We start from the raw sequence: 69,711 nt of genomic DNA, 5'->3' as shown, positions 1-69,711 counted from the left end.
AATAATAATAATAATAATAATAATAATAATAATAATAATAATAATAATAATAGATTTTTTTCTAGACTGCCCTATCACGGAGAATCCAGGCAAGTTACAACAGTAAAATAGATTGGGGACCAGTACTGGGCCATGGACCACAACTTTGAGTAGTACTAGTGTATATTACAGTTGGGCAACAGTGGAAGGTCAAGAAGATGCACCCTCTCCATTTTCTATAAGCTGGCAGACATTATGAACAACATCAGCTCCCCCCTTCCCCCTGCAAAAAACCCCCAAAGGATCTAAGTTTTATTCCCAAATTATGAGAATAGCTTCAAAAGCATGGAAAGCTCCTTTAAAATCTGAATAAAAACCCAGACCAGATTTAACACTTCACTGGCATGAAAGTAGAGTTGCCAGAATATAAAAGTAGAATAGGTCTCCTTTAATGGTTGCATGGAAGGGGCTAGATCATGCATGACCATCTGTCTTCCATACAACCATTTAAGATACAGGAGCCCTATAACAGATTTTCACCTGGCAACCTTACATGGAAGCAGCCAGCTGCTGCTGGGACCATTGAGAAGGCCCTCTGATTCAGAGAACACTTAACGTTCTTACCAATCAATAGCTGAAAGATGAGATTCTTTTGGGCAAGCCTTGAGAATATATGTGTATTTGTGTACTTCGAATGCAGAAGTGTTACCACTATTTCTCCTTTTTTAAGGCACCTCTGCCTTTGAAAGCTTCACAACAGGAAACTATTGGAGAGATGAAGGGAGAAGTGTGAATGCCAGGTGTGAGCATGCATGCACACCCAAATTCTTTGATTTCTCCCATCAGTGTTCCTTTAAACCTCTTCAACATTTCAAAAGCTCTTTTGCCCAAAGTGGAGTCAGAACCCTCCAAATTAGTCATGCATTTCCCAGCAATTTCTTTCATCCCTACCTAACCCCCCCCCCCCCCAAAAAAATACTCTATGTGCTGAATTTCTGCCTGTCATTCAGCAATGTAAGGCAGGACCTTCAGATACAAGGTATATTTCTTTCATGGAACATAAAGGAGAGACTATGGCAAAGGATAAGAGAGTGTGGGCGAATGAGTGATAGAATGTGCATATATGTTTTCTTCAGGTTTACTATGCTTCTCTAAGTGCTGGCATATGGCTTTCCTTCACCCCCACACCTTGAACTTTTCTATACATGCGGTTGCTAAGCTACACAGACTGGCTTCAATTCAGAGTCCTCCTGTGTGTGATTCTGGGCATCATTCTCCAGAGGGGGCTTTAGGAAACAGGAAGGAAGGGAAAGAAAAGGTCCATGCAGAGAAAGAGGGAGAAAAAGGTTTGAAGCAATGAGACACGATTAGAAGGGAATACGCAATCAAAAGTCTTGCAGTTTCAAGGCCACTTCCAAATGTCACTTTTTCCAACAGCCACAGTAATTGTGAGATTGTTTACCTGTAAACATTTATCGGTTTCTATTCATTAAAGATCATATTAGCAGAGCTTAGGTGAATAATTTTCAGAAAGTAGTGGCCTATATCCTTTTAGTTAGTCCTACCTAAACCCACAGAATCGTTTTTTTAGATCCTGGAAGGGAGAAGCGGGATATAAATAAATAAATAAATAAATAAATATTATTATTGTTGTTGTTGTTGTTATTATTTAACTGTGAGTCAATCAGCACACAGACTGAGCTCATTGTTTCAATAAATCTAATCTGGTCTAGTAAAAGTAAGATTTAGGCTAAGACTTTATAATTACAGTTCCAAGCACTTTCCCCCAAATTAGCTGGATACCATTATATTGACAGGGTTTACTTTCTCATTTCTCAAAGTTGTTCAGGGTTTTGTTTTGTTTTAACCTGAATGTTGCACCGTAAGACACAGCATAAGCCAGTACCCGAATTGTGCGATATTTGTGATTTTTTAAATACACTCATCCCTCCACACTCATTGGGGTTAGGAGCACAGGATCCCTGTGAATGTGGAAAACTGCAAATAACAAAAACACTATGTTTTTACCTGAGAGAACACCTAGTTCCTCCAATGCAACTCTGTGGTTAACATCTGCCAGACATTAACCATAGAATTGCACTGGAGGAGCTACAAATGCCTAGTGGAGTTCTCTCTGTAGGTCCTTCAGTGTGACTTTTTGTTAAAGATGACCATAGAGTTGTTCTGGAGGACCTAGATATTCCTAGAGAGAACATATTAATAAAATCTGTGAATAATCAAATCCACAAAAGTCAAAGCTGCAAATGTAGAGGGACAGGTGTAGTCATATCTGTTTTTGCTAAAATTGTAACATACTAGGTTATCCTATAGTTCTTGTAGAGAAAAAAAACCCTAACAACAAGCAGTTTGCTGTTTGACACTAATGCTGGCTCATAGCTTGGGTAAGAAGTTATCTCACCCTGAAATCATTGTGAGAAGTACACTCACATACCTCATTCTCTCCATGGGCTATCCATTTTTGTAAGTAGTTCCTTCCAAGATCTGAAAATTATGATGCCCAAATTAGCTTATCACTATCTTTTTTATTGTTCTTATTAAAAATAACCATGGGAATGGACTCTATTTGGGATTTGATTTGGTAGCCATTTGTAAATAACTGCAGCGCAGTCATGTAGATAATGAAGCAAGCTTGTTTTCTGCATTTCCAGAAACTAGAACAAGAATCAATGGATTCAAATTACAAAAAATGAGACTCCACCTAAACATTAGTTTTTAACTGCAACATAATGGAATGGGCTGCCTTGGAGGGTGATGGACTCTTCTTCTCTGGAGGTTTTCAAAAAGAAGTTTGATGGCTATCTTTTTCAGGAGTGCTTTAGGCATATATACCTGTACAGCAAATGGTAAATTTTGTTAGCCACCTTGAGTCCCTGTAATGGAAAGAAGGTAGAATAATAATAATAATAATAATAATAATAATAATTCCTGTGCTGAGGAACATTCAACATGAGGCAACATGCTGAGGGGATGAAATATCATGTTGCATTATAGTCATATCAGTCAATAGATCTCTCTAAACTGAAAATTCTAAGTCACTCATCAGTCCACACTACAAATCCAGGAACCCACCTGGATGGCAGTTAATGGCAGTTAAAATGGTATCAGATTGCTACAATGGTGCAGTGTGTGAATGCACCTGCAATCTTTGAGGCTGTCCTTAATCTGGTAAATCTGACTTTACTTAGGAGTATATCACACAGAGCTTTTTGGAGATTTTTCAGCTCAGATCTGGAGTGACTGCGGGTCCAACGATGCGGATTCACGTCATAACGTGAATGTGTTATCATATGCGATTCATTTCTATGGAAGCTCCTTCCGTGGCGCTTCCACAATGAATCCAAAGTGACTCCTCATTTTGGTGAATTCGGTACAAAAGTGAATTTACAGAATTCGCATTCAAGCTCACTTGGATTTCACTCCGAATTGGTCTGGTGTCGAATGCAACTTTGCTTCCATCCCAGTACATCCCCCCCCCCCACCGAAACCTCCAAAGAGGCAAATTTCCATGATGCTGTGCTGGAATTTTGCCCCAATTGCTTCCGTTGCTTGGAAGGGTAGATGACAGGGATGGAGGTAATGAACAGGAGGCTGGGAGGAGAGATGGGAGGCTGGGGGGAGCAACAAACTCCAGCTCCCAAAATTCCATAGCCTCAAGCCAAGGACCCCACAACAAACTCCAACTCCCAGAATTCCATAGCACTGAGCCGGGACAATGAAAGTGGAGTTAAACCAGAGGAAACTTTTACAAAGGGAAGGAGAGTGGATTGGATTCAGGGAGGTGGTATTTTAGGGAGCATGGAGAATAATTATAATTTTAATTTTTTAAAAAAATTAATAATAATAATAATAATAATAATAATAATAATAATAATTTATTTTTATTAGTTTGCTGAGGCACCAGAGCTCTCTGGCAGACAAGGCTCAATGTCTCAGGACACTACAGTTCCCAGAATTCCATAGCACTGAGCCAGGACAGTGAAAGTGGAGTTAAACCAGATTATTTCCCAGTGCAGATGCAACCTAAGAGAAGGCAACTGTTACAAAGTTAAGGAGAATGGATTGGATTCAGGGATGTGGTACTTTAGGGAGCATGGAGAATAAGGGAAACCGGATCATTTCTGCAATCCTCCAAAATGGGTCTCCTTCAGATCCAAAGGATTTACTTCCAAGTAAACCTGCAGCTTCTACACTGGTTATTTTTAGTGAATAATAATAATAACAACAACAACAATAATAATTCCTTAATAATAAATGGATGGGGGCTCTGACATGGAGGATAGATATAGATGTGGCTGAAATGGATGAGGAGAATAACAGGAAAATAGATGTAGATATAGCTGAAATAGATGAGGAGAATGACAGGAGGATAGATGCAGATGTGGCTGAAATGGATGGGGGCTGGAGGACCCATTTGAATTTGGCTGCCATGGATGGGAAAATAGAAGGGAGTCATTCACATGAGGCTGTCATTCACGTGAAAGTGGAACCAGGCTCCCTTCTTCACCCCGGAAGTGCAAAGGTTCAGGATGCATTCAGACCCCCACTGAGCATGTGCAAGGGTCCCAATTCGAATCAAGTTGAATCTGCATGGTATGCACCAGTGTGGTAATACAATGTGCACTCACTCCGCTTTGCTTGAATCCGCATCACATGACTTGCTTGGAATCGAACTGACTCCGCTTCCCCCTCGATTTGGAAGGAGCACGGAAAGGCAACCAGGTGTGGTAAAACATCACGTTTTAACGTGAATTTGCATTTTCAGACAGGAGTGACTCTGGATCTGGTGTGAAAAAAACATCACTTTGCACGTTGCTAAAACAGGAGTGACTGCGGATCTCAGCTGCGAACCCCCCACGTGTGATAAGGGCCTTAGAGGTAAGACTTATCAGGTTTGGTGGGATTTACTTCTCAATTTGTGTGGAAATCTCTGTCCTTCGAGCTTCTGAGATACAGCACACATGTAGGCTGAACTAGCAGTTCCTACATGGCAGCATGGGGTTGATGTTGGGACTCTCAGCCACATTTTCTTGATTTGGGAAGGGAATCTGGTAACATGAGTCTAGAACTTGGAAACATTACTTTGGGTTGTATGACAGTTCCCAGAATTCCACAGCCAACCTGGCTGCCTATAGGATTCTGGGAAATATTATTTTTGGAAAAACTTTCTCAGGCTCTGATCCTACCCCTGTTGAAATTCACTGGCCATTTTTGGCCCTAAATACAATTCTTAACTGCTTTCTGCTCCTGCAGCTTAAGCAGCCTTGACAAGCTTTTCAGGCTTGCGCAGTGCGCAGGAGGAATAGTGATGGGGATGACAGCAGAGGACCACATACACACGCAACTATAGCAGCAGCATTAGAGTTGCATTCTAAACATGTCCTAAAGTATCTGTTCTAATTCAAAGTGGAAATGGATTTATTTTTCCTATCCCAAGCCCAGAGGCAGCGAGAGAGAAGGATTTCAGACCCTTCAGAATGCAAAGTTTTTCTGTTTTCATCATGATTAGCAAATAAGGCTCACTGCAACCAGCTGTAGCAGCCCCTGCAGTGTCTCTGCTAATCCTTAGTTGTTGTTTGATCAGGGCTTGATTGCTTAGAAACAAGTCCCTCCACCCTGCAGTTGTCACATTTTATAGGCAAAAGCAAATCCCTGTTTGCTGGCCTGCCTGCTGCAGAAAGGATGTCATGGCACTCTTTTTGCGACCACCCAGTTAAACCCTTAGCTGTCCCATCATCACTCCTGCCCATGCAAAGAGCCCAAACACATTGTCCTCCTATGCAAACAAGGTCCACCCATGCACATGCATACATGCACACATCCACACCACACGTCGCACACATTTTGCTGACTGTACCCACCAAACTAATCAGTCACGTCTCCTTCCACACACACTGCCTTTGTAGCCTTCCCAGCCACAGTGCAGAAGTATCTTTGAGAAAGATCTTTGCTGGGATTAAAGCAATCCAAAGAGGAAAGTGCTCTCTCATGCTGTTTCTTTTTCTGTGCTTGTGTGTGTGTTTGGGGAAGGACTAGTGGTGGAGTGGATTGAGCTGTCACCACATAGTGCCTGTTAACAAAGTGATGCATTTTAATCGCTTGTGCAGACTGCACTTTTGCTATCTCAGAACACTGCTGTCTGCAGTGCCTCAAAAGCATGCTTCCTGCAGTGAGCACCAGGCAGTGACTCTGACGTGGCAACGGATCTGTCACACACTGGTTCCCTCTGAAATAAAAGTAGAGGATCCAGAGGGCAAGCTTTTGAAGGGAAAAAGGGAAGAGAGAATTGATGCTCTGGGGGTTCATGTTTCAGAGGAAGGAGGCCCCACCTTCACCCAAAGCAGACAGCTCTTCTGGAGATGCAGTAGAGCAGCAAAAACACTCATGAGCTCATATGAGTGGAAGATATGTAAATATTTGCTCACAAAAACCAGCTGTCATACATCTTCTGAAGCATGGACTATGCAACAGCTTCATGCAGAGCCTATGGTTCACATGTCACCCACATAAGGTTCCCAGATCTCAGGGCCTGGATCCTCTTCTCTGGTTATCAAGAGGAGGGGGAGGAATCTCAGAGTGAGAGCAGTGCCTTGAAAATTGTGTATGTGTGCACGCGTGCGCACACATATCCTTGTATATATATTTTCCTTATTTATTGGACATGTTAATTTTTTTATTTAAATGGCACACTCTCTGAAAGTGTGGTTAATGCTTTGTGTATGATGCTTATTGACATCTCCAGAGACTGCCCCTTGTAACATCTCCCATCACTCTCAGGCCCCATTCCCACTGGCTTATAACGCGCATCAAGAATCAAATTATGGGTGCATCATTCCCATTTAAGCTTGCATTCAATTCTCATTGCACCAATTTCGTTCCCATAGGAATTCGGATCTGATCCCCATGTATTTGATTTTTCCTTGGAAAACCCGAATCAGTGGTGGATAAACCGGTTTAAAAAGGGTACACATTTTTAGAGGTTTTTCTTGCGCCTCCTGAGTCTGATTCAGAGCAAATGAATGGGAACAACAAGGGTGTCTGATTTGGGAACTTGGGGATGAAGGAGCAGTGCTCAAGGGGCTGGCCTGAGGGTGTCACCCGCTTGTTCTCTTTCCTGCATTGCCGGTGCCATTTTCTTCCATTTGCATAGCCTTTTGCCCAGTGCATTAGGAAGCAGGGTAAGGTGATCGCGCTACATTGACCTCCAAATGCAGTAAACACATTACGCCTCCTGCAACCTCCCCCCTGCTCCATGTTCACTGACCAATGTGAGACCAGTGAACACCATTTTTAACTATTATTTTTTTCTTTTTTCTTTTTTCTTTTTTGCCTCTGCCTGAGCGCCTGAGCAGCAGATGGGCTTTGCAGTATATGCATGCTTGATCGCCCCCCGGACAGCCCTGGGAGCGATGCGGGACGCAAAGGGACTTGGGGGGAATAGAGGCTCCTTCTCTCTTTTCCAGAGGGACTATGGGAAGACACAGAAGAGCCTGGGACGCAAAGGGACTGGTGGGGGATAGAGGCGCCTTCCTCTCTTTCCCAGGGGGACTATGGGAAGACAAGCAAGAGCCTGTGACGCAAAGTGACTCGGGGGGGGGGATATAGGCGCCTTCTCTCTTTCCCAGGGGACTATGGGAAGCACAGAGAGCCTGGGACGGAAAGTGACTCGGGGGGGGGAAATAGAGGCGCCTTCTTCTTTCCCAGAGGGCTATGGGAAGACACGGAAGAGCCTGGGACGCAAATGACTCGGGGGGGGAATAGAGGCGCCTTCTCTCTTTCCCAGAGGGACTATGGAAGACACAGAAGAGCCTGGGACGCAAAGTGGACTCGGGGGGGGGAAAAGAGCGGCCTTCTCTCTTTCCCAGAGGGACTATGGGAAGACACCGAAGAGCTGGGACGCAAAGGACTCGGGGGGGGGGGGATAGAGGCGCTTCTCTCTTTCCCAGAGGGACTATGGGAAGACCAGAAGAGCCTGGGACGCAAAGGGACTCGGGGGGGGGGATAGAGGCGCCTTCTCTCTTTCCCAGAGGGACTATGGAAGACCAGAAGAGCCTGGGACGCAAAGGACTCGGGGGGGGGGGGAAATAGGGCGCCTCTCTCTTTCCCAGAGGGACTATGGGAAGACACAGAAGAGCCTGGGACGCAAAGGGACTCGGGGGGGATAGAGGCGCCTTCTCTCTTTCCCAGAGGGACTATGGGAAGACACAGAGAGCTGGGGACGCAAAGGGACTCGGGGGGGGAATAGAGGCGCCTTCTCTCTTTCCCAGAGGGACTATGGGAAGACCCAGAAGAGCCTGGGACGCAAAGGGATCGGGGGGGGGGAATAGAGGCGCCTTCTCTCTTTCCCAGAGGGACTATGGGAAGACCCGAAAGAGCCTGGGACGCAAAGGGACTCGGGGGGGAGAATGAGGCGCCTTTTCTCTTTCCAGAGGGACTATGGGGGAAGCCCCAGAAGAGCCTGGGACGAAAGGGACTTGGGGGGGGGAATAGAGGCTCCCTTTTCCCTTTCCCAGAGGGACTATGGGAAGAAACAGAAGAGCCTGGGACGCAAAGGGATTTGAGGGAAATAGAAGCTCCCTTTTCCCTTTCCCTGAGGGGAAAAGCACCTAAGCGACTGATTGGTTGTGATGTCAAGTGCTTAGGCACTTGATTGACAGCTGCTTTAAAAACAAAGAGGTTCCAGAAGGACAATGGGAGCAGGGAGCAAAATAAGCCGCTTCAAATTACCACAGGGAAAATACCAATGGGAATGAAAACAGAGGTAAAAAACCTGGTCTGGTTGCACTCGTTTTCAATGGAAATGATGGGTGAGATTCGATTACGACTCGGAGAAAAAAATCCGAGTCAGAATCGCAGTGATATACGTCACGTTATAAGCCCAGTGGGAATGGCCCCCAAGTGGTTTACAACTGTAAGCTAATTGCTCCCAACAAGCTAGGTACCCATTTTAGCAACCTTGGAAAGATGCAAGCCTAAGTCAAGCCTGAGCCCTGGCTGGTGTTTTTTTATATATAGATTTTATTGTTTTATAATAGCAACATACAAAACAGGAAAACAAATAGGAATGAGAACACTGGGAATGAAACATGTAAACGTACAAAGTATACATATACATCAAATAAAATAACACACAGTTATATCAAATACATATTTGTATACATTGCTAGAGTTATCACTAGTCTGATTCATATGACCTTAGACATTTGGTGACATGTATTCAAAACAGAACTTCCTGTAACTTCAGTAATCCATTTTCCACGTCATAGTAATATACTGTATGGTCATGTTGTATTGAAAACAAACAAACACACAAAAGTTAATAGCTCCTCACTGTAAATCCAAGCAAATTACTGTATATATAAATATTTACATTACTATATTTCTAGCAAGACTCGCCATTTCACTGATAGCTCTGACATCAATTTATATTATATTCATTAATTTATAATTTTGCTACTGTATCCCAAAGGGAATCTTCTCATCATGACTGGTATTGAACTCCATGACATCATAATGAAACATCCCTAGGCCTGAGCTTTCAGTGCCAAAATGTCAGGGCCTAGGAAAGTCCTGACTTGGCAGCCCTACAATCACAGTCACATCAAACAAAAACAGCACAGGATCATACAGCTATTGTTTTCTATGGAGCATGTGTTCATTCATATCACACAAACGATCATGGTAGCATTGCATGGCTGGATGCCTTGGCTCCCTTTAAGAAAGCAAGCTTGGAACCTCTGCTGGAGTTGTCAGTGTTTTTGTTGATAAGGCTCAAGTAAGTGCTCTTCAAGCAGAAAATTTAGCTCATGGTGCTGCTTCTGCCCACTCTCACTGGTGTGGGAGAAAGTTGTACTTGTTGAATTTGTGACAACTGTGATGCTTTTAAATGGATACAAGATTGACCTGGGTGGGGCAGGGGGAGGAATAGCTAACTATGTCACTTAGGGATTATTCAGATTGAGAAAAACCCTCAGGATCAGGTGGGAGTTCTACCTGTAGGTATCTAGCTCTCTTTTTAAAAATCCAATCACCATAGCTCCTGTCCTGGTGTATTCCTCGTGAGTTTTAAAACTCAGGGAAGGAAATGCCCCCCCCCCCTCCACAAAGACTTTTTGATGCAGACAGGAGTAAAGTCACATGTCTATCTCGATTGTCTCAGTTCCTCCTGTACCTCCTGTACAGGTGATCCCACAGATAATGTCTTCAATGAGGAGTCACCTTTCCCACGGAGATTCTCCTCTGACTTTCCTTCCATCATCTTTCTGGGGAGAGGAAGAAACATTGCCCACACCACTTCAAGCGGGGGGGGGGGGAGGACACAACCACTGGATGTGGAGTGGGAACAACTACTTAGCTTACTTGCTAATTAGCTTACTTGCTGTTCACCACTATGATCTTTGGAATAGCGGTATATAAATAAAACCAATTATTATTACTGTGAGGCATGCTACTGAGGCACAGAACAGCTCAACATTTACCAGAACTGTTAGCTGTCTGGAGAAGCCCTAAAAGTGCTTCTCTTTTATAGGTAGAGGATGTGAGTCATAAACAGGTGTATGAAAGGAAGAAATTGCATCACACTCTCTGTTGTGGAACTACAGCTTCTTTACTATAAGCGCTGTTTGATATCCATTGTTCTATGTCCTAGTCTCTGGATGGAGCAAGCTTGGTTTCTGCTGCTCCAGAGACTAGGATGCAGAACAATGGGTGCAAGATACAGGAAAGGAGATTCTACATCAACATTAGGAGGAACTTCCTAACAGTAAGAGCTGTTTGACAGTGGAACACTGTCACCAGTGTGGTGGAGTTCTTTGGTGGTTTTTAAACAGAGGTTGCACCATCTGTCAGGGGTGCTTTGGTTGTGTATTCCTGCAGAGCAGGTGTTTGGACTGGATGACCCTTGAGATCTCTTTCAGCTCTTATGATTCTATGACAGTGGAATAGATTGTCTCAGAGAGTGGTGAAATCTCCTTCTTTGGAGATCTTTAAACAGAAGTTGAATGGCATTCTTTTAGTAGTGCTTCACTTCTGTGTCCCAGCATGGCAGAGGGTTGGGCTAGGTAGTCTTTGTGGTCCCTTTGAACTTTGAATCCCTTTGAATTCTATTATTCCAAGTCTCGCCTGTTGGACCTTCCATGAAGCTGTAAAAGACACCTAGTTTTGGTCCACATGAACGACATGGGTGGTGGAAGAAATCTGTATTCTGACCCTTTAAGCCAGGTGTGGTCAACTTCACTGAAGCTAAGGGCCACTTCCTCCACAAATTCCTGTCTCCTGACAAACCCAAATACCTCTAATTTCCTCTAGAGTCACTCTCATAATGGGGACATAATGTTGAACCATGTCCTCCAAAATAGGTTCTCCACTTTGGATTGCTCTTATAAAGTTCAGATTAAATCTAAGGGTGGATATGTTACCAGCCACTGCTGTGCAGGTGTATTTAATTAAATGTGGCTTAGAGAGATGGGTATGTTTAGCCTGGAGAAGAGATGGTTAAGAGGTGACAGTATAGTCATGTTTTAAAAGGATGTCATATTGAAGAAGGAGCAAGCTTGTTTTCTGCTGCTCCAGAGACACAGAGCAATAGAGTCAAACTACAGGAAAAAAGATTCCACCTAAACATTTGGAAGCACTTCCTGATAGTAACAGCTGTTTGAGCATGGAATATGCTGCCTTGGGATGTGGTGGAGTCTCCTTCTTTGAAGGTTTTTGAACAGAGGCTGGATGGCCATCTATCGGGAATGCTTTGATTGTGTATTCCTGTATTAAAAGAACTGGCAAATGTAATATCGGAGTCATTGGCAATAATCTTTGAAAACTCCTGGAGAACAAGAGAAGTGCCAGCAGACTGGAGGAGGGCAAATGTTGTCCCCATCTTCAAAAAGGGAAAAAAGAGGATCCAAACAATTATCATTCAGTGAGTCTGACATCAATACCAGGAAAGATTCTAGAGCAGATCATTAAAAAGAGTCTGTGAACATCTAGAAAGCAATGCCATAATCACAAAAAGTCAACACGGGTTTCAGAGAAAGAAGTCATGCCAGACAAATCTTATCTCGTTCTTTGATAAAGTTACCAGCCTGTTAGATGAAGGGAATGCTGTGGATATAATATATCTTGATTTCAGTAAGGCCTTTGACAAAGTTCCCCATGACATTCTTGCAAACAAGCTAGTGAAATGTGGGCTAGACAAGGCAACTGTTACATGGATTTGTAATTGGTTGACCGGACGAACCCAAAGGGTGCTCAACAATGGCTCCTTTTCATTCTGGAGAGAAGTGACCAGTGGGGTCCCACAGGGCTCTGTCCTCGGGCCAGTACTGTTCAACATCTTTATCAATGACTTGGATGACAGAATTGGGGGCATACTTATCAAATTTGCAGATGACACCAAATTAGGAGGAATAGCTAATACTCCAGAGGACAGATCAAAATTCAAAATGACCTGAATAGACTAGAAAGCTGGGCCACAGCTAACAAAATGAACTTCAACAGGGAGAAATGTAAGGTACTATACTTAGGGCAGAAAAATGAAATGCACAGATATAGGATGGAGGACACCTGGCTTAAGGAGACAACATGTGAAAGGGATCTAGGAGTCCAAGTAGACCACAAGTTGAACATGAGTCAACAGTGTGATGCGGCAGCTAACAAGGCCAATGCGATTTTAGGCTGCATCAATAGAAGAATAGTGTCTAGATCAAGGAAAGTAATAGTGCCACTATATTCTGCTCTGGTCAGGCCCCACCTGGAATATTGTGTTCAGTTCTGGGCGCCACAATTTAAAAAGGACATTGAGAAACTGGAGCGTGTCCAAAGGAGGGCGACTAAAATGGTGAAAGGTCTGGAAACCATGCCCTATGAGGAATGCCTTAGGGAGCTGGGTATGTTTAGCCTGGAGAAAAGAAGGTCAAGAGGTGATATGATAGCCCTGTTTAAATATTTGAAGGGATGTCATATTGAGGAGGGAGCAAGCTTGTTTTCTGCTGCTCCAGAGACTAGGATCCGGAGCAATGGATGCAAGCTGCAGGAAAAGAGATTCCACCTCAACATAAGGAGGAACGTCCTGACAGTAAGGGCTGTTCGACAGTGAAACAAACTCTCTCGGAGTGTAGTGGAGTCTCCCTCCTTGGAGGTCTTTAAGCAGAGGCTGGATGGCCATCTGTCGGGGATGCTTTGATTTGGATTTCCTGCATGGCAGGGGGTTGGACTGGATGGCCCTTGCGGTCTCTTCCAACTCTATGATTCTATGACTAGATTACACCAGAGAATCCCAGTAGATCTTGAACATCAAGAAGACAAATATGGGTGAAGAGGGATCAATAAAGGTCAAGAAGGTTTTTAGGTCACTGTTAGTAAAATGTTTTGGAATTTGTTTGGGGCCAGTATAAATTCAAACTAAAGTGTGAGGACTCAGAGCTGGACACTAATGGTGTGTCACCACAAGCAGCTTGTGGAATCTTCTGTAGGGGGAGCCATTTGCTCACAGAGGTCTTTAAACCAAACCTCAGCATACATTTCTCCTTTGCAATGAAGCCATTGACGTGAAAGCCCTTCCTTATAAATCTACAACAAATGTGGAGGAAGGGATACAGAACACATCAGCCAAGAGATCAAAAATTTAGACAGGGATAGATAAAGAAATTCTGGCTGACAGGGTGTGTCTACATTAGAGACATAAAACCAATATAACAGTTATCCCCTCTCTCTAAGGAACTCTAGGAACAATCATTCTTGAAGGAACATATGGTCTGAAAGAAAATTCTCAGCACCCTCCCCAAACTACATCTGCCATCACTATTTGGAGAAAGCCATGTTATAAAACTGGCATAGACTATCATACCTATCAAGGATGATGCCTGTGTTCTTTTGACAAGAATTATGGAGCCATGAGTGCAGTTTCACAAATTAGTCATGTTCATTGTCTCTGCAGTAATGCACAACAACAGACACATTGAATCTATTTTATTCATTCTGTCCTGGAGAAGGCTATTGAAAAGGCTTGTGAGATTATAAGCAACAATGATGAGAGAATTATAGAGGAACTATTTGCTTTCTTCTGACCCTAGAAAAGGTAGTAGGGTATCTGCTACTAGCAGATCTTGGGATAATTTGCAAGTGGAGGTTTGAATAAGAACAACTTAAATATGATCTCCAGACCTCCCTCCCAGAAGGCTGTCTGGTATAAAAGCCATGCAATTTCCATCTGTTCTAGTCCATGCAAGAAATCACAGCTAAAGCACTCCTAAGAGACAGGCATCCAGCTTCTGTTAAAAGATTTCCAGTGAAGGTCCACTGCCCCGAAGGTACTCCAGTTCATTTAATTAAGAAAGTTTAAAGGGGTAAGGAAACTACATATGAAATTTAAGTGTATGAAAAGGCTGAGGACTCAGTTATGATGATGAAAACATGTTCTTGGGTGGGACATATCTCCAGAGGTATCTCCAGAGGTCGTTGCATCTGCATCCAGCTCATTTTATAGTCAGCATCTGATTGGCAGATTTTAAGATAAGTATACAGAAAACTCACCTGAGCCACCATCTGGCATCCAAACTGGCGGGTAGATTGGGAGGTAAGTGTAAAAAGCAGTGGTGGCTATTGTCTTCCATGTCAGTGGGGCTGTGTACCTTCTTCAGGCTATAATTTTGACTGAGTTATCCAAGGTGTTGAACCTATTGGAGGGATAGTTCACAGTATTTTGCATAACTCATTTGAAGACTGCGCCTACACTGCATAATTAATACAGTTTGATACCACTTTAACTGCCATGGGTCAATGCTGTGGAGTGCGGGGGGTTGTAGTTTTGTGAGATATTTAGTCTTCCCTGTCAGAGTGCTCTGGTGCCACGGCAAACTACAAATCCCAAGATTACATAAGATGGAACCATGACAGTTAAAGAAGTGTCAGGCTGCTTTAATTATATAATGTGAAAGCCAGCAAAACCTGGAACCATTTGATTGGCTCGTTGACATGGAAGCAAGCAGTTGACACTGATACAAAAGCCTATCTCACTTACCATTCTGCATGTGACTGGTTAATAGATCTTGAGAAACTACCAAAATGCAGACATTCATCAAACCTGGTCTGCTCACCTCTGCTCTGAATGTCATCCAATTAAAATAATAGGTATCAAGTTCATGACAAGCAAAAAGTAATCAATCCTTTCAGATTGCATACCAAGGAAAAGAAACATGTTTGAGCCCAAATGCCAGATTCAGTTTTAGAGAAATCCCTCGGAACCACCTTCTGTTGACAATGGGGTCAAAGGCAAAAGGATGGGATCAAAAAAAAAATAAGAAAAATACCAGCATATTTTAGTTTAAAGCTCTTCCTGCCAGTAACAAAGGATCTGGAGAGGTATTTTAGACTTTTATAATTGGGAAGAAAATGTACAAAGTCTGGAAAACCAGCAAAAGCTATCATGGGGGACCTAGGAAGGGAGGACTATGGCTTCCAGATGGTCAAAATCATCCCCGTGATTTGAAATTCACTGCTCCAATATACTGTATAGAAAATTTAAAGAATGTCTTGCTACCAATGGCTGCTAGGAAAAATAAGCATCATCCTTAGCATCAGAGAAGCGAAACACAATGTTTAGGGACAATATACCAGCAATGAGCAAAAGGGACAAAAAAGAAGGAATGGCTATTAGCCTCTGTGTTCCACTGAACTGGAAAATGATGGGTGTAGAATGCTGGGTTAGATAAAGAAAAAATGATTTCTCTTAGGACCCTTTCTTAGTACAAAAATATAGCATTCTGATTTACTTTAACTGTCATGGCAACTTTCTGAGAATGGAATCTGGGAATTTTCATTTTGAGACGGAAAGGCTATTTAGAATTCTCTGCCAGAGATTTCTAGCACCTCACTGAACTAGACATCTGAAGAATCCATAGGATGTAGCTAGGCAGTTGAAACAGGATCATAGTGCCACTGTTGCTTAATTGGCACAGAGGACACACAAAATTGCATCATTTTGTACCTAGGATTGGTCAGCAGCAACCAGCACAAAGTTGTCTGAGATGGGCTTGGAGAGTATGGTGACAATCTCTGAGTCTGGGAAATGTCCCATTTCAGTACAACTTTAATAAATGTGTGGATCTGAAATAAATACAATGTCTTGCAAAGCCCCAAAGGTGTTTCATTCCATGGGTAGGCAACACATTTCTGACATCCATTCCTCCCATTAGTGAAAAAGGCATAGCTTTTACTTTAATTATCACAATTGCAGCAAATTCAATGGGGGTTGTATATGCCCCCAATGTGGTCCCTGGTCCACCCTATAAGTTGTAAATGTATCAGAGGCATAATAATAAATAAATAAATTTTTTATTTCTATTCCGCTTTTTGCCAGGCAATCAAAGCGGCGTACAACAGGTTAAAATACATCCATATATACATAATATCCCCCTTAAAACAAGATTAAACAATGTAAGATTAAAAACTACATACAGTATTAAAACTGACTAAGCTAGTATACATGGTATACATGGGCTGTGAGAGGGTGATTTATCAGAAATTAACAGATTAATCAATAGAACAAAGCTAGAGGAAAACGTCTGATTTTGGAGTCATATCGATGAATTCTTGTTTGAATCACTAATTTCACCAGTGGCATATATGGGATATATGAGCTCCCTAAATTCACAAATATTCCACTTCTCTTTCAACCCCTTTCTCCTTTTCAACCCCCTTTTCACATTATACACATTAGCCTACAGACAGGAGCCATTTTTATTGATTGTTTGGAAAGGACTTGAAGACACACAACAACAGCATGGAAACTAAAGGCAATAGATCCCATCAGATCTTGGAAGCAAAGCAGGGTCAGCCTTGGATGAGAGACTGCCAATACCATGTGCTGTAGGCTATATTTCAGAGGAAGGAACTGGCAAAACCACCTCTGAGCACTCCTTGTCTAAGAAATTCATTGGGGTTACCATAAGTCAACAGGCAACTTGAAGGCACATACACACACATGCAGAAACTATGCTGGGAGTCTTTTTTTCCTAATATCTAGGAACAAGATTTTTATAAATTTTAAATAAACAAATATGTGAGCGAGCAAGCAAAGTCTGTGGGTAAGGAGATAGTAATCCAAGTTCCAAACCTGCATATTGTCAAGCCAGAAAGAGTTTACATCAGGCTTTCTCGGTGCCTAGAAAAGTCACAGTTTTGGACTATTATCTACCATATCCCCCAGGCAACAGATTAGCCATGCTGGGTGGCAATCCTGGAATCTGTTGATCACAATGTAACATCTCTAAGTCACTGAGCTTTCTGGTGGCTACAAAAGAACTGAGCAGTAACAGAATGCAGGACAGTAGCCAAGTATCCCATTTGGCAAACCCATGAGTCATCACAATGAAAGCCTTTAAGACAGATTCACAGTGACACTGTGTCAGGGTCACCAATCCAAATACCTGCTTTGGATGGAGCTCTGCAGAAGAAACCTCTCATCTCTAAGGAAATGAAGTCAGCCTGTCCCATAAAAATGGTGAAATAATGTTTCTTGACTAGGTGATGTAGGAAGAATTCAGGAAGAATTACGATATCAGTCTTTTGGGGAGACAAATAGCTTGGCTTCACAGCCAAAACTTGTGAGCTAGGACTCTTTCCCAAACATCAATTTCAGAACAACTTCAGTCAAAAACAAAATAAAAATAAATGGCTAGCTTATAGCCCTTTGACATTATACAGTATAGCACTCTGATTCAATTTTAACTGCCATGGCTTCATGTTATAGATTCTGGCAGTTTGTAGTTTGGTTAAATGCTAGAGCATTCTCTGGCTGAGATGTCTAAATAAGGTACCCTCCAAAAACTGCCAAGTCCCGGGATTATATTGGATGTTGCCATGGCAGTTAAAAAGAAATCATAGAACTATAATTGTGCAATATGAAAGGGATGTGATGGTTTGGTGGTTAAGATGCCAATTCTGATGATTGGAAGGTAGACAGTTTGAGGCCCGAGTACTGCATGATGGGGTGAGGTCCTATCACTACTCCCAGATTCTGCCAGTCTAGCAGTTCAAAGCATGCAAATGCAAGTAGATAAATAGGTACTAGTTCAGTGGGAAGGTAACAGCGTTTGGTGCAGTCATGCTGGCACATGACAACCTGAGCAGTCCTCGAACAATGCTGGCTTTTTGGCTTAGTAACGGAGATGAGCATTCATTTCAAGGGACAACCTTTACCTTTACCTTTTAATATGAATGGGACCTTAAAAACTGACAGTCTTGACAGACCGGCGATAAAGGCTGACATCAGAGTGGAGTGAGGGTGTCGTGTCCACACAATGCACACTCCGACTCCACCCCCATGCTGGTACAACGCCGCATGCCTCACTGCATGGTGGGCAGTGTCACAGCACTTCCCTGGTGCTGCATCCAAAGGAGTGCCAAAAGGCCATGGTACCAGTGGCTATGGTGCCATTTCTGCGGCACAAAAAGGAGCCACTTTTTTCAGCTCCTTTTTGTGCCATGGAAAGGCCAGCTTGAGGCCATGGTATGTAGTTGCCTTGGCCCCAATCTGGTACTGAAAGGGGCAGTCTGTTCAGCCTCTGAGTGATTCTTCAAACAATAGAGTGTATGAGTGACAATGTTGACTAGAGGATTTTTTTTTTCTTTTTTGGCCAAAAAAGTAATTTTCAAGCTCTGTTGGGACAGAACTATAGATTTTTGTTGGAGTTGTGGCTTTGGGGACTATCATAAGCAGCTTCTGCACCTCAAAATGTATCACTGTGCTACCGGATAATTACTGGTGACATCCAGGCCAGTGGGGTGGCAAATCTGCTCCAGGGTACATAAATCTGATGCTTTCTAATATGCACACATAAACCAATACATGCCATAGCATTAGTTAGAGTGAGACTATTACCATGGCTGACAGATGTTGGGAGCCAGCACCAATGTATTACAGAAGAGAGAGGGTGCTGTTTGACTGTCTGCACTGCAGAAATAATCCAGTTTGACATCTCTTTAAGAGCCATGTTTCAATGCTAAGGAATTCTGAGAACTGTAGTTTTGTGAGACATTTAGCTTTCCCTAGCAAAGAGCTCTGATGCCATAGTAAACTACTGTTCCCAGGATTCCCTAGCATTGAGCCATGGCAGTTAAAGTGGTGTCAAACTGGATTATTTCTGCAGTGTGGATGCAGCCTGTGTGTCATGCAACTTGCTCTATGTCCCTTAATCCGCTGCCTCCTAGGGCAGTGGAGGTTTCACTTCCAATACCAGAAGAAAGATTCAGCTGCAAATTCAACCAGCTTTTTTACAAAGAATAAGAGAGGGTGCCATCTTGTTCTCTAAAACATTTTGGACCTGTTCTGGATTTATACAGTTGGCCCTCTATATCCACCGATTCTTTATCCATGGATTCAACCACCCACAGTTTGAAAATATTTTTTAAAATATTAATTCCAAAAGGTGAATTTTGATTTTGTCATTTTATATAAGGGCACCATTTTGCTATGCAAAATTAATGCGACTTGGGCAGCCATGAATTTTGGTATCCATGGGGGATCCTGGAACCAAACTCCAGAAGATACCAAGTATTTTCTGTATTTTCTTTGTGCTATAGTGCTCTCATATTATGGAATAACTTAAAACTGAATGAGTTTTTCTGATGGTGGTATCCTAGCTAGGAAGTATCCCCCCCACATGCCCCCACCGCTATTCCTTCTTATTTTCTTTTTAAACAAGCATGCATATGGACTTATTTTCTTACACAATATTCAGATGGATTGATGTTACTGTTAATCTTCGTAAATGTTGTACAGCTTGAACAGTACAGCAGAAATTACTTGCGGAGCACTGTTCTATCCACTGTGGAATGTTTGTGGTTGTGTTCTCAGAACGTACAAAGCTTCTTAGTATTTTTGTATATTCAGGGTAATGGCATCCTACTCCATATTATATTTCCTGCATCAATCCAGAGTACATCCAGATGCTGGAAAGAGGAATGGTTTGGGCTGTTACTGATTTTTAAAAAAAACTCTGAATTTTTAGAATTGGCATAGCTCTCTAGATTTAATGCACCCATATATATTTTCCTCCCTGTTATGGTTTCATGCTTAACATCCCACACCTCCTACTCCCTCAGCACTCAACTCTATACCTGGAAAAAACCATGATCCAGTTCCAGAATACACCACAATGTGATTAATTTTCCTTTCCTGTTTCTGAAGATCCTATGCCATTTCATTCAGGGCAGGTTTACCTCCACATTTAGACCATTGCTAGAATATTTTGATTAGCAATTTATTTATTTAAAATTCTTCCATAATGCCTTTAAAGACAAAGCCTCCCCAAGTTAAAACAGCACATAACCTAGTGAATGCTATCAGGTTATACATATTATACATTTTCAAACCAGGGATAATCCTCTTCCACATTCCGTTAAGGCATGATAGCCACATTTCAAATATCAGAATCAAGTTACATGTATCATTTTGCATTTCATACATAATTTTTAAAAATACAAGTAGCAATTACTCCCAGGAAGACTGATCATTATTGTGATTGTAGCAGACAGAGAGGGGAAGTTTATCCTTTCATTCTCTGCTGAGGTCTGGGTGAAAATCAGTCCTTTAAAAGTTACTGTCCCTATTTCAGTCACAGTCGTTATCATTCACACATCCCAGTGTCATTTAGACAGCCAATGTCATTTAGCAGTTTTAGGTTAGAAATTTGAAGATCCAGGTTCTGTTCCTTTAAAAAAAATGAAACTATAGTTTTTTGAAGGTTTTTTTTGGGGGGGAGGGGGCTATGTGGCCATGTTCTGGAAGAGTTTATTCCTGATCTTTCACCAGCATCTGTGCCTGGCATCTTCAGAGAATGCTGGCATGGAAGAGAGTGGGGTCTATATACTGTGTGACCCTTGGCTGAGAGGAAGTGATTTACATGTTAACCTCTGTGTTGGTCTGTTTTGAATGGCAAGGCCTCAGGGTATCTATTTAATTCATGATCCATTGTCTGCTGGGAAATGCCCCCTCACCCTTGGTTGTTTTCATTTGCATTTGCTGGGTCTTGATTTTGGTGTTTTTCAGGACTAGTAGCCAAACATTGGCCTGGTACATACCTCCCTGAAAGGGAGGGCTGGCAGCAGCCAGTTTTTCCTGCAGAGGGATGCCGCAGCAGCAAAATTGCATGGCGTCCATCCGCCCCCAAAGGAACCCGGAAAAACCAGGTTCTTCTTGAGATACCACAGTCAGTCTTCCTGGGAGTAATTGCTACTTGTATTTTAAAAAATTATATATGAAATGCAAAATGATACATCTAACTTGATTCTGATATTTGAAATATGGCCATTGGCACACTTGTGATGTAAGCAATGCACAGTGATGTCTCTATGCTGCACATCACTTATGTCACAATGGCGGTCCCCATATGGATGAGAAGCCACTGTTATGCCACCACCATGATGTCCTAGGGTTAGGGACCGTACAGTTGGTGTGCGGTCCCTAACCCTAGAATCGCTGCCTGGGCCCCGCTTCTTGGCAGTATGTACCAGGCCTTTGTTTACTTTTAGGGTATCTTCTTACCTGTTGAAGTTGTCTAGGTGTTTGTGGATTTCAGTGGCTTCCCTGTGCATTCTGATCTGATAGTTGTTGGCATGGTCTGGAATTTCAGTGTTTTCAAATAGAATTTTATGCCTTCAATGGTTTATAATGTGTTCTGCTACTGCTGATTTTTCTGTCTGACCCAGGACCTTACCGCACAGGCTCCAGGCATGGGACCGGGAAGAGAAGGCAACGGAACGAGTGGGGGGTGCATTTTACTGCACACAGGAAGTCCCTCGCTCATTCCCTTCCCTTCCATTCCATTCCCAATCCATCCCAGAGGAGGCGATTTCTGAGAACTGTTCTGAATAGTTCTCAACAATCACATCCTCTGGAACGGATTGGGAACAGAAGGGAGGGGAACATGACAGAATGGAGACTTCTGTGTGGAGTAAAATGCATCCCCCACTCATTCCCCACTCGTTCCCGGCCCCTTCCGTTCTCGTCCCATGACTGGAGCCCCTGTGTGGCAAGTTCCTCAGACTGCAGTGTCTCTTATGTTCCTTGATTCGTCGGTGAACACTGTATTTGGTGGTCCCTATGTAGACTTGTCTGCATCTGCATGGTAAACTACTTAGGCTGTTGAAGGGTCTCTCCTGCCCTTTGCTGAGTGCAGCATTTACTGGATTTTTTATCTCTTTTTAAGAGATTTTTTTTTGTCAGTTTGTAGATCATTTGGAAGTTGTGTTTCCTCACCAGTTTCCCTTTTCTGTCTGTGGCTCCTTTGATGTATGGTAAAATACCTTCCCTTTAAATGTTGGCCATGAAAGCCTTCTACTTCACATTAAACATGAAACTTATCAGATGACTTTGAGCCAGTCTCTCCCTCTCTTTTCATCTCTCTGCTCCACCTATCACACTCTGTTATTGTGTGGCTAATATGGGGAGAAAACAATCACATACACTGTCTTGTATGCAACATACATTAGAGGAGAGGAGAGATATTAATGCAAATAACTAGCTAGCAAATGTATGCATGTATGGTTACGGTGTGGGTGTGAAACACAAAGACACATGTATGCATGCGATATATGCATGCATGCCCGAGAGTAATGTGTGCAGGGAATGGGGGCTACATATGCACATTTGGATGGGACGGCACGTGTGGATGATGCAGGGAAAATGGGGGGGGGGTAACCAAGAGTCATCCCCCTTCTGAGATGTCACCTGGTGCTGCCTGCACCCCCTGCCTCCCCCAGTGACTGTATTGCCTATTGGTTATGAGTGGTGGGTTGAGTTCATGGAAGGGTCACATGAGGTACAAAACTGAAAACTAGCCTGATTGAAATCCACCCCCATTGAAATCCACTCCCAGTTCAGACCACATGGGCCCAGGGATCTGAAGCCAGTTCCTATTGATCAGAAGTGCCGGGATGTGTTCTGGGAGGGGAGTCACATGATCCATTCTGGATGTCCCACCCTAACAAAAGACACTTCCAGATGGGGAGTTGCTAAACAGGCACCAATCAAATTGACACACTCTCAATTATTCTTGAGAAGTCATCAATCATTCTTGACAGGCATCAAAAAGCCATTAATCATTTTAAACAGAAGGTACACAAGCCATTTGTATAACAAAATAAGAGGCAGTTTGTGAAAGATACACAATGGATATATGGATGTAGAAGTTAAGTGTCAAAAACAAAGAAAGCTATTATATGTTTATACTAATGGAAGCCAATTGTTTTTTCCCCCACAACCCATGGTATACTTGGATACTCAGGGTACACAGAATATTGCCCTGAAGGGCTGACAAAATACAACCCTTGAACTTGACAAAATACAACCCTTTTTCCTGCACTGAGACTCAGAGACCAATTTTCCAAAGGAATCTGATAAAGTCTGTTTCCATGCTTTAGACACTAAGGGCCAGAAGATAAATCACTTCCACTTCCCCATAGAAGGAGGCCTCAGCCTACCCAATGAGGGGCAGGCAGCTGACTTCACATTTTTCCTGTGGGATAAAAGAAATATATATATCCTTCTTTCAAAAGGGTGAGGTAAATTTTCTTAGACCAGCCAGCAGCAGCACCGCTTGCTTTGTTTGCTACAACTGCCTTCTGTGCTGGGTTATTCAGGTCTAAATATCCTAAATACACCAGATCCCATCTGATCTTGGAAGTTAAGCAGGGTTACCTCTGGTTAGTACTTAGATGGAAGACCACCAATGACCACCAATGAATACCAGGGGCTGCAGGCTATTTCAGAGGGCGAAACTAACAAAACCACCTCTGAGTATTCCTTGTCTAAGGAGCTTATAACATGAACATTAAAACTGTCTCAAGCATCCCAGGCTGGAGCCAGGATGCAGGACAGAGGCAGGGATTATCACATGCTAAATTGCCACCTAATCACTACCCACCATCAGCCTAGGTCAAAGCTGGGTCCCAGCCATGATCCGCCCACACTTTTTCAAAATTGGAAGCTTTGCGGCTTCTAAAAAGTGCTGGCACAGCATGGCTGGGACCCGGGCTGATGTTGGGCAGTGATTAGGCAGTGATTTAGCATGTGACAATCCCAGGATCTATCCCACATCCTGGCTGCAGCCTGAGATGCTTGAGATGGTTCATGTGATAAGCTCCTAAGATATCCTTATGAAATTCATGGCATCACCATAAGCCAACAGATGACTTGAAGACACATAACACACACAAACAAGTAGCAAAAATGCTGCAGATAAGTCATTTGACAACTCATTTTTATCTCCTCGCTACTCTTCCAGTTCCAGTCCCTATAAATACAGTGGGACCTTGTTATCCGCTGGGGTTTGCTTCCAAGATCCCCCGTGGATAACAAAATCCATGGATGCTCAAGTCCCATTAAATATAATGACAGAGCAAAATGGTGTCCCTTATATAAAATGGAAAATCAAGGTTTGCTATTTGGAATTTATACTTTTTTGGAATATTTTCAAGCCTTGGGTGCTTGAATCTGTGGACAAAAAAATCCATGGATAAGGAGGGCCAACTGTATAAGTAAAGGCAATGACCAAGTTTTCTAACAAAATAACCTATAATACAACATAAAAAGGAAGAAGGGGGGGGGAGGGGAAAAAAGAAGAAGAATATAGCAGCACCTTTAAAACTGATTTTTATTTTAGTATGAGCTTTCATGGATATAACCCACTTCTTCATATGCAGTCCACAATGATATCCTGGCCTCAGGATATAAATTATATTTACACAGTTGTTGTAGTAGTGGGATGGAATGTACAGTGGGTCCATGTTATCCGCTGTGATTTGGTTCCAGGGCCCAACCATGGATACCAAATTCAGTAGATACGCAAGTCCCATTAAATGCAGTAGCATAGTAAAATGGTGTTCCTTATATAAAATGGCAAAATCAAGGTTTACTATTTGGAATTTATATTTTTTAAAAAATATTTTCAAGCTATGGATGCTCAGATCCATGGATAAAGAATCCATGGATAGAGAGCCAACTGTACCCTACATCTGAAGAAATAGATTTATATCCATGAAAACTCATGCTAAAATAAGAACCAGTTACTGCAGTTGTAAAGGTGCTGATACATCCCTTCAATTTCCCCACTTCTTTCTTATGCTGCAAGAGAGCAACATGACTACTTCTTTGAAAGCTACAATAATGCAGCATTTTGCTTTCTGGGAGGAATGGTCAAATTCTGAACAAAATAATGCCTCTGTGTGGAATGTAAGGTGTGTGTGTGTGTGTGTCACACAGCAACAAACAGCAGGAAAAAAGAAATATAGGGACTGAACAGACAGGACAAAATAAAGCTGCTTCAGGTCACTTTGGAGGTGTGTTGTTTAAATGATGCGTGTGTCTTAAGGACTGGAGCACAGCTTTGGCACAGCTTCTAGGCTCCTAAGATGCATGTGTCATTTAAATAGCATACCTCCAAAGTGACCCAAAGCAGCTGTATTTTGGCCTGTCTGTTTGGGCCCATAGGCAGGTTATAAACCGCCATAAAGTCCACGCTCCGCGTGTACTAGGGTTAGGTAAGGCCGTATTGGGGTTAGGAAGGTTCTTACCTTCCTCACGGCCCTTCGTCCCAGTACGCGTGGAGCACGTCGTAAATGGCGGCGCCCATCCACATGGGCGCTGCCATTTTGACATCTTGGACGCTGTGCGTCCAGACATGTCGCGGCAGAAGTGACGCCGCGAGGGCGCGCTCTGCCCCTCGTGGCACCACTTCCACATTTTGAAAAGGAGCGCCATTTCGGAGCTCCTTTTTGCTGCGCGGGGAAGCCTCACGGTCTGGCCGCTGGGGCTTCCCTACGCAGCGAATAGCGGTGGCGGGAAAACGGCCCCTTGAGGGCCATTTGTAACCAGCCATAGTTAGGATAAAAACAACTGCCATGAAGGCACACTGAATGAGTCCTGGTGGCACAGTGGTTAAATGGCTGTACTGCAAGACACAAGGTTGTGAGTTCGATACCATGAGCTGCAAGGTCCAGTCAGCCTTCCAGCCTTTTGTAGGTTGCTCAGATGAGTACCCAGCTTGTTGGGGACAATTAGCTTACACATTGTAAACCACTTAGGAGGTGCCTAGCTCACTGATAAGCGGTATAGAAATGTGCTTGCTATTGCTATTGCTGAGGAATTCCCTGAGAAGCAATGACAGCATCTCAGAAATGAAATGACTTAGCTAAAGTCACAGAAAGACCAGTAGCAGAACTAGGATTACTACTCAGAACTTCTTGGTTTATTTTCAGTCTTTACATCTCAGCCACAGTTGGCTTAGAGGAGAGAGAATCCCCTTTCCTTCGGGGATGCGAGGAAAATTCACTCTATTCCCATTCATGGTTGGGAATGAAAAACCAACAACAACACCCCAGCACCTCCCCTCCTCTCTTCTCCTCGACATTTCTTTGGCATAACTTCCCCAGACCTTCCATTTGTTTCTCTCTGCTCTACTTCTCTGCCAAGCTGTGGGAAGCAAACCAGAATTTTGGCTACGGCCAACTTCTGACTCCCTAATCTAAACAAATGGAAACAATTTGTCCTGCTCCAGAGCCTCATGTGAGGCATTCTCCAGTTTTTCCTCAAATAACTCCAGAGATACAGTAAAGTTGCTGATGCTGCTGTTCTACTCGGGGCAGGAAGCAAAATGATTTTTCCTTCTACCTGCATTCCCCCTGAACCTCAGCCAGAAATGGGCCCATCAAGGCGTCTCTGCAAGGTTGAGAGAAGAAGCTGAGAAAGCCTCCAGTTTGGGTTGCTGGCAAGGTGGATACCAAGCCAGAAACAATAATTCTAACTTAAGCACTTAGAGCACATTCATTACCTGTCACAGGACACGCAAATGTGCTCTAAGGTAGGGTAACAGATGGCCAGGCTTACTAAGACTCTAACCCATGGCTAGTAAAGTGCAGCCTACACTCGGATGTGTCCCACAAGACCTTCTGACAATCTGCCAATGCTCCCTAACATGCTTTTTTTTCTGGATTCCCCCCCTCACCCACCTCCACACATACATTATATTATGCAAAGGAATCTTGCGTCATCTTTGAGACAAACTGTGTAAAAGAAGATGCAGCATGAATAGTTTGAGTGTTGGGCTATGACTCTGGAGACCAGGTCTTGTAGCACCTTTGAGACTGTGAAGATGAAGGCTTTCATGCCTGGCATCCATAGTTTTTTGTGGGTTTTTCAGGCTATGTGGCCATGTTCTAGAAGAGTTTATTCCTGACGTTTTGCCAGCATCTGTGGCTGGCATCTTCTCTGAAGAGATGCTGGCAAAACGACAGGAATAAACCCTTTTAGAACATGGCCACATAGCCTGAAAAGTCCACAAAAAAACTTTGAGACTAACTGAAACAAGGAAGTTGGCTGCATGAGCTTTTGCAGACTTCAGTCTACTTCCTCAGAGACTGAAGTCTATGAAAGCTCATGCTGCCAACTTCTTTATTTCAGTTAGTCTCCAAGGTGCTACAAGATCTCTCTATGTACTAATTCCACAGACTATAACACGGCTATATCTTTGAATTCTGGAGACCAGGGTTTGATTCCCAGCTTGGCCAGAAAACCCACTGGTTGACCTTAGGCAAATCGCACCCTCTCAGCTTCAAAGGAAGGCAAAGGCAAACCTCATCTGAAAACAATCTTGCCAAGAAAGCCTGGGGATAGGGTCACCATAAGTCAAAAAGGACTTAAGGCAAACAACAGAAGCACACACAGGACACACACAAATGCATAGCCATGGATGTGTGTGTGTGTGTAATGTTTGCCTTCAGATCCTTCCCAGCTGGCATTGCCTGGGTTATTTTCATCCCCAAAGCACTTGATAATCGATAGGGAACTCTGAAGATGCCAGCCACTGCTGCTGGCAAAAGGTCAGGAACAAACTCTTCTAGAACATGGCCACATAGCCTCAAACCCCCCCCCCCCCCAAAAAAAAAAACGATGGATGCTGGCTTCACAAAAGGGAACTGATAATAAGGGAAGAGTGAAGCTAGGAAAGACTGTGGTTGGCCTTTTCCCTTTTGGGGGGAATATTTCCAAAGTTTTTCAAACAGAACAAAGTTTTCAAGGCTTCCCTTCACACAGAGTTTTCCAATTAGAACTTTAAGAGTGTTTAAGGGTTCATTGATAACTCTCAAAATCAGGGAAGGAGGCACTTCGGGGTCCCCTCTCGGCCAAGGTAAGCCCCCAGTCAGGAATGCTGGGAGTTAGAGACCAACAACATCCCTAGGGCCACATAGTTCTAAACACACTGGCTCTGTTCCTGGGTGGATTCTGAGAGTTGGAGTCCCAAGAAGGTCAGTTCCCTGGCTGCTGAAACAATAAGATCAGTCCATCTGCTTCTTTTCCTCTTCTTTTTGTCTTCCTTTCTTTGCAGAGGAAAGAGTTAACAATCGTGGCAGAAACCTAACACTGGAGAGGGAAGGGGAAGGGAGCTTCTCGGGCGCTTTGAGGCTCTCCTGCCAAGGCCCGGCTCTTAAAGCCATGGGGCTGCAGGCGGGTTTGGCTGGCAGAGGGGCTCCGATGGGCAGAAGAAGGGACTGAGCGAGCAGAGGAGGGCGATCCCACGCTGGGCTTCCGAAGGAGAGCAGTGCCAGGGGTGAGCCAGCTGGGCAGCAAGGGGAGGGGGGCAGGGATCGAGGGAGGGGACACCCCTGGGGGGCTGGATCCACCACGTCTCTGCTTGTGGGAACGTGTCAAGGCTCCTGCACGGGGGGGGGGGGGGGAGATGGGTTGTTTTAGTCTCCACCAAAAATCAACTCCCTTTCGTCTAAAAGAGGCTGCTCCATTTCTGTTTCTGTCTCTCTCCCCTTCCCTTTTTTTCTCCTTTTTAAGAGATTTAAGGTGCATCCGCACTGCAGCAATAATCCGGTTCGAGGCCGCTTTAACGGCCATGGCTCTAGGCTATGGATCCCCAGAATTCCATAGCATTGAGCCATGGACATTAAAGTGGTCTGGAACTGGACCAAACTCCAAACCCCAGAATTCCATAGCATTGAGTTAAAGTGGTTTCGAACCAGGTCAAACTACAGTCCCCAGAATTCCATAGCATTGAGCCATGGCCGTTAAAGTGGTCTCAAAACGGACTATTCCTGCAGTGCGGATGCACCCTTAAATAGGGTATTTCTTGGCAAGCTGCTGCACAAACTTTCAGTGAGGAAATGGTGATAGCCAACCACTTTATCCCTCTTTCACAGGCTGCATCCTCAATGGAGAAATAACCCGGTTTGGCACCGCTTTAACTCTTTTCTGGCTCAAGGCTATAGAATTCTGGGAGTTGGAGTTTGTTGTGGGTTCCGCGCCGCTCTGAGTCCCACAAAAAACTCCAGCTCCCAGAATTCCATAGCCTTGAGCCAGAAAACAGTTAAAGCGGTGCCAAACCGGGTTATTTTTCCAGTGTGGATGCAGCCTAAGCGATCTTTTCCTAAGCGATCTTGGACATGGAGGGAAACCAATGGGCTCCTTGGACCCCCTCCCTCCTTTTCCAGTGCCACGTTTCCAGTGCCACAGGGGGGGGGGGGGTCTGATCCTTGCCAGGCCGCATCCCCAACCCTAGAACAAAACTCCCCAGGTTTCAAGAGTGTCCGATGACTTGCTCAAAGATCCCAGCTCAAACAAGGAGGAGGTTTCATTTTGGCTCACACTAATGATATTATATATACCCATTGTACAGGTAGCAGAACTGAGGCCAGTTTCTAGATATGGCTCTTTGGAGTTGCTGGAACAGATTTTTATTCCCTCTGGTGTGAGCATTTGCCTCTCAGATGTTGGAATGTAAAGAGGGGGCAGGGACGTAGCTAGGATTTAAGGAAGGGGGGGGTCCAGACTAAGTGCCACCATTATAATGGGGCTTGGGTGCGGAGGCACAGCAGCACACACCATTCATTTTTGTAATGGAAGGGGGGGGGGGGCGGGCCCCCAAAAACCCCCCCCTTGGGCTGCGCCCGGGGGGGGGGGGGGGTTTGAATCAGATCTCTAGTGCTGAGGTGTGTGTTGGGGGGAGAGCTTTAGCCATTATAAGTCACAAACTTCCCAGAGGGAGGGAAAGACAACACAAATATCTGCATTTCACACTGTGCTGGTGTCACAGTGAACAGCAGTGTGGTCTTAAACTAGAGATTTGTTGTCGTGTGCCATTTCTGACTTCTGGTGACCCTAAGGCAACCCTGTTCTGGGGTTTTCTTGGCAAGATTTCTTCTGAGGGGGTTTGCCATGGCCTTCCCCTGAGGCTGAGAGAGTGTGTGTTAAATGGAGAAACTTCATGACCATTGATGTGGTCCCTGCTGAACCACTTTTCCTTCTGCCCAGATATGCTTTTAACAAAGACTTTCTTGGCCTGAGTTTCTTGTCGACTTTTCTAACAATCCTGAGCAAACTGTTGATTGTCCCATTCACTTCTTCAAAGAGTCACCTGCAAATGTGACAGCTCCTCCTAGTGACTGGTACATCCAAGAGAGGCATTTGTCACTGTACACAATATGACCATTGCAGAGCTGATATCTGCAATCTGTGGTGGAAGAAAAACACCTATCCCTTTCACATGAGCTGGAGAACTACAATTCCCATTATCTCCAGCCAGCGGGTGAATGTGATGTGAATTGCAGTACAGCACACCTGGAGGCCTGCCTGGTTAGGAGAGAGTGACCTATGCTGGAAGAATTGACACCATTCACCTTGCCATCATTAAAAAAGTAAACTTTAAAAATTGCATGTGCCTTCTTTATTTAGTATTGGAGGCATATAGACATGGTTTCAAAATGTGAGAATTGGATGATGATGATAAAATGATATAATTCTGTAGACCCTTTGTGGAATGGGTTCTGCCTCTCTTCTTTCTAGACACCTGCCCCTCTTTGGCACCCTGGAAGTGTTCATGCAGAGAATCAAGCCCACCTTTCACTTCTCCATAATCGCTCTCCTGATGTTTTCCTCGTTTTCTCCCAACAGTTCACTATGGAAGCTACCTGGCTGCAAGTTCCCTTGGCCTTCCTCATACTGCCATTGCTGGTGTTTGGAGCGCCCACTGATGAATCTGGCCCCCAAGAAGTTGCAACCAACTTGAAAGGCTGCAAGCGTTGTTGTGATTCACTGGACGTCCCTCCAGCAGAACCCCATCCTGGCACACATCCCCGCTCCTCACCTTACATAATGCCAGAGGTGCGTCCATATATCAACATCACCATTCTGAAGGGTAAGTGTACAGCGATCCTCTGTAGCCCTTGCCTTACCCTCACCTTCTCCTTTGCATTACTTCTCTATTTCTCAGTGCTGATTAAAAGTTACCCATCTCTTTAGTAGAGACTTCCACAGTCTGGTGCCCTCAGATGTGTCAGACTGCAAGTCCCATCATGATCATGCTGACTGGAGATTATGGGAGTTGCAATCTAATCTGTTTAGAGAGCACCATGGGACATTTATAGGTGGAAAAGCCAATGCTGGCTGCTCTGACAGCCTTTAATCAGAGCTATCAAGGATGCTATACAAGTATGGAAACACTATGTGAGGCAGGGCTCCCACATGAGCCAAAAGAACTTTAAAAGACCCTGCTGAATGAGATCAAAGGCCTATCTAGTCCTATATTTTGTTCTTACATTGGGCAATAAGTAATGCCTATGACAGTGATGGCGAACCTATGGCACGCGTGCCAGCTGTGGCACTCAGAGCCCTCTCTGTAGGCACATGTGCCGTCACCCCAGCATAGAGTTTGCCAGAGTTTGTTACTAGAAAGCCAGAGGGACATGGCACTTTGCAATAAATAAGTGGGTTTTGGGTTGCACTTTGGGCACTCGACCTCTAAAAGGTTCACCATCACTGGCCTATGAGAAGTCCACAAGCAGGACATTACTGCAATAGTATCCTCCCACTTCTGTTTCCTAGCAAGTAGATTGTTGTTGTTGTGTGCTTTCAAGTCCTTTCTGACTTATGGTGACCCTAAAGTGGACCTACCATGGGATTTTTCTTGGCAAATTGCTTCAGAGGGGTGCCATTGCCATCCTCTGAGGCTGAGAGAGTGTGACTTTCCCAGGGTCATCCAATTGGTTTCCAGGGCCAAGCAGGGATTTGAATCCTGTTCTCCAGAGTCATAGTCCAATGCTCAAACCACTACACCACACTGGCTCTCTAGCAAGCAACAAGTAGTACCCAGCGGCAGTCAGTAGGGTTAGTGTCACCGGGTGGTAACTCATGATGTCACACACACCCATTGACCTCCTCCTATACAGAATCCTAATGCTTTTTTGCACTAATGTTACTCATAAACCACTGAAAGTAATGCTAATAATTGTGGCATAAACAACTAGGAAAATTAAAATTATACTCTCCAATTATAATATCTTGTGCACAGCCTAAACATATTAAATATACAAAGTGAAGATCTTGTTAAAATGTGATATTTTAAAGAGAATTTAAATTTAAATTTAAAAGTTTGAAATTTGAAATTCAAAATTTTAAAAAATCTGGGCCTCTCCTTTCTCCTCCCACTAAGCTTTACCGTACTCCCACCATCTCATAAAGCATTTTAAAGGGAAGCAGGTGAATGTTACAGCCCATTTCTGTCAAAAGGTAGATGTTTGAGGAGAAGTGGTGTCACCCCCCCCCCCCCTTAGAGTGTCACCTGGTGCAGCCCACCATCACCTCTACACCTCCTTAGTGATGCCTTTGCCCAGAGGTATGCTGTCTGTGATATTAGTGACAATTTATAACTGACATGACTGATAGCTGTTGAAAACCTTCTCATCCCTAAATTTGTCAGACCATGTCCTTGAAAATTCATCTGATGATCAAATTAGATATTCAAGGGGAGTTTGCATTCCTTACAATTAACCCTCCCACAACTGGATTTCCTCAAATAAACACCCCTCAGAATCAGATTTGTAAATTAAGTCCCTAATTACTTTGCAATGATTAGTCACAAAGTAAAGCATACTAAATGTAAGATACAGAGATGAGGACTATCATGTGGCACAAAAGAGCAGATGTCTTTCACCACTTGAGGGAGTACTTCTTCAAGAAACATGGTAAACATATCTAGTTTAAACCTGGGTTGATGATTATCAGTCCATCTGTGGTAACAAATGCCATAGCTCACCTATGCGCTATGCAGACTTCTTCCTTTTCTTTCTCCTAAATCTCCCACCAATCAGTTTCAACAGATCACCCTGAGTTATAATACTATGTATATATGAGAAAGAGCAAAACCTCTCTGTGTTTATGCTCCTGTATCATTTTAACACCCAATTCACTTTTTTCCTAAACTAAAAGAATTCCAGTGTTGTAAACTTTTCCTGATTTGGGAGTTGCTAGAGCTTGATATGATAGTGCTCCTGTGACATCACCCAGTCTTCTCTTTGCTTTTTCCTTCTTCTTCACAGGAGACAAAGGTGAACAAGGAGAGCCTGGAATTCCTGGGAAATGGGGAAAAGAAGGTCCACCAGGTGAACGGGGAACCCAGGGCCCAAAGGGCAGCAAGGGACAGATGGGGGCTCCAGGGGACCCCTGCAAACACCAGTATGCAGCCTTCTCAGTGGGCCGCAAAAAGGCACTCCACAGCAGTGAGGGCTACCAGGCCTTGATCTTTGACACTGTCTTTGTGAACCTCTACAGCCACTTTGATATGTTTAAGGGCAAGTTCTACTGCTATGTGGCTGGCTTGTACTTTTTCAGCCTCAATGTCCACACCTGGAATTTCAAGGAGACCTACATGCATGTCATGCGGAATGACCAGGAGGAGGTCATCCTCTATGCCCAGCCCAGTGACCGGAGCATCATGCAAAGCCAGAGCCTGATGCTAGAACTGCGGGAGAATGATGAAGTCTGGGTGCGCCTCTACAAGCGTGAGCGTGACAATGCCATCTACAGTGATGATGTGGACATTTACATCACCTTCAGTGGCTACCTGATTAAACCCACTCTTGAATAGATGTTTATCCCTCTGCTTCCCTAAAGCATCCTTATGATGTGCCTATATGAATTGTTGCAGTTCATGCACAGAAACATCTAAAGCGAGAGGAGATGGCTTGAAGAAGCATAGCTTGCAAATGTTTTAGACTAAATGTGTTAAAATTGTGGGATCTGTAGTCCCAAAAGGAATTCTTTCAAGCTCTGAATCAAGGCTGAGCTGTCATGAAGGATCACAGGGGCTGCACCCACACTATCTCCCTCCCCAAAGCCTACAGACCATACAAGGGAAAACCAGAACTGATCTCTCTTTTACCAAAGAAAAAAAAGGGTGAGGGGACTTTTTTTTTTTTAACTAAAACAGGATGTAGGAGACACTTTAGGCAGAATTGTGCTCCTGATGAGGCATGATTTTCTGGTTTGGGGTTTTAAAAAGATGGGGAGTTGGATGTCCAGAAGCATCACAGATGGCTTTATTGTGTAATATGGCTTGTGGACAGCACAATTCTTACCCCTTCTTTAATAGAGAAAATATTTCTTTATCAGAGAGTATAGAATGGAAAAAAATAACTGTTCTGAATTGGAAGGCATCATTTGTCCCCAGAAAATGTTTTCTGATTCTTTTGCAGGCTTGCTTATTTTGGCAGATAAAGCCATAATATTTAGAACTAGGATCTCCAGATTTTCTGAAAATACCTTTACACCTGCAATCTCACACTTTACCCTCCAATCAGACTGGTGCTTGGTAACAGGTATGTTCTCAGTTGCCTTCCTCAACCTACCTATCTATGTTGAAATTGGTTGGACTACAACTTCTACAATCCTCATGGCTGAGGTCAATGGGAGCTGCAGTCTAACTCATCTTGAGCCATCAGGGTTGAGGAATTCTTGTTTACATGGGGAGGGATGTATGAATGATTGCCACCATCTCAAGTGAATAGCATGTTCATACATATTTCAGGCGTAGTATAGGCCAACAGCCATGTAATATTATAACTAGGCAATGGCATCCTCCATTAATTAACATCAGTTTAAAATCACATTAGTTTATTTACGGTATGATTTACTTGGGATAAGTCCTGATAATACAGTGGGCCCTTGCTATTACTGGGTTTGGTTCCAGGACCCCCTGTAGATACCAAATTCTTTGGATGCTCAGGTCCCACTAAATACAACGGCATAGTAAACAGAAAATGAAGGTTTACTTTTTGGAATTTATTTTTTTTTAAAAATATATATTTTCAAGCTCTTGATAGTTGAATCCATGGATACGGCAAGGTGACTGTACTTCAATGTAACCACAACCAGATGAAGCTTCCATCCTAATCCTTCAACAGGTTTTGTGACAATTAAAATGAAGGTTTGGACGTTGCATATGTTGTTTGTACAGAACTCTGAATTTAACACAGAAATTGCATACAGCATGGGGAGATACCTCTCAAGTTACCATAGACCTGAAGGACTGTTAGTTCCCAGTAGTTCTAGAAATGTAGTTTTTTCAAGCTCTGACTACTTCAGGGTAAACAAGGAAGGCAGATGTCTAAAGTAAATATTTTCTTTCTGATTCTCACAAGTGGAATTTTCTTACAAGGTTGTCAGGATTGCTAGGATGCATTATGTGTAGCACTCTGAATTACAAAGCTAGGTTGGTAAACTGGTGCCTCCCTCAAATGGTGCTGAATGTCTGTTCCCATCACATTTCACTATCAGCCAGTCTGACTGAGGCTGCAGTCCTGCAACATCTGGAGCACCACGGGTTCCTCAGACTTGCTCTAAAGGCCTGTGCCATGATACTGTAATTTACTATGCACTTAGATTTCCAGAAGGTAGTGGCTTCCAGATGTGTTGGACTACAATACCTGAGACAGGTAAAACACCTATCTCAGGTGTTTTTCCTCCACACAGTCCAGTGTGGGGGGCCATGATGGCAAGCAGTTTGAACTACAATACCTAACACCATGCTGACTGGGGCTCAGGAGTGTTGTATAGCAACACATCTGGAGGGCACCAGACTCAAGAAAGTTGTAGTATATTAACAGAAACGTTTGTCCATAAATAGTGAAAAGAAAAAAAGAGATCTACCCCCCAAATGAAATTTTCCTTCAGTCCCCAAATTTGTAGCACTGCAGACAGTGAAATTGTAAAAAGCATTCACACCTAGAACTGTTATGTTTGCTAAGTCTGCATTCCAATGTAATCTTAGCCTGCCTCTTTTCTTTAGGTTCCTAAAATGTACTTCTAAATGCTTAACTGAACTTTTAAGTTATGGCTACATTTCAGTTTTGGAACAGCAACAAAAAGATTTCTGAAATTTTCATTGTTATTTGAAGAGGCAATGCCCTTATCCCCCTGTAACTACACCGCTGTACACCTCTCCCATTCCTGTCATTCCTTGAAGCTAAGAGACAGAAGAACAGATGGAAAAATATTAATCCCACCTCCTGCAAATGATAGCGTTCCCATGTTCAGAGAAGACATATAGCGGTGCACAGTTTTATTTTGACCTAGTGGGTAGCCTTGCAGAGCAGGGCAGCTTGAACATGAAACTGAATTCCTCCTCCCTGTGATGCACAGATTATGGAACCAGCTGTTGTAGATTTGCAGCACATGGCGTCCCTCTGTCTCTCGAGGGAACAACAAGAATTTCTAGCACTGAATCACTTCCAGACCTAGGCTCTGAATCCCTCGAATCTTTGCTTCCTTTCCAATATCAACAGAGCTCTCAGATGCTTCTGCAGAGCAATTGCATTTGAAGTTGAGAACAGTGCTTGGAGACAACTATTGATTGTAACTAGTTACATGTAACCGCTTCTCACTATCTCAAAGGCATAAGTATGTGGCTTTGCAGTGGCCACTTAGAAAGTTACCCTTTCATGTGTCAGTATAACTTTTAAAATGGTTTTTGTTTTAATAGGAACAAAGCCTGATTGAATGATGGAGAAGGAATATCACATGGTTCCAGGGCTGCCTTGTGTTTTGTTGTGGGTAATGAAGTGACAAAGAGACAGGAGGAAAGTGTGTTTTATATCACAAGCCAGTGGCATATATCCTTCAGATTTTTTAAAAGAAAATTTGCTTTTGAGAAACAATAAAAAAAAGGGGGGGTTAACAATGTAACTGCTTTTGATTAGCTTGAACCCAGAACTGTAAGTAATTAATTTTTTTTAACTAATGTTCCAACTTCTGGTCAAGAGACTAAAATATATATGTAGCAGAATGTGTTTGCTATGCTGTCTGCTTTTTGGTGCTAAAGAAAGCTTCAAATTCTTGGTGCTAAAGAATGTCATTTGGTGCTCTTCCAGGAAACTAGAAAAGAATTGATGTTTGCTGAGAAATATATTGGGATACGATGGGCACAGTAGAATATGGAATTTATGGTGCTTTATAGGAAATGGAAAACCAGCCAACAAGAATACTTGTGGTTTGTATATATACATGTGTATATATTCTAGATATTAAAATGTCTTTATTGCACTTTGAGATGGGTTTTCTTCCTTCTTCTCTTTTTTTCTTGTCTGCCAAATGGTTATGAGACTGTGTCATAGTGAGTTAGACCCATCACATAGCATTTCTGTTCATGTGATGGTGAATCTGCCATAACTTAGCTCCTCAAGGACTGCACATTTCATTTTTGCAGTGGCAACAAAATGATTTCTGGAAAGAAAGAAAGAAAGAAAGAAAGAAAGAAAGAAGATTGGTACAGAGTGAGTAACCCAAGGTCTAAACTTCATTTGGAACATTAACTCTGCCAATAAGACCATGTTTCTCAGCCTAACTTGGCTCACAAGCTTCCAGTGTATCCAGGTTTAGGAAATCTGTTAGTACTGTTGCTTCCTAGCTCTGAATATTTAAAGCTTGTGTTCTATGTGAAGGAATTTTGAAACACTGGTAGAGTTTTCAGAAATCAGCTAAAATGAAATTGTCTATACTAGTACCAGCCAAAATCAATAGGTACATCTGCATGATGCATAGACAGAATCATGTAAGTATTCAAGATTAGGAACTCCTCTGAATGAAAAGAAATTGTTAGTAACCTTAATTCAGCACTTATGTGATTGACTATGCATGGATTTTCAAATCTAGACTTTAAAAGAGCTAGGTACTCAAAGCCTGGGGGAGGGAAACAAATCTGCTAATTTGATTTCCACCACCATATGAACATTTAAAAATCTTTATGTCCCAAATATAAAGAAAGAGGCAGATTTGGGTTGATTCTCATCAGAAATAAACTGAAACTTAATTCTCACCCATCCATAGGTGTAACTGTTATTTGGCCAAAACAAACAAAAACAAAACAAGACCTGGGATAGAGACAGTTGTGCCTAGTGGTTTCCATTGGTCAGGGAGTGGGGTTTTCTTTGTTTTAGCAGTCCAAGCTTTAAAGGAATGGTGAATTCTAGCCCTGAAACAGATCCTGCACCTTGGATAATTACTTTACAGTTCAGACTACAACCTGAATGGATAAACTTCCTCATGGATATGAAAGCCACCAAAAACCATCAGACAGATGTAAATAATATGAATACTTACTGGGAAATAGATCCTGTTCTGCATGAATCTGTTCTCAGTTACTAGGCACAGCTTGCACATATCAGGATTTTGGAAATCTGTGAGTGGAAGCCATAGAAGCTCAAAAGTCAATCAGCTGCTTGATACAAATCATCAGAGGTCAGGAAGTAGAGGGAGGGAAATGTTTTCTATCTACCAAAGTAACGTTTTCAAGGCAGTTTTCTGTGTTTCCAATTTAGTGAGTCAATCTTAATTCCAAAAAACAGAAGCATCTATAAAAGTAGGTTAAATCTCTCTTTCCCAAAATGCTTCCCAAATCAAGAAATGTTTTAGATGTTTTGGATTTTAGATGTTTTGGACTGGAATATTTGCATATACATAATAGGCTATCATGGAGAAGGAACCCAAGTCTAAATGTGAAATTCCTTTATGTTTTTATGTACCCTGTACACATAGCCTGACAGTAATATTATGCACAACGGCCAATGTGGCATAGTGTTGGACTATGACTCCGGAGAAAAGGGTTTGATTCCCAGCTCAGGTGATCATGGGCAAGTCACATGCTCTCAGTCTCAAGGGACAGCAATGGCAAACCTTCTCTGAACAAATATCTTGCCAAGAAAACCCCATGATAGGTTCACCTAAGGGTCCCCATAAGTCAGAAATGACTTGAAGGCACACAACAACAACAACAACAACAACAACAACAAGAACATTATAACAGTATTTTTATAACTTTTTATAACGATTAAGATAAGGATAATGCACCCACACCTATTTTGTTGGGTATGCATTATTGGACTCAGAAATCCATTCTATGCCTTTCTGAACACTGTCAAACACTACAAGATAGTGTTTCTGCACAATGGTCCAGTCTGTGGGCTATGCTAAAGTGATAAAAAGGTCCATATGATGATTTACCAAAGGAGTGGGCAACTGCTCTCCAGATGTTGCTGAACTGAAACTCTCAGCATTCCTCACATTGGCTATGCTGGCAAGAGCTGCTGGGAGCTATATTTCAACAGTATCTGGAGGGCCCAGGCAGCCATTTTAATATTGTGTTCAGGGTGTTGCTCCAGAGCCTTTCTGATCTTGGAAGCCCTGGTTAGTTCTTGGATGGGAGATCACCAACAAATACCAGGTGCTGTAGGCTATATTTCAGAGGAAGGAACTGTCAAAACCACCTCTGAGTATTCCTTACCTAAGAAAACCCTATGAAATCCATGGAGTCATCATAAGTTGACAGGCAACTTGAAGCCACATAGACATGTTTAGAATATTGTCCTGAAATGTGCGCAATCTAGTTCTAGTCTTCAAGAAGCCATCAAAATCACTGGGTGACCTTTGGAATACCCTCCCTCCTCCCTCCCTCCTTGTCCTAACTCACAGGGTTGAAGCCCCACCTTGGAAGGAGATGCTAAATCCCCACAATATGTTCAGCATCTTGGATAATTCCTTTAAAGTTAAGGCTAACACCAGGAATGAATTCATCTCTGCACTGACATGGAAACCACAAGCCACCACCAAGTAAAGATAAGGTGAAGAATAATGGAGCCTTATATACATCCTTGAGGGAAATGTGGGCTCTAAATAGAACTCATAACTAAATAATAATAAGTACTGTTAAACATTCACTAACTGTAGGTCTTGGACTTGGCTTCTGAGAATATAATGAAGAAGCCATTTACAGCTCTCTAGAAATCTTCTAGAGCCACCGTGGCTTAGTGGTTTGAGTGTTAGACTACAACTCTGGAGACCAGGGTTCAAACCTCTGCTCTGCCATGGATGACCTTGGAGAAATCACACTCATCCTCAAAGGAAGGCAAAGGCGAACCCCTTCTGAACAAATCATGCCAAGAAAACCCTGTGTTGGGGTCACAATAAATCACAAATCACTTAATATTTCAAATTTTATTGCTTTTGACCAAAGGTCAAAATCACTTAAAGGCATGCAACAACAACAGAAATCCTCTATGTCAAGATGACAGGAATGAACCTTTGACTACCACCTGGAGCTGCCCCCAGGTTCATTTGCTTGTCCCATTTCTGCTGCTTCTAGTTATTCTTACCTTCCTTAGATTCTAATGCTGATCCCTGTTAAATTATAACTGTTCTTTCTCAGACAGGACCAAAAGATACCTCCAGGGGTTGCTAGAGAAACATTAGGTAGGATGGATTATACAAATGAATGTAACAGGCCTTGGCCCTGTAGCAACTACAACTGATGTTGCTATTGCTATTGTTATTGATTGTTGCTGTTTATTTTATGTCTATGGGTCTCATCCCAGGGAAAGGGCAGGATATTCAGTTACTCACTCAGTCCTACCTTTCCCCAGGAACTGGATTTAAAGCAGCTTACAAATTAAAGCATATGCTATACAAATAAAAACATACCAAAATTATTAATAAAATGCTCCTAAACTATCAATAGAATTTTTTTAAAAAAATAAAACATACATTAGAGTACATACGCCAGTAAAAACCAGTATAGCATTCTATCAAAAGTATTTGTTTTAATAATAGCAAGTCACCCCCACCACAAGCTTGTCAGAACAAAGAAGTTTTTGTTTGTTAGCAGAAAGATACCAAGGAAGTCTCCCTTCTAGCTTCTCTAGAAACAGAAACAGAAGTCAAGCACCTAGAAGCAAGCTCCAAAAAGGCCCTGACTGAAAACATTTCCCCTTTAAAGCTAACTGATAAGCCAGGAAATATCTCTAGTGGCAAAACAGGAGTAGCTTGTCTTTTCAATCCAAAGTCTGGAGGGCTAGGAATTGCAGCACTTACCTTCTTGACAGTAAGAGCTGTTCAACAGTGAAACACACTCCCTTGGAGCGTGGTGGAGTTTCCTTCCTTGCAGGCCTTTAAACAGAGGCTGGATGGGATGCTTTGATTGTGATTTCCTGCATGGCAGGGGTTGGGCTAGATGGCTCTTGTAGTTTCTTCCAATGCTATGATTCTATTTTACCTTGGCTTGTTGTTGTGCTGCAATGTTGATCTAGGATCAGAAAGCAAACATCATAACAGTGGGGGGAAAGTTGACCTTCACAGCTGTCTGAAACTATTACAACAGGGATGTGAAAATCTCCTCTCAGTTTGGTTGCATTTCTCCAAATGTCACCTGCATTCTTGGTTCATTTCAGGTTGTGATGTTATTTATTACTCACAGAATTTGTGCATATTTTTTTTCAAAAGTATGGCCCGATACAGACAGGCCAAAATAAAGCTTCTTCAGGTCACTTTGGAGGTATGCTGTTTAAATGATGCATGCGTCCTTAGAGCCCGGAAGCTGTGCCAAAGCCACACTCCAGTCCTTACGATTGGATCGTAGCTTTGATGTGGCTTCTGGACTCGTGGTATGCATGCATCATTTAAACAGCATACAGTGGTACCCCGGGATACGAATGCGCCGGGTTACGAATTTTTCGGGATACGAAAAAATCCCATAGGGATTTATTGCTTCGGCTTACGAAGGTTTCTTCGGGTTACGAAAAAACCGCGGCGCTATTTTCCGCCACCGGAGGGCAGCAGAGAGCTATTTTTCCATTAGCGCCTATGGGAATTCGGCTTACGAAGGTATTTCGGGTTACGAAATTAACCGCGGAACGAATTAATTTCGTAACCCGGGGTACCACTGTACCTCCAAAGTGACCCGAAGCAGCTTTATTTTGGCCTGTCTGTATCAGGCCTAAGTGATTATGTGTCTCTCTTTAATGTACCATTTTTGTTCACATCCCATCCCCCTCATGAACTTGACAATAAGCATGCATATTTTTCAGTCGTATACATTTCTACCCATTCATATTTTTAAAATGTATGTTTGATTTTGCAAGTATTTTACTAATGGCTTGTTCAGCCTTATGACCATTATAGCCTATGGGGTTCCATAGAGGTCAGTCCTGTCCTGTATGCTTTTCAACATCTTCATGAAGCCACTGGGAGAAAGTGTCCAAATGCTGATAACACCCAGCTCTATCTCTCCCTTACAACTGATGCCAGGGAAATTGTGGTAGTACTAAACCGTTACCTGGATGCAATAAAGGACTGGTTATCGGTGAACAAACTGAGGTCTAATCCAGACAAGACAGACGTGCTGATGGTCAGTAGGAAAATCAGCCTGGGACTGGGTTCACAAACTATTCTAGATAAGATTGCTCTCTTTCTGAAATAACATGTTTGTAGCTTGTGAGTGCTTTTGGACCTGGCACTGTTCTTAGAAAGCCAGACTACTGTAGTGGCCAGGAGTGCCTCTGCCCGTTTTCAGCTGATGAGCCAGCTGCACCCTTTCTTGGGGAAGGCAGATCTGGCTACAGTGGTTCATGCATTAATTACATCATGATTAGATTATTGTAATGTGCTCTATGTGGGGCTGCCCTTGAAAAGTGTGTTAGGAAGGATCTAATTAGGGGAATTTCTGAATTTAGCTCAATTGCTGAGAGGTAGGGTCCTAACAACACCCTTTCGAGACCGGGTCCCAAGGTGTCTACGAGAGGTCCACAAGAATCCCTTGAGAGATGACGCTGAGGCAGACTGCTCCAATTAAGTCCAAATATTTATTAAAAAGGGAAAAACAAACACACAGCAAAAGGGGGCACACACATTCACACACACATGCAATTCTTAATGAAAGTAAAGGAGGGAAATTGGGAGAGAGTTGAGACAGGCAAAATCTATGGGAAATACTCACTTCCAAAGGCTTCTCCAAGAACCAGATGTGGATATAGATGATGAGATGACACGGCCGCCGAAATATGGGGAAAATGGCCGAGGGAGCTAAAATCAGAGTTCGGTCTGACATGAAGCCAGGCTGTATTCTGAATGTAGCACACTGGTGTATGCTTAGACTGAGGCTTATGTAGACAATTTGTAGCCCCTGGCTATGAACTTGATGGCTTAACTTCAGCCAAGACAAAGGGTGTGAAGACCTGGGCTTTTGTTAAACCAAGGTGAAGAATAGACTGAGCCAATGCACTTGGATCTGAACCCAATCAAGGAAGGCAAACAGATGAATAGATGGCCAGTGACTTAATCACTGGGCCATTAAGTGTGAGGCTGAAAACAAACAGCCTTTACTGTACTGGTTTTGGAGGAGATGGTTTTTCTTGTCTAGCAACTCCCAAACTTCCTGTGGGGATTTTCCAATCCTATCTCTAGGGCTCCTACCTCCTCCTTAGCGAGCTGCCTACATGACATCTCTGCTTTGGAGAAATGGTGGTGCCCCTAGGAGGTCAGCTTGGGGTCAAAGTGAATTCCACACATACTTCAAAATTTATTAAAATCCATATGTGGTAACAAGTGTTTGGAAGCTGCAGATAGTGCAAAATGCAGCAGTTAGTCTGGTGTTAGGTATGCATTTTTGAGATCTTATAACACCAGTCCTGCAAGAACTGCACTAACTTCCAATTTGCTTCCAAGCTCAATTCAAAGTCCTAAATGACTTGGAGCCAGGATATCTGAAAGACCACCTTCTCCCATATGAGTCTGCCAGAAAGATATTCAGAGGAGGCCCTGTTGCATGTCCCTATGCCTTGTGGAGTTAGGTTGGTAGGTCCATGCAACCTCAACTACAGAAATCCCAATGCAAAAAAGTTAGGCTGGTCTCATCTCTTTTAAGCTTCCACTGGGCAGCCAAAACAGTGCTGTTTCACATGGCGTTCAATATTTAAAATAGCTGTTTTAACTGTTTCAAAACTGGATTCTAGGATTCTTTTTAGACTGTCTTAGGAATTTTAAAGAGCATTTTAATGTGTTTGAAATATTTTTATCTCTGTGTTATTTTAATTAGTTTTTAATTGTTCATTGCTTCAGGAGCCCTTGTGGGCTGGGAGGCAATATAGATATACTTAAATAAATAACTATGAATGTTAGACAAACTTGTCATAAACAAAATGTGACAGATGTGACTCAAACAAAAGCAAACAATGGTGTCAAGGAAAGGGGTCCTACATTAGGACCCCAGGAAGGATGTATTTGGTCCCATGGCCTGAGACTCCTGACCATTGCCTAAGCAAACTGCACACCAGAGCACTGCTTGTGGACAGATGGCCATATGGGCCCTTTTAAAGAAGACCGCTTTCCATCTCATTGTACTTAAGATTTGCTCATCAATCCTAAATGTTTTTCTATAATTTGTCTCAGGCATGAAAATGAAAATGAAAACTATAATCAAGAAATCAGAAGAAGGCAAAGACTTGAATAGGCAGCTATGAAGGAACCAGATATAAACCTTATGTCTAAAGATATAGCCCCAAACATCAAAGTCAGAATCATTTCTGGCATAGTATTTCCAATTTCTATGTATGAGTGTGAAAGTTGGACAGTGAAGAAGGCTGACAGGAAGATCAACTGACTTGAAATGTGGTGCTAGAGGAAGGTGGTGCAGATGCCATGTACTGCCAAAAAGCCAAATAAATGGATCAGAGAGTATATCAAACCTGAACTCTCTCTAGCAGACAAAATAACTAAATTGAGGCTATCACACTTTGGATATGTCATGAGATGGCATGACTCATTAGAAACAGTGGCATCACTAGAGCTGGTGTCACCTCATTTGAGAACCACTCTTTTAGAGCATCTCCCTATCACATAAAGTCCCTGTGAGACTGTGAAACAAAGCATCATGAAGATATCCAATGGTTAAAACTGGAGTAGTCAATTCAGCAGCAGGAATGTCAACACAGGTAAATTCCCTAGCCCCCAGTACAGTAAAAGGCAACAAAGCCCCATTAGAGGAAAAGCTGGTATCCATGCTTTTATCACTTCTTACAGAATTACCACTTAAAGGAGGTTGTAAGGACACCTTGAAAAATACCACAGTAAGTACAAGGCTCCATTTCAATTCCTCGCTAGAACCTTTTGTTTTCCCTACTTTTCCTTCCTCACTTGGCCCAGCATCATCAACTGTATGTGTGATCTCACAGTAGAAACTGGACTTGCACTACTAAGACAGTCTGTTGGATTTAATACAAACAAATTTGACTCATACTTTGCCTCACTTTTGTGTCCTGTAGAGCTATTAGGTTGATGTTTTCCTCTACTTTTAATATTGGTCTGCTACCAGCCACATAGCAGTGCTTTTTAATGCTGTATGTTTTGGCAGGATGAATCCTCTCCACGTCTACAATCAGCTTCAGCAAATCATACTTAAATTGCTTCCCTATTCATTCTCAGGCTGGGCCTTACACTGCACCAAGGTGATCCACATTCTGTGCTAAGAATAAATTGTACAGATTAAGCACATTTGCATCTATTCTTTTTGCATAATGTCTTCCACTTTCATAATTTGCTTCTTAAAAGTTTTTGACATTGTCTGACCATGAAAAGAGCAAAGAGGCTAGAGGGAGAAAAGGAAGACAAAGAGACTGGGATGCAGGAGTGCACAAGACACCAAGATTCTTTTCTTCCTTCACCAAGGAAGGAGACATTCTCCAAAATAAGGTTAGGAAAAGATGGTGGATAGAATCCCAATTGTTGTATTATACATGTGTAAGTACCCCTATGGTAGCTTGGACATTTTTGTCCAGTGTGGGATATCTATATTCAGTTCAAGGTTGCAGAAGCAGTATTGTTCATGTGGTCCCATTTGTACATGACTGCAATTCTGCATAGTTGCATGCACCCACTGGGCATGGATGTGCATGCATTGTGCATGTGGATTACTCAAGAATGTGCACTCAATGTTGCACATCCACAAGTATATACATATTTGTTTGCACTCACAGCATCACAATTCACTAATGAGGCAGCATTGTGGTAAAACATTGTGTTAGTGAAATATGCAAGCATAAGTCCACCTTATGCTTGCGTGTGTCCTTTTGGTGGAGGACTTACAGTTTTTCTGCAAAGTTGTGTGCCTTCAAGTTGTTTCTAATTTATGGTGACCCTAAGGCAAGCCTATCATGGGGTTTTCTTGACAAGAATTGTTCAGAGAAGGTTTGCCATTCTTTTCCTGTGAGGCTGAGAGCATGTGACTTCCCCAAGATCACCCATGGCCAAGATGGGGATTGAACCCTGGTCTTCAGAGTCATAGTCCAAAACTATTTCTGCAATAGTTAATGGCCATTTTGTGACAGGTGGAGAGTGGGGAATTATAGGAGCATCTGGCTATGCTCCATAACAAACGCAGATTGATGACATAACCCTCCAAGACTCAGTAGAAGACACCCTTGCTTTGTGTCTGGTTATGAAGCATAGCCAGATGCTTATCCAATCACCTGTGCTCTCTACCAGTCACTATTAATAGGGATGGGCAGATCTGTCAAGTCAGTTTCTCTGGTTCTCTTCCTTTCACACCTCCAAGTCCGTTCCATACAGATGTTATTTTTCTATAAAAATCCTTGGTGTAGTTCCTGCATTACACTAGTGGAACATAAAGCCCACCAGATCTAGTTACATTCTTCTACTTCCCCAAGGTTCACTCCATCTGTCACTGTGTTGAACACACACAACCTGATGATCATTCAGTGACCAAGGGAGGAATTAGGAGGGGGGTTACTGGGCCACAGGCAACTGTATTCCTTAAGGATGTCATTCTCTTGGACCTCAAAATCTGAAGGACTTGAGGTGGTAAAGAGGAATGCCTGATTCTTCCCACAGCACATTACAAGAACAGAATTGGTTGTTCCCTTACTGCGCTTATCCTCATCTATCCATCACTGGAACCCAGATGTTCATGGGAGTGCAGAAAGCACCTAGCCTGACAACAGGTAAGTGGCTCAGAAAATCATGGAGAATGAAAGTGCTGAATTCATTCTTGGGCAAAGTGATCGAGAGGGCAGTCACCTCTCAGTGTCAGGTTATCTTGGATGAAACCAATTATCTGGACCCATTTCAAACCAGCTCCATGGTTGTCTTAGTCGATGATCTCTGTCTGGGCATTGACAGGGGAAGTGTAACCCTGCTGGTGCTTTTGGACATCTCCGTGGCCTTCGATACCATTGACCACGGTATCCTTCTGGATCACCTGAGGGAGTTGAGCATTGGAGGCACTGCCTTGCAGTGGTTCAGGTCCTACCTCTTGGGCAGAATCCAGATGGTATCGCTTGGGGACAGTTTATCAACCAAGAGGGAGCTCATATCGGGTGTTCCTCAAGGTGCGATACTGTCCCCAATGCAATTTAACATTTGCATGATGCCACTGGGAGAGATCATCTGGAGGCATGGGGTGCGGTGCTATCAGTATGCTGATGACACCCAAATATCTCTCTCTCTCTCTCTCTCTCTCTCTCTCTATGTCATCGACTACTGCAGTGACTAAGGATAGCATCTCTCCTCTAGAAGCCTGCCTTGGGTCGATAAGGGGCTGGATGAGGGAAAAGAAACTCAGGCTGAATCCAGAAAAAACAGAGGTACTCGTGATAGGTGCCCCAAGTCCTGGAAAGGAGATTTGTCCACTTGTCCTGGACGAGGTCACACTTCCCCCAAAGGACAAAGTTCACAGTTTGGGAGTGCTCCTTGATCCATCTTTACAGTTGTCATCTCATATAGATGTGACTATTAGGAGTGCCTGGTATCAGCTTCGGCTGATACGCCAACTGTGTCCCTACTTGGACCAAAAGGACCTTGAAGCAGCGGTACTTGCACTGGTAACCTGTCGTTTAGACTTCTGTAACACGCTGTACTTGGGGCTGCCCTTGTACCAAGTCCAGAAGCTTCAACTGGTTCAAAATGCCGCATCCAGATTGGTCACCAGTACATCTAGGTTTGACCATATTACACCAGTGCTAAAATCTCTTCACTGGCTGCCAGTTATCTTCCGGGCGCAATACAAGGCATTGGTTATTACCTTTAAAGCCCTACATGGCTCGGGCCCGAGTTACTTATGGGAACGCCTCTCCCTACACAATCTGCCCCGCACTCTCAGAACATCAGGGAAGTATTTCTTAGAACATCGTAACACCAAGTTAATCACAACTTCCCACAGGGCGTTTTCAGCAGTGATCCCAACATTATGGAACAGCCTACCACAGGAGATCCATGGTATTACCTCCTTAGAGGCCTTTAAGAGAACACTGAAAACGGACATCTTTCGGCGGGCTTACCCAACAGACTTTGTATGAAAGCTAATGAGAAGAATCCACTCTCAACTTTGTTTATGGAAAGATAGGTTTTAGAGCACTAATAGGAACTGGTAAATTCAGTGTTAGTTTTTAATGATGTATGAATATTTTGTATTATTTGTATTATTTTGTAATATGTACTGCTGTAATCCCGCCTTGATCTTTAGAGAGGCGGGAAATATAAATAATAATAATAATAATAATAATAATAATAATAATAATAATAATAATAATAATAAATATTATCATCATAGAGTTGAAAGACACCACACAGGCCCTCCAGTACAAGCCCCCTGCCTGGCAGATGGCCATCCAGCCTCTGTTTAAAGGCTTCCAAAGAAGGAGACTCTACCACACTCCGAGGGAGTTTAGGTGGAATCTCTTTTCCTATAGCTAGCATCCATTTTTATGGGAAAACAAGCATGCTCCATCCTCAATATGACATCCTTTCAAATATTTAAACAGGGCTACCATATCATAACTCAGGCCATTATGACCAAAAGCTACATAAGCAAATATACTTAAAAATTACATCCACGTACATCACCAACAAGATGCAATAGTTAATAATAATAATAACTTTATTTATATCCCGCCCAATCAATGGGGAATCCAGATGGCTAACAACAGTGGAAGTACAATAAAAAATACAGTAAAAACAAACGGTTTCCTTCCCAGCCCCCCCAACCATATAAAGCAGACAATAACAATAAACAATATCAATACAGTGGCAATCAATAGGAAAACATAACAATGTTACAAATCAAACAAGGTTCTTAAAAAAGCCTTTTCCCAACCCCTCAGCACAAGTTCACATCAAAACAATATTAAGCAAAGGTTAAAGGGGACAGGTTTCCCACCCCAGAAGCCCCATCCTGAATGGATCTCAGTTTAACTGGAAGTCCTACCCATAGGTACAACATGTCAGGATCATATGACCTTTCTAAGATCCCTCTCTGAACACATGACACCTATGTGGGCCAGGAGGAAAATTTTCAGAGCTTTGCAACTTACGTGAGCCATTTTCACCTTTCCCAAATTGACCCATTGCTGAGGACCAGTAAGAAGAGGATTCAGAGCCCAATGATTCATGCATTTCTAACCAGGGAGCATTTCCAACATCTCTCCTGATTGCTTCAGAATAGCAGTGGCTCTTGCTACAAGGCTGTGAACTCCTTTATCAGTCCATACTGTTTTCTGTTTTCTATCTAGACTTCTTTTTGTGTTACAAATGGTTTCCTACTTTTTTTTAAAAAAAATGCTTTTGAAAGTATGCATATGTTTTACCCTTGACAGAGTAAACACTTCAGTTAGATGAAATATTTCATGACATGCATGATTATTGTCTTCATGTTTCTGGGTATAGCTCCATGATGCTTCATTATGAATCCATTTTCCTGAAATAAATCAGCAACAAAAGCCTAATAGTTTAAGGTACTATATTTTTCTTATATTCCAAACTTACTCAATCACTATATTCTGCTATCCATGTGCCTTTTCTCGTTAACATATAACTTGTAATATACTATGCAATCTGCTTCAAATTTCTAGCATTACTGGCCAATAATTTGTTAGCAATAAACCATCCAAACAAAAAGATCATTATAATTCTTCCCTTGTTTGGTTTTTCCATCAGGCTATTCAGGCTGCATCACTAACTGAAGGTTTTTGCAGGTGGCAGAAAAAGATGTGATTTCAAGAGATGTCAGTATGGGGGCAAACGTTTCTTGGAACATCCTTTCAAATTGAAGAGGCATATTGTTAAAGCAAAATTGGGTATATCCTGTAGTCCGGTGCTTAATTTGGAATTTGTCCACATACTAAATTCAAATAAACATGAACAGTGCTGAATGTATGCTTCCCCATCTCCATTTTTATTTAGAACATGCAGGGGTAGATGTGTTGGCCATTTAATAAACAAATACCAGAATTTCATAGCAATGAGCCATGGCAGTTAAAGAGGTCTTAAGCTGCATTAATTCTTCAATGCAGATAAAGCCAAACAGGTTTCTTGTAACAATAAAATATCTGGATTCTCTTTTTGACTAATGAAACTATTGAAACCTCTAATGTTAACCACTGTAAGTTTAATTGTATTCATGCCCCATTAGTTGGATGAAAGCTATTCAATGCTCCCTGTTTTTTTTTTTTTTTTTTTAGTATTTTTTTTATTAATTTTTTATAAATAAAATACATCTTATTGTGTTCTTACATTCCAATAATATTTGAATTATCCATTATTATCCTTCCATGACTTCTCATCAAAATTGTGAAATAAATAGTTCTTTATCAATTGTCACTTTAGACATCTTCTTTATAATCCTCATTGTTCTTTATATGTATTATTCTTAAATCCATCACTACCTTCTTTACCAAGTTCAATTCATCTTTTCTTATTTCTTATTACATTTTGTTTTGCTTTTTTTTTTTTTGTACCTTACTTACTATTACCAAGTGAAATGGTCTCTTTATCCATTTAATCTGTTAACTTTATAGATTATTCATATATAATGACAGAGTAATCCCCCTCTTCTTGTTTCATATACCTTATCCACGGTTCCCATTGTTTCTTAGACTTATCCGTTGACCCCTTATTTATCCAACAGGTTAGTTTGTCCATATCCATATACTCATATACCTTAATTACCCATGATTTTATATCTGGTACCTTTTCCAATTTCCACATAGAAGCTAACAGAGTCCTTGCAGCTAAGATCATATAAAATATTATTTTTCCGTGTTTTCTTTCTAATTCACTATCCTCCACCATATTTAGTAAATACATCTTAGGATCTTTCCCGAATTTTACTTTCAAAATATTTTGTATTTGTTGGTGGACTTCAGACCAAAATTTATTGACCATTTTACACCTCCACCAGCAATGTATCAATGCTCCCTGTTTAATTTAAGAATGCTTAACAACTTAAAAACTGTTTATAACAATATTAACACTCACAACTTCAGTGGCACTAATATATTTGTGCAGCATTATAAAAAGAGTAAGGACCTGATCTTCACTCCTTGTCTAGGTCTAATTATCCAGTGAATCTTGAATGTTAGCTTTCCTTTATGTATGAGAAATAAAAAAAATACTGTACAAGTAAAACTTGATTGGTAAGTATTAATACTTCTAAAAATAAGTTATTAATCCAAGTGTTCTTTCAGGGATTGCAAGTGCCATTCACACCATTTTCCCTCTCCTCCAGGAGCACTGAAAACTTAGATCATCTTGAAGTGTTTGAAGCCTTTTGTTGCACCTGAATTGTAGAATCATAATTGCATTTACATGGTGATTTCTTTTCAAAGGTAGTCAAGACCACTTGTTGAAGATGTAACTGCTGTAAAGGGTCTCATTTGAATTAGGCTTGTCAGTCAATATCAGTAGTTATTTAGTGGTGTCCTACAAGTGCGCTGCAGGGTCTTCCTCCAAGAAAAAAGAGGAAAATGTTTCTTTCATTAGGAGAGAAAGATCTCTTAAAGCCTCTACAACTTCCCTCAAAGTCATTAGGCTAGACTGTGTTTTTTCCCATTTACTATTTAGATCTGATTGTCCCATTTGCTCCTTACTAACAGTGGTTTAACTATCAAAACGTTTAGAACAAATGGGGTTCTCACCACAGAGAAGATACTACGAATGCAGACAAATCTGTTTAGCAGTGGAAGGAGTAGAAACCTTTCCTCTGGCTGTCTACGAACGGTAGTTTCAAGGATATAGGGTTCTTCTACACTGTACAAATAATGCAGTTTAACAGCGCTTTAAATGCCATGGCACCATGCTACAGAATGGTGGGATTTGTAGTTAGGTGAGGCACTAACCTTTGTGGTAGAAAAGGTTAAAGATCTTGTAAAACTACAAATCCCAGGATTCCATAGGATGGAGCTATAGTACTTAAAGTAGTGTCACACAGCATTAGTTCTACAGTGTAGATGCACTCAGAGTCAACACTGTGAGAACTTTTCCATCTCTGCAGCAAAGGTTGAGGAGCTGTGTCCAAAAACACTCAAACTGGAGTAATTAAGAAATCTGCTAAAAAAATCTTTTTATTTTAAATATTATACTTGGCAATGTAGATCCTTCAAAAGTAAGCAGTAGACTTTTTTTGTCCAGCAACTAAGGGAAACTATACTACAGATTTTAGATCAATGCATTGTGGTTGACTGTGTAACAACTAACTCAAAGATGTTTTAACACCTTTATAGAGGAATTGACTGACCCTCTACATCAGGTGATGAACGACATTCTGATGGGAGATATACCACCATCTTGGAGAGAGGCAGAGATTATACTAATCCCGAAAGTAGGCAAAGATGTTCAAGATCCCTCTAATTACAGGCCGATCTCTCTTCTAAATGTTGATTATAAACTTTTTGCAAATATCTTGGCAAAACGATTAAAAAAATGCTTGACTGATTTGATTGATAAGGATCAAAGAGGTTTCTTACCTAACAGACATATGAGAGATAACTCGAGGGTGTTAATTGATATTCTAGAATATTTTGAAAAACATAATGAAAAGAAATTAGGCCTTCTTTTTATAGATTTCGAAAAGGCTTTCGATTCTGTAAATTGGGACATTTTATTGGATATTTTGAATAAGATTGATGTGGGACAAAACTTTTACAACTGGATACAAAAAATTTATAATAAACAAAAAGCAAAATTAAGAATCAACAGGGAGAAAACTGATGACATTGTAATTGGTAGAGGAACGCGTCAAGGATGCCCACTTTCTCCATTACTTTTTTTATTGATAATGGAACTTTTAATAAGGGAAATAAAAATGGACGATGAATTCAAAGGGATTAGAATAAAAAATAGTAATTACAAAATCAGAGCATTTGCTGATGATGTAGTTATCATGATTGAGAATCCAAAGAAGAATATTGAAAGAGTACTCGAGTTACTGAATACGTTTGGTGAGGTGACAGGATGTAAAATTAATAGAAATAAATCTGCTATATTAACAAAGAATTTAAAATCCATGGAAGATAAAGAATTAGAAATTGAATCTGGTATGAAAGTAGAGAAAAAAATAAAATATTTGGGATTAGTTATTACAAAAAAGAATACCGAATTATTTGAGAATAATTATAAAAAAGTGTGGAATGCTATTAGAAATGATCTGATCAATTGGAATAAATTAAATTTATCCCTGTTAGGAAGAATCTCTTTGATTAAAATGAATATTTTACCAAGATTACTTTTCCTCTTTCAAATGCTCCCAATTATACATTCAGACAAAATTTTCAAAGAATGGCATAGAGATATATCTTTCTTTGTTTGGAGAGGTAGGAAGGCAAGAGTGAAGTTACAAACACTTCAGGATGCGAGGGAAAGAGGAGGTCTAGGACTTCCGAATTTTAAACTTTACTTTGAGGCATGCTGCTTTTGGTGGATTAAAGACTGGGTGTCTCTCCAAAACGATAATCTATTAGAACTGGAAGGAGACGGACTAAATTTAGGTTGGCATGCTTACTTAGCCTACGACAAAGACAAACATATGTCACAATTTTACAATCATGCTATTAGGAAGCCTTTAATTAAGGTATGGAATAAATATAAGAAAAGTATATTACCTGAAATGAGAGGTTGGGTTTCTCCTCTAGAAGCCTTCCACAGAAGGGAACTAACCAAACCCAAAATATGGTTTACATATGACCAGCTACTTGTGATCAGAAATGGAAAAGTGGAACTAAAAACGAAAGACCAACTTCAAGAATTGGGTTGGGAGATAGGATGGTTCACTTACAGGCAAATAATTGAAAGATTCAAAATGGATTCGAAATTATTTGGTTTCGATTTGGACGATTCTAAATTTGACTTGGGTAAGATGCTTGTCAAAGAAAATAAAATTATCAAAAAAACATATTCTTTCTTACTTAAGTTGGATACAGAAGAAAATTATATTAAAGAACAAATGATAACTTGGGCAAGGAATATTGGGCATCCTATCCAACTCGAAGAGTGGGAGAAAGCATGGTCTAAGGGATTTAAATATACGGTTTCCCAAAATATAAGAGAAAACTTTTATAAACTTTTTTTTCGTTGGTATTTATCTCCTGACAAAATTGCTAGAATGTATAAAAATGGAAACCCCTTATGTTGGAAATGCAGAAAGAATCGTGGTTCCTTTTATCATTGCTGGTGGACCTGTCCTCGGGTCAAAAAATACTGGGAGATGATTAACAACACGATTGGTGAAATTCTTGATGTGAAAATCCAGCTTAAGCCTGATCTATACTTATTGGGAATAGTAGAGGACGAATTGGAGAAGAAACATGGTAAAGTGTTATATTACATGATATCCCTAGCCCGTATAAGTCTAGCCCAGAAATGGAAGGAGGATTCAATCCCGACGAAAGAAGACTGGTTAATGAAGCTGTACGAGGGGATGGAAATGGACAAACTCACCCAAAAGTTGAGGAATGACATGGAAGATAATTTTGGCGAGGAATGGAGTAAGCTCCTTTCTTTCTTTGAATCCACATGGGGGAACATAGCCGTCCTCAATGTAAAATAAAATGCTTTTTTTTCTTCCTTTGTTGTAGGCAAGCCTTGAGATTACAGACATGTGAACTAAGAAAGTACAAACATCCACTTATCAGACTGTATTAGAGAGGAAGCTTGGAAGTCTTTTTTTATTTTTATTTTATTATTTTTTTTTAATTTATTTATTTATTTTTCTTTTTTCTCTTTTTTCTCTTTTGGGGGGGAGGGTTAGATAGGAGTCTAATTAGAAGTGGAAAGAATTATCTAAGTAGATTATGAATAAGAATAGGGAAAGAAGAACGAATAGAAGAAGAGGTTAAGTTTGAGTTTGAGTTAAGAAGAATTTGTTGGATAAGTATGTTAGAAGTAACCAATTTGGTATTATAATTAGTACGATATGTATTCTTTGTTAAGATTAATTTTTCATGTAAATTATTCTGTTTTTCTTTTTTTTTTTGTTTAAGAAGTTTTTTTTTCTTACTCCTTTTATAGGTTTTATTGAATGTATGTTCATTGTATTTTTAATAAAGATCATTAATAAAAAAATTTTAAAAAAAAAAAAAAGATGTTTTAACACCCTTATATGAAGACCATCTTCCTCTGTTTATCATCTTTCGAGCTATCAGTAACATCTCTTGAAAGATCTGAAGAACTGAGACACACTGGGGCTACTTGATGCTTTGATGTTGAGGGTTTTGTGGTGGAAATTTGTCTGCATTTATAGTAGTATAACAACATCTCTGTGGTGAGGAATGTGGTTCAGTCATAGCCTCTTACGTTAGAACTGTTCTTGTTAATTGCCTTCAGGTCAACTTCATCATATGGTGATCCTATGAATGAGAGACCTATACAGCCATGCTCAGCTCTTGTAGACTCAGGGTGATAGCTTCCCTGACTGAATCTATCCATCTGGAATGCAGTCTTCCTCTTTTATTACTTCCCTCCACTTTATCAAGCATTATATATATTTTTCTAGTGGGTCATGTCTGCTTATGTTCTGGCCAAAGTACAACGACCTCAATTTAGTCTTCTTGGCTTCTAGGGAGAGGTCAGGCCTGATTTGTACTAATGGCTCATTCCCACTACGATTTAAAGTGACTCACTGATTGGTTTATATGATTGTCATTCCCATTTGAAACCAGTTCCAATCCTACTCTGATTGATTTCTGTTGTGATAAAGTGAGGCAAATACAAAAAACCTGTTTTTTCCAGGCACTGGTTTCCTAGCAGTTCTTTTGAAAATAATTGATTCCGAAGAATGTTCAACATTGGGAACGGCAGATCTGAATCGCATCATTCTGGAGGGGAGGGACTAATGACAGAGGGGTGTTTACCAGCCCTCCTCAGTTTTTGGGAGATCCACCATCCCCCCTCCTCCTATGTGCTTGTGATGTGACCTATGGGTGCATGATTTATTTTTTAAATAAAATTGATAGAAGATTTGATTGATTGATTTTGTAACTACTTGCAATCAGTGAAGCAAGTAATTGCAAAACCAATTAATTGAATCTTCTATCAAATTTGAAAAGTAAAATTGATAGATGTGATTCACTGGTTTTGCAACTACTTGCCTCACTGATTGCAAGTAGCTGCAAAATCAATCATTGAATCATAGAATCACAGAGTTGGAAGAGACTGCAACCTGTATCTTCTATCAATTTTTCTTTTAAAAAATATAGTTCCCAAGCCGGCCATAATAGTCTGTGCTGTAAGAAGACACTGGTCAGTTAAAAATCAGTTAAAGGTTTCTTCAAGAAATCCAGAGGTTTACTTGGAGCCAGAGAAGATGGCAATGATCTCTTGTCCTGCATGTATCCTGCACCGTCACGTATCTCAAGAGGTGAGAAGATAAGTCTTCTAATTGTTCATTTAATTACTTAGTTGCCTGGATGGATTTCTGGCCTGACCTTGATCTTTGTAGATACATTTTGCTGCCTCTAATATCCATTTCTAGCAGCCCTTTTCCAAGAAATTTTTTTACCAGAGTGAGTTGCTGATTTAAAATACCAGTTAAGCTTACAAAGTTGCAATAAAGTTTATGAAATTATTGATAATGAAGGTGGTAAACAGAGCAAAACAAAACAAAATAGGAAAGGGTTGTTTACTGTTTATCCTAGAAATGCTGCAAATTCTTTTCAAATATATCAGTCTAATAAAAAAGAAGGGTACAGATTTTTTTTCAAAAAAATAATAACATATTGAGTGAGTGGCAGACAAGTCTAAAGATCCTTTGGGTCTAAACTCCTGGTTGGCATAGAAAAAGATATAGTAATAATTTCCCCTTTTGCTGCCCTAAATAGTAGTTGGCCTATAAATTTTAGATAACAGATTAATTTGCATAACAGGATGAATAGGATATAAAAAGAATCATAAAATCCTGAGATGGAATTCATCAGGAACGAGAAAAAGCTATCCTCTGATCAGATGAATTTTAGATGCTGGATCATCACATTTTGGAAAAATAAAGAGATTTATGGCACCTTTGAGAATAACAAATTGTTTCTCTTTGACATAAGATTTCATGGTCTCCATTCTACATTTTGGGAATTATGTTATTTCATTAACTATATTTGTTTTCTGCATTCTCTTTTGTTATAAAATAAAAATGCCTATCTCCTTCCAGTGGGATCACCTAAATACCTTGAAGGCACCAGATCCTGTTGAATCTTGGAAGCTGATCATGGTCAAGCCTGGTTAGTACTTGAATGGAAGACCACCAAGGAAAACCATATTTCAGAGGAAGGCTAAGGTGAACCACCTCTAGTTATTCCTTGTCTAAGAAACCCCCTATGAAAATCATAAATTAACAGGTGACTGTAAAGAACACACAAATGTCACTTTCAACAATTCAGTTCTGCTTTCTAACTATACTTTTTGAAGCAACCTTTCTTTACAGTTTAAACCTTTGAAAAATATCTGTCATCATGGTGTGTTTGTGTGAGAGAGAGCGAGAGGGTGGGGTGGGATGGGGTGAGGGATATAATAACAGTCCCCTCACAATTTGGATCTTCCTACTATATCCTGTACAGACCTCTGAGGGTTCACCTAGTACCTCCTTATCACATTTCCATCTGCTCACTTGGTACCAATAGTCTGCAATTTAGATAAGTGAAAGGATTAGATGCCTCCTTCCCCAGCATTGTTCCTCCAGCCAAATCTGGAGTCTTTGGCAGCTGCTCTTTTATTTATTTTATTTTTTTATTATTATTTAAGGAACTCAAATTTTTGATTATAGATCCCTTATGCACCTGCAATTTAGCTTTAAACATGGCTAGATGACTAATTATATTTACAGCTCTGTGCTCTTTGTGTTTCCCTCTTTGCAGACTGAATGTTAAGCAATCTCATGCACCAGAGCTCATATGTCAGCTATTGTTTTAGAAATGGAGCAACTGCACAACTATTCCTTACCCAGAGGGAATTTCCTGTGATACTCTTACATATGATTTGACTATTGTCAAGGATGTAGTGGAGCCAGGCTTACAGGGTCAAGGCACCAGAATCTTTTGATTAGCAGGGACAGTCATCCCTCCTGCTCTTTTGATTCCTCTGAGCCTAACTGCAATCCTCACAATAACTGGATACAAAAAAAGGATATAAAAAGAAAGACAGACAGACAGACAGAAACAACTTACTGTTGTGAGTGGTTAGAATACCAATTATTTTAGAATGGCCTGTTAGGATGCAACATGTTTTAAGAGTGGCTTGGTTTTGAACAGTCTTCATAGAAGACTTGTGCCTGGTGGCGATGAAAAATGAAAGAACTGGTATGCTGAAATGGATCCATGTGGCTACCTGCATTTTTGAAGTCTACTTGGGGCTATGGTAAGAATGAAAAGAAGAAAAAATATTCAAAAAGAAATGGTCCAAAATCAAGAAATTCTGAAGAAGAGAATCGTGGACTGAAGAGAATCTTGGCAGCTGGGGACTTATTCTGGGCAAAATTCATATCTGGGTTTGTTTTAGTGTCAAATTTTGCACAGAATAAATTTCTAACTACAGCATTTTTTAACACAAGAAATAGTAAATTCTGCACATAAGGTGGCATTTCTGTGCAGAAATATTTTCTGCACAGTAAATGTTGCTTAGTGTTTCTGCACAAAAATACAATGTACCAGTTTTGCAAAGAACAAGTCCAGAACTGTAAGTAGCTCTTTAAAAATGCAGTTACTCAGAACAGGAGTAAAATCACTAAAATTATCCACTGTTTTTCCCCTAAATTATGGGGACAAACCATTTGGTTTGTTGATGAAGACTGGCAGCATTATGTACATTTCTGGTGCCCCCTTTGGGACCTGACTGTGGAATCTGTCATAATAAATGCCTAGCCCAAAATAATGGACCCCATAGACTACTCTGCATGTGGTGCTAACATTCCCTTTCAATCAGAAGTTGTATGACTCACCTGCAAAAGTTAGAATGCAATTAAAAGCCTGCTTTCGAAGCATTCCTAGGAATAAGTGGTAAAAATTATTTCATTCCATGGGACTCATTCCCAACTCTTGCAGATGGTGGCAGCTGTGAATAGCCATCAGAAGAGGATGCTTGTCCTAGACTAACCCTGTAAAGAGCAACTCAAGTGCCATTTAAAACTTAAAAGTGTTCAATTTCAGGACTGGCCCTTTCAACTGGATTCCTTTTGCTGTTTTTATAGTCATTTGCAGTTTCCACACAGAAGTTTTAAAGTGGCAAACGGAAAAGCTTGCCAGACAAGCCCATTGTGGTTGCAGCTGGAAGGAAGAATGGGAACAGCAATGCCACGCACACTACTGCTGGAGCAGCCCAGCTGCAGGAAAGCTGTGAATTTTTCTGTGGCAATAACACAGTACTTCCACAACCTGGTACTCTCTGGATCTGTTGGGCTACATCCCCCATCATCCCCAGCCAGCACAAGAATGCTGATGAGGGAAGAGAAAGAGGATTGCACACATCTGGAGGGCACCTGATTGAGGATGTAGCCTCCTACAGTTATACATTGCCATTTATTGCAAAAAAAAAAAGAAGAAGAAGAAGAAGAAGAAGAAGAAAGAAAGGGAGATGTAAGGAAAATGCTAAGAAGAGAACGGAAGGGAGAGGCAGGAATTCCAAAACCAAAGAGAGAAAATCACAGAAACAGAATTTTAGAATCCCAGCTGGACAAATATAGAAAGGGAATGTGATGGGATGGAAAAGAGTAAGAGGCACTGTGTGGGGGAGAGACTCAACTTGAAATAAAGAACAAGCACTATTCAATGGGAACTGAAGTTGCAAGGCTGAAGTAAAACACAGCAGGTTCTTGGAATGTGAAAGTATAAGTATGAATCAGCCTCTTGTTGATCCACTGACCTTTTAAACAGACACAGAAACATAATTTTCTCCTTTACAACTACTCTGCATCAGAAGAGGGGGTGTATCGTGTGAGGTTATGTGATTCTGAACTCACTGTGTGGTATGGCCAATTCAAGATTGCCAGATGGCTGGTTTTCAGTTTATGTGTTTGTTTGTTTTGTTTCACTTCCTGGGATCTCCACAGCTCCTCTCCCTAACCTAAGCACTAGTCAGCCGTCAATTATAATTTTCCATCTGTTTAAAGGAATTATGAATTAGCTATATGCAAACAAATAAACAAACAAACTGTAAACCTATCTGCCAACCAGCAGTGTAGCTACAAGAGGGCAACATGAAAGCATTGCCCCTAAATAGGGACTTCAGCATCCACAGATTTTTGTATCCATGAGGAGTGCTGGAACCAAAATCCAAAGCATACCAAGTTCCCACTGTATTTTGAAAATTAGATTTTATCCTAAGGAAAATGCATAGTGATGCACCCCTCAGATTCACCTGCATGTAACAGAGCTGGTTCTCTGTACATCCGATGGGGCCCTCTTGCAGCTGAAGATGTACAAACACAAGAACCATAAAGAGTGTTGCAAGCAGCCTTGCCCTGGAGAATAGCCAGATGGGTTTCTGCTCATTTGAGTATTTGAAGTCTAATTATTTTAAACTAAAAGTGGAAATACACAGACCTTAGATCTCAATCTGTGCTGTAAGCTTCCCAGACAACCAATCTTCTTGCCCCAAACAACAGCTTTTATGCAGTGTCTCTTATTATAAAAAGTTTAACTCCGCCTCATTAGCCTTAGTTACTAGCAGTAAGCGCTTTAAACTAAAATATGCTGGCATTTTGGACTCCATCCTTTTGCTCTTGGCATTGGTGTCAGTGTGGTTGGTGTTGCACAGTGTGGGTGCACTGAAAGGGTGTGGGGGACCATGGGGGACTGTCCCACCCTCCCTTCCTCCTGCTGCCCCACTTGCTTGCCCCCTGGCTGGCTGGCCACTACCCAGCTAGACCACTGCTGGGGGAGCAATGCTGTGGCCTCTGGATGCAGCAGCTGTGCCAGACCCAGAATGGAAGGCACTGCACCCCACAAGAGCAGCCACTGATGGAGCTGCCCATTCTGGGTCTGACAAGGCTGCTGAGTGAGAAAGAAAGGGAGGCAATGTCCTTTCTCATTCACCTAACAGCCATACCAATGTCACTGGGTATAGCGCTCCACCAGGTGTACACTGTCCCTTGAAAAGCTGCGGGATAATCCCAAACTGCCTACAGGCTGCCTATAGGAATTATAGTAAAAATCCATCACTGCTGATTAAATACACATCTATCCCACCGGGATAGTTGCATTGGAGCACATGTGATAATCTCCTAAAACTGCTACCACACTGCAGAATTAATACAGTTTGACACAACTTTAACTATCATGGCTCCATCCTATGGAATCCTGGGATTTGTAATTTGCTATGGCACCAGAGCTCTCTGATAAAAGTTAAATATTCCACAAAACTACAAATCCCAGAATTTCATAGCATTGAGTCATGGCAGTTAATTTAAAGAGGTGTCAAACTGCATTAATTCTGCTGTGTAGATGCAGCCAAACAAACTGTTTAATTTAATGCAGACAGTTAAAACAACCAGAGCAGCTATCCCTGGTTTTAAGGAATGAAAATAATGTAAAATAATATAGTCTTGGTTGCCCTCCTGATTTTCAGAGCAGATGGGGCCAAACTGACATTCCTTCAGAGGAAGGTTAAGTACTGTTACAGAGAAAGTCCTGTCATGTGTACAGCCCAACCTAGCCGTACAGAGTTGTGGGACATGCATGCAGCAGGGCTTTGCTGGGGATCTTGAATTTCAGACAGAGTTATAGGAGAGGAGACAAACTTTCAAATGCCTGGCCTCAAGCTGTTTAGGGCTTTCTAGTCAAACCGTACACCTTGAACTAAGCTCAGAAGTAAAGTGGAAGACAGTGTTGATTGGCAGAGTTATTTGTATAATAATAATAATAATAATAATAATAATAATTTATTTATATCCCACCTCTTCCGATTGAGGATCGAGGTGGGTAACAACAAAGAAAATAAAATATACAACAATAAAAACAACAAGCCCCACAAAACCCCGACCCAACCCTCCCTCCCAACTATAAAATTAAACAGTAAAAAAAAATTTTAAAAAAAAACAAAAAAATAACAAAGTTAAAAACAAATCACAAGTAAGAAAAATAATAAAAGGGGGATTCAATTGGTTCTGGACATTATCAATCGGGAAAGGCCTGCCGGAAAAGAAAGGTTTTTGTCGCCTTTTTGAAAGCCTCAAGTGAGGATAATTGGCGAATCTCTTCCGGTAGGTCATTCAAAGTTTTTGGATCGGTGACAGAAAAGGACCTCCGGGAGGTCACCACCAGTCTGGTCTTTCTAGATTGTAAAAGGTTTTTCCCGGAGGATCAGAGTGTATGGGAAGGACTGTATGGGAGGAGGCGTTCCTTCAAGTAGACTGGACCAAGGCCATGTAGGGCTTTATAGGTGATAATCAACACCTTGTACTGTGCCTGGAAGCTAATAGGCAGCCAATGTAGTGATTTTAAAATAGGTGTAATATGGTCGAACTTGGATTTTCCGGCGACCAGTCTGGCTGCCATGTTTTGAATCAATTGGAGCTTCCGGACGTGGCACAAAGGTTGCCCCATGTAGAGCGCATTGCAGAACTCAAGGCAAGAGGTTACTAGAGCATGTACGACCATTTCTAGGTCCCACTGCTCCAGGTAGGGGTGCAACTGGTGTATCAGCTGAAGCTGATAACAGGCACTCCTGGCTGTCGCATCAATCTGAGAAGACAGTTGAAGCAACGAATCCAGGAGCACCCTCAAGCTGCAGACACAGTCTTTCAGGGGAAGTGTAACCCCATCTAGAACTGGCAAACTTATCTCCATACCCGGATTGGGGTTACCTATCATGAGTACCTCCGTTTTATTTGGATTCAGCTTAAGTCTATTTTCCCTCATCCAATCCATTACTGACTTCAGGCAGTCATTCAGGGGGGAGATGCCCTCCTTAGTCACTGAAGCAGCCCAAGACACAGAGAAATAAATTTGGGTGTCATCAGCATACTCATAACACCCCGCCCCGTGTCTCCAGATGATCTCACCCAGCAGCTTCATGTAAATGTTAAACAGCATGGGGGACAGAATGGCACCCTGAGGGACACCAGATGTCAGCTCTTTCATAGAGGAGTAGCTGTCCCCCAGCATCACCATCTGGAATCTGCCCGAGAGGTAGGAACATAGCCACTGCAATCAGAGCCAGCAATTCTCAACTCACTCAGGCGTTCCAGAAGGATACCATGGTCTATGGTATCGAAGGCTGCTGAGATGTCCAAGAGCACCAACAGGGCCACACTTCCCCTGTCAATGCACAGACGGAGATCATTGACCGAGGCGACCAGGGCAGTCTCCACTCCGTATCCCGAGCTGATGATCACAGATTTGTATGATCATGCCTTCAGATTCTGTGGTGATCACATGGACTAGTTACTTCTAATCTGATTCTTTCCTTAGCTGACAACACTATACTTGCTGGATAGGGATGGCGGAAGTCATTATTCCATACATCTGGGAAGCAGTGGCTCAAGGAAGGCTGCCCTAGATCATTGCTTCCCAAGCTATCTGATGTGTGGGATCAACAGATTTTCCCCACATGTGAGAGACTGAAGCTTTGTTTGTGACCATTGGCTAAAACTGTTTTGCTTTTGTTCCAGAAAATTTGCTATGGAGCAGGAGCCAATGGTTGGCAGCCTGATAGTAGTCAACATACCATCACTTTGAGAGGCACTGACCTAGACCATGCCAAGTTTCACCCTGTGGAAAGTCCTAACCCAGGACACTTCTTCACATGAGGTAAAGAACAAGATGCCACCTGATCCCATTCCAAACGTAACAGCAAAATGAGCTATCATTTTATTTCTTCTTCAACACTGGCTATGGGAGAACAGGCTAGGTTGGGTAGGGAGGAGCACAGGACAGTCTATATAGCACACAGTTCTGCCCAGCATTTTGCTTTCTGCTGCCAACATCTACCACTTGAGATAACCTTCTCATTCCAATGGTTGGGCCAGCTCGGACTACTGAAAAAGATGCCAACACAAACATAAGGGGCAGAGTTCTTCTCTTCCCCATATAAATGTCTTTGTCATGCTTTTTTTAAACCTGGTCTCACTTATTTTTTGGGTTTCAGAAGCAATTGGAGGGGAAGGCAAGGAGGGGAAACTGAAATGGCCAGATACAAAGATAAGAAAAACAGAAATGGTCACTGACGCAAACGCCAAGCCAATGGACCCACAGTGCATACCACATTTCAGTTACTTTCCATTGCCTGGTTTAACTATAAATGTTTTGTTTGGCTATAGTTCACACATAAGGGACCACAAGCCCCTCCACCACCCACACAGCTTCCTCTGTTTCCCATAGTTTGTAGCAAAAAGGTGTAGGTATGTGCGTTCATATGTGTGTATTTGAGAATAGATATGGGGTAAGTTAGAGAGAGAGTAACCACATGCATGCTGTGCAATATGTATGTGAGAGGGAGGCTACTAGCAGCACCACAAATTCAAAAGGTCAGTCTTTAGAAGGCAGTGACCCCCTTAATGATTTTACTGGTGTTTTCTTTGGCTATTTTACATAAAGGCAGCTGTATGAGGAAAGTTAAAATATCATTAAAGTGGCAAGTCTAGAAAAAAGATCAAACATTTTGTCTGTTCCAAAATAAATATGGAACATTCAGGGGAAAAAGAAACCTTCCACTCACTAGCCAGCACACACCACAATCACCCCAATCATTCTGAATCTAGAGAGGCTAATATCTTTGTCTTTGAAGGTATGCACTTCAAGGTTTTGCACATTCAAATTCAGTATATTTGGCCCAGACATTTTGCTGCCAGAGGCAAAGGACAAGGTGATGTCCCTTCTCCTTTCTACAAGCAGAAGCTGGCTGGACTGTATTGTTATTTCAACACTGGTAATAGAATAGTGTCTTACACCACATCTGAGACAGCAGGCTAATTTATGAGGCCCAGAAGACCTTTGTGTGACATAAACAACTTTGTTATCCAACATAAGGGAACAGCCAGGGAGCTCTGGAAGAACATTGTTTCATTCTGGCCATGATATCAAACTCATTCTGAAAAACTACCATATGGCAGACATCTGGAAGATAGCCATAGAAATGAAAGTGATATTAGACATTAGCCATATTAATTTATAGTGCTGTAGTGCACTGAGGAATGGAAACACTCATATAATATTCTGTTGGTCTCTGCAGTCCTTTTCAGATGCCTGCAGTTTCACCCCAGATGTGTCAGTTTTGTGTACATCAGTATGTGGGGAAATTTCCCAAGGAAACTGACTTTTTCTTTGAAAGATGGCATCTCTATAAGCTGAATGACAGTTACCAGAAATGACTAGGGAGGAAACCAGATTGATGATTGGAGAGGGCTTTTGTCTAAATATAGACTTGTGTTAGTGTTTAATGTACATGCACAATCCTTGGCTGGGGTCCTTAATAATAATAATAATAATAATAATAATAATAATAATAATAATAATAGATAAGGACAGAAAAGGACATGACCCAAAGAGCACCTACATGCTTGGTTCCCAGTGCTAGTGTTCTGTTTTATGTATCGACACTGAATGTATGGAGAAGCTGGAGCTGCAAACTATTCCCTTCCCCCTTAGTGCATAAAGAGCACTAAAAGCCTCTGCTAATTCAGAATGTTGGTCCACCTAAATACTGTCAGTACCAAGGCTGGGGCTGAGGAACCTTTTCTCCAGAAGTCTGCATTTGTTCAGGGGCAAATGGTTGAGAGTCATATACTGACATTAGGTCTAACTAACAAGGACCCAAGTATAAATACATACAAATGCACACTCCATTAACATGCATACACATAGGCATAGAAACACAGTTATACACATGTAAATACACACACATGCTCCATATTCGCATACATGGAGGCACATGCATTGACATACATATGCCCAGATATATACTGTATAAATGCATGGCATGGTGTAGTGGGTTGAGTGTTGGACTACGACTCTGGAGATCGGGTTTGGTTCTCAGCTCAGCCATGAAACCCATTGGCCCACCTCTGAAGAAAACCCTATTATAGGTGCACCTTAGGGGGTCACCATAAGTCAAAAATGACTTGGAGGCAATAACAAAAAGAGCACATTTCATGTCTCCTTTTTGCATCATAAAACTGTCCAAATCTTCCTAAGTTCAGTAACCTAGGCCCCATTCACACTTGCATTTTTGTAGCAAGGAGAATTGATTGGATCCGATGTTGTGATTCCGAACCGAAGTTCACACTATGTTTACCCCAATCGAATCTCTCCGGCCCAATTTAATTCTGTTGAAGTTCACACTGACTGAAGCACTGATTCAAAAGGGATCCTCCATATCGATCACATTCCGTCATTTTGGGGTTTATATTTTTTGTTCTGTCAATCAAATGATGCACATCTGCATCACACCACTTCTGTTGTCATAGGACTTTATCACATGGGGAAAATTGGGGAAGGGGGGAATTGGAGGTTTAAAGAGTCATTATCCTGGGAAAATGATGTCCTGTGAATGAGGGAAATAAAAGAGGGAATAAAGAGGGAGTGATCCTTTCCTTCTCCTCCTCCTATCTTTCCAGCCTTTACTTTTGAATAGAATCCAGGCTGCTGAGGGGGAAAAGAGGGAGCAGTCCTTCCAAGCCAGTGTGATACAGTGGTTTGAATGTTGGACTGGGACTCTGGAGTGTTTGAATCCCAGATCAGCCATATAAACCTAGTGGGTGACCTTAGGCTAGTCACACTCGCTCATGGCAAACCCCCTCTGAAGAAACATGACTAGAAAACCCTGTGATAGGTAATGCTTATAGGGTTGCCATAAGTCGGAAACAATTTGAAGATACACAACAAGAAACAACAACAATCTTTCCTTCTCTCCTTTTCCTTTCCCAAATGCCAATTCTCCCTCTCTCTCCTCTACCCTGGTGCAGTTTTCCTTTGCAAAAGTAAGCACAAAGTTTTTTGTCTTCTTCTTCCCTGCAGGAAGGAAGGAAGGAAAGAAAGATGGCCTAGCTGTCGAAAAGGAGAGGAAGCACCATGAAATGTAGGACATTCAAGAAAAATGGAGGGCATGGCAAAAGGATGTCAGTGGAAAGCCCTTCAGAAGATCCCTTGCCAAGAAACTCTGGGATAGGTTAGCCTTCGGGTGATTCCCCCTGTCAGTCTCAGAGAATGGCAATGGCAAGCCCCTCTGGAGAACCCTTGGTTCTTCAGACCCCTAACCCTGACCCCCACTGATACAATTTTTTTTCATTGCACCTTTGTCATACCAGTAATGTGAGTATTTAAAGGTACTGGGTACTGCAGCTATGCAATAGCACAGATGTGCATAATATGTCAAATTTTATTTTTTTTAAAAGGACACCATCTAATGGGATGTTCCGAGAACCCCCTCCATGGCTATGGCTTTGGCTGGCAGGGGAAGAGCAAAGCAGTGGGCATGATCTGCCCCTGCACATTAGCTCCTCCCTCCTAGATGCCCTGATTGTGATCAGAAGCAAGTTCCCATTGACTGCTCCATCAAACTGGGTTAAGGGAGACTTTCCCTGGCCCTCCATGAATTTGGGTCAGAAAAAAACGGCGCAAGTATGAATAACCCACTTTTAACCTGGTTTGCAAGCTGGTTTATAACATAGTGTGAACAGCTCCCTAGTTACTTAAATATTCCTGCTACTTCATCAAATATGTGCTGTCAGAGTTGATACCCCTCAAACAATTAGGCTTTTTAAAATCAGGAGTTCTCAATAATCATTAAAGGCTTTTAAGACAGGGCTTTTGAGATGCTCACAATGTTGTAAATATCAGTTCCAATGCCCTGTTACTAATACATCATATGTATCTATTTTCTTCCCATTTGTTCCAACTGCACAATATTTCCCAAGCAGCAGATTTTGTGTCAAACTGCACACAGATTTTGTGTCACATACACACCAAGCCTGCATCTGTTCTGCTCAATGCTACAGAGTCCTGGGATTTGTAATTTGTTGTGACACGAGAGCTCTCTGACAGAGATGGCTAAATATCTCACAAAACTACAAATCCCAGAATTCATAGCATTGAACTATGGCAGTTAAAGTTGTGTCAAATTTCATTATTTCTGCAGTTGTTTTTTTTAAGCAAGTCCTTGATTCTGCACCCTTATCAGCACTGATCTGCAGATAATAGCAGATAATAATGCTGTGCAGTTTCACTTGCTGGATCTTGTTAGAGGTGAACAAGTTGTTTGGAAGTGGGCTGTCCTGGTCTGATGGCTATCCTATCCAGTATTTAAAAGCTGATTCCATCCAATAATCAAAAATAGATGCTACACAAATAGATTACGCATATGGAATCTGCAACAAAATGCTGGAGTGCAACATTTTGCTGTTCGCTATGCCAGCCATACCCTATTCCACAATACTCCATTCTGTCCCTTCCCACTTCTGTTGTTCCCCCTGCCCTCACCCAACATTCAGGATGCCCAACATGGTCACTGACCATGTTCAGCCTTTTTAGTTCTGTTTGGAGTCTCCCTCCCTTTAGGCTTCCAACCACAAAAGATTTATTTTTACTTCTGAAAAATTTAGGGTTCCTACGGAGACCCCACTGTAATTACAATCCTGCAGGCATTCACCAGTTAACAGATATGGAATTGTACAAGTGTACAATGGCAAACCTCTGAACAAATCTTACTAAGAAAACCCCGTGATGGATTCACCTAAGGGTTGCAATAAGTCTGAAATGATGTGAAGGCACACAACACACACACACACACACTGTTTTTGCAGAGCTATTTACAAAATCCATTTTTAATGTCCACCTCAATAAAGACTTCTGAAGATGCCTTTGCTCATTGGTACCTCATGAGATCACTTGGCAAGCTGTATTAGATGGGTTAGTTTGTTGCCCCAATTTTACCACTGAAACCAAAGGTTTTACTACATAGCTGATTTTGCTCTAACTGGCATGGCTCTATTGTAAGGAACCATGGGCTTTGTAGTTTAGTGGCATACTTAGAATAGTCTGTTGAAGACCTCAAGTACACTCCCCTGAACCACACTTCCCAAGGTTATTTGAAGAAATACTGAGGATTATAAAGTAGTTTGATATGTTTAAAGCAACATATGTTGGTCATGATGATCCTAGTGAATAGCCGTGTTTTAGCTTGGTGCCAGAAATACAACGGTGTTGGCAAGAAACATGATTCTAAAGGTAGAGCACACCATACTATTCTCTACCACCTATGCTATCCAACATTGTTGTGTACTTTCAAAAATTTCTCACATATAGTGTCTCTAAGGCAAACCTTTCACAGGTTTTCTGGGGCTGAGAGTGTACGATTCACCCCTG

At 41.7% G+C, this 69,711-nt stretch overlaps 1 protein-coding gene across 1 annotated transcript; it reads left to right on the top strand.

The window, feature by feature from the left end:
• The first annotated feature begins 28,404 nt into the window (after positions 1-28,404).
• On the top strand, positions 28,405-37,366 carry C1QTNF6 (C1q and TNF related 6). Its single transcript, XM_042466494.1, has 3 exons — positions 28,405-28,598; positions 30,947-31,190; positions 33,370-37,366. The coding sequence occupies exons 2-3, from the start codon at positions 30,953-30,955 to the stop codon at positions 33,915-33,917; spliced, it is 786 nt and encodes a 261-aa protein (XP_042322428.1). The 5' UTR covers positions 28,405-28,598; positions 30,947-30,952; the 3' UTR covers positions 33,918-37,366.
• Positions 37,367-69,711: the final 32,345 nt, after the last annotated feature.

The sequence above is a fragment of the Sceloporus undulatus genome, chromosome 5, assembly GCF_019175285.1.
Source record: "Sceloporus undulatus isolate JIND9_A2432 ecotype Alabama chromosome 5, SceUnd_v1.1, whole genome shotgun sequence".
Lineage (NCBI taxonomy): Eukaryota > Metazoa > Chordata > Lepidosauria > Squamata > Phrynosomatidae > Sceloporus > Sceloporus undulatus.
This window is presented reverse-complemented; position numbering and strand designations above follow the sequence as displayed.

Coding starts and splice junctions, on each gene's coding strand:
- C1QTNF6 (XM_042466494.1), top strand. CDS start 30,953: ATGGAAGCTACCTGGCTGCAAGTTCCCTTGGCCTTCCTCATACTGCCA. Junction 31,191..33,369: donor CAACATCACCATTCTGAAGG/GTAAGTGTACAG, acceptor TCTTCTTCACAG/GAGACAAAGGTGAACAAGGA.